Below are 72,089 nucleotides of genomic sequence, written 5' to 3' on the forward strand. Positions count from 1 at the left end.
ATCTAAAAATCTCTCTCTCCCTCCCTCACTATATATATATATATATATATATATATATATATAAAGAGAGCGAGAGCGAGAGAGAGAGAGAGAGAGAGAGAGAGAGAGAGAGAGAGAGAGAGAGAGAGAGAGGTAGGTAAGAGATATTCCAAAGTGAAAAAACAATATTGTACCTGTCCTTAAGGAATATAAAAGGAAAATATCCACAATTTTGTTGTTTGTTGGAAAAATACCCAACAAACAAATGATCATAAGATATCTGATGACAGAAATATTTATTCCTTAGGAATCAAGAAAAGTTTAAAAGTTTATGTACCTTTTTTTTTTCTTTCTCAGTTCTCTTCTTTCCTTGTCTTTCACTCATCCCTTACTCCTCCCTCAATTTACTTTTCTATTTCTTATTAATTATTTTTTAATGGAAACTATAATATGCTACTCAACAAGAACCTATCAAATACCTACTATTTGCCCAATTTGTTACTTCAATAATGAATGGTTAAATAAGAAGGAATGATCAGTTCTCAAGTTTGTTTTTGTTTATTTTTTTTTATTTTTTATTTTTTATTTTTTGGCTTTTTAAGTCATTCTTAAACTGAGTCAAATGAACTTTGTGGAAGAAAGAGATTTGGAGAATTGGGAGTTATTGTTATTATTACCAGGGGAGGCTTCTGGATGAGGTGAGACTGTAAGAATAAAGGATGGGAAAAGTATTTCATGCTCAAGAAATACTTTATGCAAAGACACACAGGTATGAAAGAGGACAGTATATCCAATGGAAAATAAGGAATCTAATCTAAAGATCTTGAAGGATGAAAAAAATTTAATTTGGGGAGAGGGGCTAGAAAGATGAATAGGAGGAAAGGGATCTTTTTATAAAGATAGGTATCAAGATAGGATAAGGTTATAGCAAGAACAAAGACACATAGGCAGAAAAGTACCAACAATATATTGAAGTTCAGAGAAGAGAAATGTTCTCCCAGGGTAGGGATAATCAAAAAATGCTTCATAGTGATAGAACAACATGAGTGAGCCCTTTAAGAACATGAACAATTTTCTTTCCTTTACTAATGGCATAGTTTCATATCTAATCATTTCAAATCATCAATGAAACCAACCCTTGATTTCAGTGGAGCACATGATTTAGAAGGTCCTATAAAGCTAAAAATCTGCTGATAATGGGTCAAATGTGTGTGCCATGTAAGGACATGCAGAGAATCAGTTGGAGCTATAAAGAGAAGTTCTGGATAATATGGTAAGTGCTTTTCTCATTCAGAGATGAAAGAAAGAAAAGAAAGGAAAGAAAAGAAAGAAAGAAAGAAAGAAAGAAAGAAAGAAAGAAAGAAAGAAAGAAAGAAAGAAAGAAAGAAAGAAAGAAAGAAAGAAAGAAGAAAGAAAGAAAGAGAGAAAGAAAGAAAGAGAGAAAGAGAGAAAGAGAGAAAGAGAGAAAGAGAGAAAGAGAGAAAGAGAGAAAGAGAGAAAGAGAGAAAGAGAGAAAGAGAGAGGGAGAGAGGGAGAGAGGGAGAGAGGGAGAGAGGGAGAGAGGGAGAGAGGGAGAGAGGGAGAGAGGGAGAGAGGGAGAGAGGGAGAGAGGGAGAGAGGGAGAGAGGGAGAGAGGGGGAGAGGGAGAGGGAGGAAGGAAGGGAGGAAGGAAGGGAGGAAAGGAAGGGAGAAGAGAGGGAGGGAGGCAGGCAGGCTATTGGCAAGTGGTTACATAAAATAGCTCATCCATCTTCTCAGTGAGAAGAGTTTCTCTTTTCCTCTAAAGTATTTTAGCAGAGTATCTTCCTCTACATTTGTCATAGGTAATGATGATCTCATCAAAATAGTCAAATATCTTAAAGAAGTCTTGCTTGATGACAGAGTTGGGAATAGTAGTGAGATGTTTATGATTCAATAGTCAGTGAAGAAAGTGAGACCATTTAAATGGATCTAATTAAAGATACATTCTTTATGTTGAAGTAACTAAGAAATAAACATTTACTAAAATAGATATTCATTTAATTGGCAACTGTGCAAATGACAACGTGTGTGTGTGTGTGTGTGTGTGTGTGTGTGTGTGTGTGTATTGTCCATGGAAGTACCAATGACAAAACCTCAACATTTCTTAAACATCTGAGAGAGGAGAGGAGAAGAAAATAGGAAGTCAGGGAAGAAGAGAATAGGCGAAAAGGTGAGGAAGAGTGTGAGGAAACACATCTACCCTATTTTGTATATCTTTTAATGCTTAGCAGACTGCCTTGAAAATAGAAGACAATTAGTAAATGTATGTTGATCATCAACTAGATAAACTAGATGAAATTAAGGAGGAATAAGTTTCATGAGTAGAGAGGGATTAGAGTTAAACAAAATGGCATCACTCAGACCAGGTGTGAGATAGTGAGTAGACTCAGCTGATGAAGCATATAGATATAGGAACAGTCATGTGATAGAAGAAAGAGGAGATGAATTATTTAACAACTTATTAGTGCTTTTGTTTTCCCAAGTGCCTATTCTGTGCCTGATCTTGAGTTGGAAATATGAGGGAAAGATTGAAAAAAAAAATGAAAAATGAAAAGAAAAGAAAACTGTATGTATCATGTCCTCAAGGTGAAATTTAACGGAAGAGACAACTTCCAGTTCTGAATCACATGTTTCTAAAACTAACACTCTTAAAAAAGTTAAATAATATTACAAAAATTATCTATTGGACAAATCTGCGATGCAGTTTCTCCAGCTATAAAGTGAGAAAGTTAGAATAGTTGTATTTTAAGATTTAAGCTTTAAATCTGCGATCCTATGATTCTGTGAATTATACAGGAATGATAGGACTTGGATTCAAAGACATGAGTTTGCTTTTAGATACCACTCAATCTCCCATATTTGGAATGCCCTCCTTCTGGCTCTCCTTGCTTTTTCAAGATTCACCTGCTTTCTAAAGAAGGCTTTTCTTGGTCTTTCCCTTTTCCCTATTTCTCTTCTCTCCATTGCTTTCCTTCTGAGGTTATTTACAATTTACACTTTATGTATCTTATAGGGTTATTTTTAGGTTTCCTCCTTCACTAGAAAGGGATCTCCAAAGACAATTTTTCCCATTTCCTTTGTTGTTGTTGTTGCTGCTGCTGTTGTAATCACAGAGTTTATCACAGTACCTGGTACACAACAATGTCTTAATAAATATTTCCTGACTGCTACTTGTGAGTTGTAGCTCATTGTTAATATCACAGCCTACTTAAATTTTATGGATTTCATTTTTTCTCTTTTTCAAAATAAGTTTAATAATAATTGGGGAAATAATTATTATCCTACCTTTCCTTTAGATGAGTGAGATAAGAGATACAAAAACCACTTTCAAATTATAAAATATTACAGAAAGATATGGTTAAGTCCTTAAACTCCCCTCCAGATGCCACACATGGGTGTCTGCCTTCATACTGTGCAAGTTTTGTTTCCCAATCCAAAACATATTTAGTCTGATAAGAGCTTCTTAAAGCACATTTTCCTTATAAATGACTTTTCCCCATTGGTTCTGTCATTGGATCCTTTCAGCACCCTTGAATATGAGGTAGAACAGGATTGTTATTAAATATTCTATCGTATTGATAAAAAATGAAGCATTGAGAGGTAGACTAATTTGTCCAAGAATATACAGCCAGGTAATAGTGTACCTGGCTTTTCCTTTCCTTTGCTTAATTAGGTTTCCATTGGAGATCATTTTTCACACTGAGCTTAAGTTTAATCAATTTTCTTTAAATCAACAACTCAAAAATGGGAAGCAGGTGGAGACATGGGTTCCAGTTTATGGGACTCACCTAACTTTGTTTCATGCTGTTATACTTAGGTAATCTAATACTAAAACTTTTCTAAAATGAACTAAAGCTGGAGAACTGAATGTGGCCACTAACCAATGATAGCCCTGTGGAACAGATTAATAAATGACAGGAAATTTGTATCTCCAGTCCAAATTTTGGATGTTATTTCCTTTTGGAATGTTCAAAGCAGAGAAAGCATCATTTTGTCATGTCATCCATCACTGGGAGATGCTGGGGAGAAGAAGAGTACAACAAATTAAAAGCTTGTTTGGGCCCTAGGCATATTTGGTTTTGTGGCTTGGCTTAATTCATTAAAGTGGTTTCCTTGTGTGGTGCAATTGGTTTTCTGATTCTGAGATTAAAATGCCAAAGGAAATAGTGAATTCCTCAAAGGAAGGTTTGGTTTGGTTCTGAGGTGATGTTTCAAAAAGCTGAGAAGTATGGGATTTTTTTTCCCTTGGGCCCATCTCATTCATCTAAAGAGTACTTTCTAAGGTTTAACCCTCAGTCCCCCACTCTTCTCTCTTTATATTATTTTTTCTAGTTAAGTTTATTCATCACATGACTCTAACTAGCATCATTTCCTCAATGACTCTATGATTAATATCATAACCTTAGTCTCTCTTCTGAGCTCTAGTCCCATATATTAGTATTTGAAAGGTATAATGCTAACTCAAAAGTAATGTCCAAAAGAACATTCATCACCCCCCTCAAATCCACTCTGATGTTCAAATGAGTTTCTTTTCTCATTTTTGGGGGTCACAAATCTTAACCAAAAACACCACCAATTTTCCAATCAAATAGTGTAATGACCATAGACAATAGGCAATTGTACATGACAGAAAATTAGTTTGGATTTAGGGGAAACTAAGAATATAGTATGCATGCCATCTTCAGGGGACCTGATGCTCCAAGTGCAGATCACCTGGAACAAGATGAGAATACATTTGCATAACAGAGAAGATAGTGGAGTACTTATTGTTTGTAATATGTTTTTGAAGAGATCCACTGAGATCATGAGAGTGATGCCTTGATTTGTTTGTGAATTGGATTTAAGTGAGGCAGAGTTCTGCAAAGTACTCAGACTCACTAGGCCAGAATGCAGGGGAAGACTATAGATGAAAGTTGGTTGAATGGTGGACACCAAAGGTAGATGAGCAGTCTTGAAAATGGTTCAGCAATCCTTCATACTAAAGGTGCTAGTCTTACCTCCATTATAATACACTATGCATTACATTCCACATTTGACCAGCTCCATCCCAAATATTTTTTCTTTCATCAATTCTAGCATTACATATGAAATCTACTCTAACCAATAACATATATAAATGAACTATATCTAAATAATTCTTCAAGAAAAGTCAGTAGAAACAATAGTGAGGCTATTTATTAGGGGATTTGCCTAAAGTATTCTAATTATTCTGGGAAAAATTTTAGCAGCATATTTAAACAGAAGCTTCAATGGTAAGAGAATTGGTGCCTTGAGATTGTAAAGACATGACTTTTATAATGAAAAATAAAGTATAAGGAGAACTTGAGAAAGCAACAATTACTTAGAATTAATGAAAATGGAACTGGGGCAATATTAGAATTTGGGGTTCCTAGTATTTCTCTCTCATTGTTCATATATGTTCAATGTCTAGTAAAGATGATTAGAAATTTTAGTGGTATTTGTTCTTTGGTTATAACCATGAAAATGTAACTGTGCTACTATAAGCATAGGTGTGAATTAGATACACTTCTGTAGGACATGCTAGTGAAACACATGGGCAGCTAGGCAGTGATAAGCATTTCTGATTATGTTAACCAAAAAAGAGAAGCTTCATTGGAGTAAGAGTGAAGGCACAGATCTAAAGAGAAGATAAGAAATGTTGCTGCCACCATGGTAGATGAAGCTGAAGTTGGGGTTGGGTGAGGAGAAAAACTGAGAACCAAACATAGGAGAATTTGAAGAGCAGAAAAGAGAATGTGTTTACAATGACATAGATACTTCTTTGACAAGAAAAAATTCAAAAGAGGTTATGAAGAGTTGGAAAAGACTGAAACAACCAAACAGTCTCTGCCTGAAAGTGAGACTCATGAAGAACAGGTGCTGGAATACCACAAAAACAATGACCAATATGTAGGGTTCCTACAGGTCAATCAATAAACATTTCTCAAGTATCTACTTTTTAAGTACCTATAATATATCAAGTATAATTATAAGTACTATGGATACAAAAAAAAGAGGCAAAAGCCAGTCTCTAACAGCAATAAGATTACAATTTAATGGAGGAGGTTTATATATATATATATACATACATGCATATATATGTATATATATATATATATAAATAATATAATACATTTAAAATATATACACACATGTATACATATATAAATGTATATTTATTACATATAATACATGTATATTCTTATACACACACACACACACATGAAAAGCAACCCATAAACAGGATAATAGGAAATAACTCAAGAGTTATTAAGAGGAAAGAGAGTTAAGAGAGTTTTTAAAAACACTTCCCATAAAAGTTGGATGTTAAAGAAAGTCCATAGGCAAAATTGAGGAGGAAGAGTATTTCAAGTAAAAGGGACAGCCAGAGAAAATGCCTTGATAGATAACATGTCTTGTTCCTGGAATAGTAAGGAGGCTAGTACCATCAGATCAAACTACATATTGCAAAGTAAAGTATAAGACTGGAAAAGTTGAAGGGAGGGGATGTTATTAAAGATTTTGGATGTCAAACTGAACATTTTATATTTGTAGACATGAATTTATTGAGAATGGAGAAACATACATTTAAAGTCTTGCACTTAAAGGAAATCACATTGATGGCTGGATTTGAGTGGGCAGAGATTTGAGGCAGACAAATGCACCAGCAGGCTATATAAAGGCATGAAATGATGAGGATCTGAAGTAGAGTAGTGGCAGTGTCAGAAGAAAGAAAGGGACACATGTAAGCAATGTTTCAAAAGTCAAAACAACAAAGCAGATGCTGACAAGAAATAAGAAGAGAGCTGATGATTAACCATTTCCTGATATTTTTTCCTCCTCATTTTTCCTTCTAGAGAAATAGATGTGTTTAATCACCAATTTCTAAGTCTAGAATTTGTTTGATTTCTAATATTGCATTAATTCTAAATTATGTTTTTATGATAAATATGGATAACCACTGCATTACTAACTGATCTTTGCAGGTTCAGTGGAACAAAAGAAAACATTGATGGGATAAAGAGAGGAAGGATGGCCAGAAAGTGAGATTTAAAAAAAATCATTGTTAAATTTCTAGGCATGAGGGCTGAGAGCTGAACAAAAATGAGTTTTTGAGTTGTTTAAATAGCTTCTTAGACCAGAGAGAAAATGTATATGCAAATCTCCTTAACAATTAAATTTAGCTATCTTTAGTGGGGGAAGGCTGGATTTATTGGGATAGAGGGCATCTCAAATACTTTCAGTTCCAGTTATTTTTTTCACATGGTGAGCTTGAAAAGAATCCATGTCATGACTGGAGAATAAAGCTAAGAACGTACCTGGAGAAACAATCATATCCAAAGGAAAATAGAGTTATTGTGTGTTCTAACCCAAATGAATGTAAAGGACCAATAAGGAGTGACCTATCCAATTGTATCCTAGGATTTGTTAAGCAGCTAATTCTCCAAAACAGTAATCATGAGACATTTAAGTTTAAGCTTTATTATTAACATTTCCTCCATCACTTTTAAAAGTCTAGATAATTAACAAAATAATAAACCATGCCCTGATTTGTAGCACTTACTGATTTCCAAGTTATATATGCTTTTACTGAAAATTTCACAATCAAATTTTTGTAGCCAATTAAAGCTAACTCAACATTATTATGAATCCCTCTTACTTCAGACTAGCACAAAATCTGATATTTCTCTCTCTCTCTCTTATTGTCCTACTGCTACAGTATGTATAGATGATATTAGCTTAGCTCACCCATTTTTGACAAATATGGGGTAATAATAGACAAGATCAGTCTAAATATCAATAACAATTCAATGGGAAATTTGAAATTTAACAGATTTTTTAAAAAGATGCTAAATTGGGAATTGTTAAAAGGAAGACGAAGATCAGAATAAGCAAATCAAAAAATATATAGGAAAACAAAATAAGCCAAACATGGGATATATTGAGCTCTCCATATCAAGTTATCATTCACTACTTGCTTGTGGCTCTCAGTTCTATTTAACTTTTATCACCAATCCTGAGGCCTTTCCTTCACAGGATAGGTATTATCTTGGCTCCCTAAAAAAACTTCCTGGAGAAATCATCCAGATTGCTTTTCTTTTAGTGTATGTGCTCTTGATTTGGATATGTATTCTGTGGGAGATTGTCAACAACATCTAGACCATTCCCTATGAAATGCATAAACCACCAGAATTAGCAGTTCAATACTTTCCATAAGATATGCCTTATGTCTTGTTACAGTGTGCAACTGTGTTTCTCTTAAAGATATACAGTGGTTGCTGGCAGACAACAAAATATTTACATAATTTTCTTCTAGATTGATGTTGTTTACATTCCTCAGTGCTCATGTTGATAGGGAAAGAAGAATAAGCATGAACCTGACCAAAACTGGTGACAGACTCCCAGCCAAATATCCCCTTATAAGCCCTTTTGGCTGCCTCCAAGGAGATGATTCTGACAGCTACACCCTGAGGACTCAGGATAGGACACATACATTTGAGTTTCATAAGAGCTCCCCATTTATCCTGATCTTAGCATTATTATACAAGCAGTCAGCTGCAGGCTAGGAAGAGCAATTCCTTTGTTTAGCATTAAAGCTATGGGAAAGTAAGGGAATCACAATAGTAGCTGGTAGGGGCAGCATTTGCGTGGATATTAAGCAGGAAGAGCTTTTAACGGTGCCAGCTGATTTAATTAGACAGGCTGCTTTATTGTCATTAGGTTGTTTGGACTTCCACAAAGCAAAAGGAGTACCTGTCCTCCAGGATGTAAGAAGAACATTGCTCCATTATTTGGATCTTACTAAAGGAAAATTTCCTTCACAAAGAGATACCTGTGTGTCTTTTGCAAATCAGCAGGGAATGAGTTTGAGGGAAAAGTGCATATCCACATTTCTCTTCCCTGGGTATCACAGTATCTTGAGCAGCATTTGTAAAGTTCTCATGTGCAACAATAGCCCATAATATAACAGGGTGGTGATTTTGTATGGAGAAAATCTTTAAGAAACAGCTCTAAGTGTAACTTTTATATAATACTGGTTTTGGAATTCTACACCATCACCATAATGGTAACATGGAGAACCCATATGTAGCACTTGAGAATTTAGCACAGAATCTCATAAACAACTAGCAGAATTCTTAAAGTAATGACAATGACATTGATGCTTTTAAGGAGTTTAGAACCTCTCATACAAGTGTGAATATATCTCTCCCAGAACAAAAGATGCTCAATGATTTGTAATTACAATGTTCACTGATCTTGGCTTACATCTTTACTTCATCACATAAGATTTGACATGATACTAGAATTGGTCAAATTTTACTTTCTGATACATTTTGTAAAAATAAGGCTGCAGAGTACCTAATAGCCAATGGATATTCTTTATGACAGGTGCTAGCTAGAGAGTTCAACATCATCAAAATGCATAGGTTCCAATAGTCACAGAGGGAGTCAGGAAAAAGGCTATGATAGGGGACAAAGAGCACCAGAAAGTTTTGTATGGGCAGAAGAAAAGCATATAAAGAAGAAAAGAAGACATGAAAGTAGAAATATGGAAGAACAACATAAAGAAAAGTTGATTAAATAGCATTTAGGATAGTATAATAACCATTAGAAGCAAAAAAAACAATCAGACCTTTATCCCTGGCTCTGCCACTCGAATATATAAAATTATGTGAATTTGTTCAAATACACTTTTGGAAAGAATTGATAATGCCAGAACATAATGCATAGCAAATATTTTTCAAAGCAAATAATACAAAGGAAATATAGTATTATCAATTTATATTTAATGAATGTTTTAATAGACCTAGCATTAAATTAATTATTTTTAAAATTTGAAGTATTTGGGTCCTTTGCTGCATAAGACATTATATCTTTCCATACAGCAACGACCACTTTATATCCCTTGCTTTTTTCATCCGCAGTATCACTCTCAGAATCACAAAATGCCTCACACCCTATTAGAAGCCAATTTTAACCCCTGCTTAAAGAATCCTTTCTTTATCAATAACAGGTAATCCAACTACTGCATGAAAACTTCTGATATGAGATACAATATTATCTTCTAGAACAATATATTGTATTCGGTGTATTCGGTATTAATGATAATAGTGAGAAAGTATGTTTTACATAAAGTTCAATTATGATTCTATGATTCTTCTATTCATTTTTTCCTTATTATCTATCTCCTTTGGAACCACACAGAACAAAATCTACCATATTATATCTCTTTAAGTAATTGAAGCAAACTTTATGTCCAGTGGGCTTAATACTCTTCTACTTTACTCATTTAGATAGTTAAATCCTCTGCCACTTTGGTCTTTTGGAGCCTGCATTTTCTTATCAAAGGTATTCTGTCATGTTTCCAAGGAAGATTTCATTCATGAAGAGCAGAGACTGATCCTGCTTGCTTCTTCTTGAGAATGGAAAGCAACCTGAACTTTTGTGTATAGATAACTATTACTTAGTATTGGTAGTTACTGTGCAATCTCTATTGATCACTATAAAGTTTGGCTTGCCCTCAATAGTTTTTGAAAGTGAAATTCTTAGTTCTTTTTCATTCTTAGTACAGGCTCTCATAGTTCATACAAAAAAGATAACAACCTGTTTGTCACTGAAGCTTCAGGGAATGACTTACATTAGTTTATGGTGGGTTTTTTTGCTTTTTTTCTCAGAAATGATGCTCAATTGTCTTGATTGATAATTTAAGGATGGCTTGCATTTTTCTCTACTCAATTTTGTTTTTGTAATGAAGTAACAATAATAGATTTGGTGAGAAATTATATTTTTAGATCTATATAATTATTTGGGTATTAAAATGTAATCTATCTGCATGCTTATCTCTTCACTTTTCATATATTCATTCTCTATATAGATGTATACATACACACATATACATGTGTGCATATGTGTACATACACAATTCACAAACATGAATACATATATACTATATGTGTATATATATATATGTGTGTGTGTGTGTGTGTGTGCAAAAACACATATATGTGCATTCATAGACCTACCTGGATGATTTTATGGACTTTAACAAAGCCTTTGGGTAAGTAGTAACTGACTTCTCAGCTTTTCTATCAGCATTATCTTTCATATTTTGAGAGAATCTTCTGTTTGAATTACCTTAAAAAATTAGTCCTATATCCCTTAAAATTATTTTATCTCCTGCATGGTGTACATGTAATCTGAATATACTCACAAAAGTCTAGCCAGATTTCCTTAAGTTACTGTCTTATATGCCACTGTTACTCACACACTATAGAGTCTAAGTACAATATTCTATCATTGTTGATTTTTTTTAATCTCCATTTAAAAATCCATGGATTTAAAAAATCCATTTAAAATCAAAATGGAAATGATGGAATGTTCAAATTTGTATTTAATTATTGACTTTCCAGATACATTTTCAAATATTCTCAGGATAATCTACCTAGCTAAGCTAAATCTCATCTCAGTAACTTACTGAATAAATGAAAAACTTTTTCTTAAGAATTACTATTTAAAGCATTGTACTTACCTCATGCTTATTTTCCCCATCATCACTTTTTATTTCTCTATGTAGTAATTCTTTTAGTAATTTAGCTTCAAATCCCTTCATAATGCTTAAAAATTGAATTGGTATCTGGTATTGTCTTTGGTGACTATCTCTCTCCTTAGCAAGGAGCTAAAATGATTATTAGTTGAGGTGTTTCTGAACTCCTTTGATTTCCTCATAATTTTAATTGCTTTTCATTTAACAGACTTGTCTAAGGAATAGTAATAGAGTCAATGTTTTAGATTTGCTCCTTCTCTGCTTTTTGACATGCCTGCTAGAATTGCATGAAGTTTCTTCTAATTTGCTGTTGATTTAGATCTTTGCTTTTATTAGTCAATGATGAGATTTTTTCCTAAATGAAATCCAGAAACATGGAAAAGTATTTGGCATATTATTCACATAAGAAAAACCAAGTGAATCAAGAATGACTGTTGTTTGTGATGTGAAATGCAGTTGAATGAATGACACCCAGAGCCCATCCTAAGTGATATATATTTTGAATAAAAACAATGAATAGACAACCGATGAACAAGAAATAAAGTAAGAGAGTATTGGGTTGTTTTGATGAAATTATTTAATACTTTGAAAATTTTGAATGAACCTTTATTCATTGATCTTAAGGTCAATGTCATTTTTCCAAAAAAACTTATACATCTATAATTCTGTAGATTCTACAGTTTTTGAAAAATTAAAGATAAATTCAAAAAAAGAATTAAATATAATATAAGGGCATTAAGAGAGGTGGATCATGGGCTGTAACATATAACCAAGTCAGAAACACTGAAAGTGTTTCTAAAGTACATCATTAGATAGATATGTGATTGGAAAAGCAGTTGGGTTAATCATGTCATGAGAGTAAGGGGTAACTCATGGGCATCCTGCATGTGCTGTGGCTATCCTTGCAATGGTGAGACAGCAAAAAACCCTATCATATTGGAGGACCATCTGTGAAGTATTGTGGAAATGGACAAAAGTCATATATGATTAGAAAACACCAGTGTATTGTAATCTAGACCACTGGAGGCAGTGCATGAAGTATGGGATTTATGAAATCACAGAACTATGAAATGATCAAAGTAAGAGAGAATCAATTTCATTTTTTGCATATTATATATTCATCATGTCTAACACTCTATCTTTTTTCTTTCTCTTTTCTAAGAAGGTTTATGATGGATATGCATTAGACTTCCCAGTACACTATAAGTCTTGAAATTCTCCTATTACTTGATGCCAAAGTAAAAATTCAGCCTTTAAAGGATTTGTTGAGTTGATAAAAATCACATAGTTAAAACTTGAGTACAGATATCCCAAATCTAATTATTTTGCGTTATACAGTTATAGCTATATGTATATATGTATTTATGTATACGTACACATATGAAAATGCATATATACAAATACATGTGTGTATAAGACATGTAGGTACAAACACCTGTGCATATATTTATACACATAAATATTTATGTGCATATGCATTTATATATGCATATGTATTTGTTGTTATTAATTACATCTAACTGTGACCCTCTAGGCCTATTATCCATGAGATTTTCTTTGCACAGATACTAGAGTCATTTGCCATTTCCTTCTCCAGTTTAAGTGACTTGTCCAGGGTCACACAGCCAGTAAGTGTCTGAGACCAAATTTAAATTCTGATCTTTCTGGTCTTTTTCTTTCCAAACCTAATATTGTATCTGCTCTGCCTGTACTAACTGTCCTTACGTAAGTCCATGTTTGCATATACATATACACATGTGTACATATATGTGCATAATATTTATTATTTTAAATAATTTATTTAAATATATAATTGCAACCATGTGTTCATAACATTTTACATATATATGTAGATTTATATATATCATATATATATTTGTATTTATACACAAACTCAAAAAAGCAGAATGGTATGGCAAAAACCAACTACTTTGATTATTTGCATTTTTTGCAAACTTTTGTCATTTTGAGGTTGTAATGATGAGACCTATACATGAGTTTGGGGGCACTATGCTTTGCTATCAGTGACAAAGAAATATTTATGTGTCCATTATTCTCTAGTTCTTTCCCAGATCAGATTGCAATAATTTTTTTTTTCCTGTTTGGTGCTTTGTTTTTCTCCTGCATAAACTAATCAGAAAGTTTGAAAGTGGTACAAGACTAAATCTAACCAGTAGTTGTTCCTTTTTGTTCCTTAGAGTAATGGAAGATTTGTCATTGACATCCAGGAGAGCTTCTTAATTCCCATTTGGTCACTCATATATAGAAGGTGTACTTCCTCCTAACCAAAGGTTGAAAATCATTAAGTCAGGAAATGCCCCACCCACCCCACTCCACCCAACCAAAAACAAATGCCAGAGTTTTGTGAGGGAGGAGCCTGTTTTTTCTTCTCACCTGCCTTGAACCAAAAATCCCTAAGAATCCCATCATTATTATTTTGCTTTCCCACACTACTGAGACTGTAACTCACCTAGATGGATTTCCCACAAACAGCTAACCAGCTAAGCCCCAAAACACATGGATGAATAGCAGTATTGTTATGTCATACTGATGTCAGAGTCTTTATATATGTTTTTTTTATTTGTTTTGTTTTTCCATTCTGCCAAAACTGACTGAGGAAGATGATTATATGAATATATCCAATCAATACAGACGACCTTGAGAGTCTGATATGAAATACCTACTAACTTTGGCAATGGTAATTAGGCCCAAACTCATAATATTCTGGATTTTTTTTTTTTTTTTAATCTCCAACCAACTCCATCCTCCTTGGTGCTGGAATTCCCAGTTAGCTCTCTTTAACTCAACTATACTTAGTAGATGTTTGGATAAGCATCCAGGGATTGTGCTAGGTCTCTCTAGCTAGATACTTAGGAAGAAGAGAACATTGGATATAAAATTCTCCCCAGATAGCAACATAGTCTACCTTTATAGTTTATTCTGTTCTTTATACTCCCCTTGTTCCAAGAGATGCAAATGATGGTCTTTCAATCTATCATCTCCCAACCACTGGGTTCTATGCTGACCCTACTCCAGAATCCAAACCCTCTTCCTCATTCATGCTTTGAGTCATAAATAAACTATTTTCTCTCCAGAGAAATAAACACAAAGATTAGATCTTACAGTGGAATCAAGACATGCTTGATCACTGGCATCAGGAGAATGTTCCAAAAATCTTCAATAGCTTAGGGAGAGAGGATAATTAAAAGTTACAAAAAGCTTCATAAACACTGTTTCTTTCCTATATAACTGGTTGTCTGACACTTCCTGGAATTTTCAATCTTAACATTTAGGTAGACGAATATTTTCTGTTTTGTTTCTCCTTTTTGAAAATGATCAGTTCTTTAAGATTTCTTTTCCATTAAGGTGACAGATAATGTTAATGTCTGTCAGGCACAGATTACAAAGTGCCCCAATCTCTTTGAGATATCAAAGTCATTGTCCTGTAACATAGTTTAGATCATCTTTCCTCAAATGCATTACCTATATTGACAATCAGTATTAAGTCTGTGAAAGGCTTTACTGAACTTGATTTTTCTCATCAGTAAATAAATACCTTGTTTCTATCCCAATGGAAAATCTATGGTACAAAGATTTAAAAAAAATCCATTAGCTATTCAGGTTTAATTTATTGATGCAATTAAGAAAATGATATCTGATCTGTCCTCCTGGTACATAGGAAGGGTTAGATAAGTAGATCTCAGTGATCTCTAAGGGATTATGCTGAGTGAATGTCTGTATTAACTTTGTCATCAGTGGTGATCTTTCACAAAAGGGAACCACTGAATCATCTAAGTAAGTATGGACCATTCCAGATTGGAAATGGAGTAGTTCAAAATAGAGTAGTCTTGTGCCAACCTAGAATCAGAGTTGTCCGTACCTTTGTGCTTCTTGCCTGGGTTTAACAGGGAAATCCACTCTTAAAAAAAAAAACAAAGAGGGGAAAGATAGAGGAAGGAACAGAAAAGAGATAGAAATACTCTGATTTGGTATCATATCATAGAAGAAAAGAAGCAGGTTGCCATTTGCAAAACTGTGTGTTTAGGTTTTGCCAAACCAAAAAAAAAAATAAAAAATACAATTAGCATTTACTGTTCTGATTTTCTCTGCTCTTATTTAATTTTTTTCAAAAGTCTTTGTTTTTAAGTTGAAGAACTAGAAGAAATGGACAGAACTCCTCATTTATTATCATCTATTCTGACTTCTATGTTTTCTCCCTATTTGATGACTTCCTCTTCTGTACTGTCCCATTCATAATAGAACTTCATAGTAAGAATGAAAAGGAAAGACCATAAATTCCTTAGCAAAGCTACAATTACTTTCAAATAACAGAGGGAGACTTAGTAGAGAAACCTTCATAAACACAACTCAATTGACCATGCAATTTCATACTGTTATTTGTAAGAAGTCTACAAATATTAATGATGAACAAAAAGTAAAGGAAAGGGAGAGGTGGCAAGGAAAACTTCTGCAGACCAGTATCTATTTTTCAATTTTCAAAGATGTAAATTTATGCTGCCTGAAGGCAAAATAATATTCATGTTTCCATCTCTTTATGTTTCAGCTTATGTATCTGATCCTGAACAATGTTCTACCCTAAGTAGATGGCCATGATATTTGATGGAAGTAGAACTTAAACATGTCACAGCAGAATACATCCCAGATTTGTGGTTTGTTGTAGAAGGAGAAGTTTAGGTAAGAAATGGTGAAAAGCCACCTTTTAATTTTTCATTATTTAATGATATTTAGGATCAAATAAAGGTTTGATTTAAAAAAAAAAACAACACTATTTCTCTTTATAACCCTGTTTCAATTCAATTCAGTAAATCTGACTGCTTGAGGTCCAGCCAAAGTTTTATAACATCAGCACTGAAGAAAACTCATCTTCAAATGAAATGAACTGGCCAGTTCTGCCCGTAATACTTTGTTATTCTCTGGAGATTTAAATTTGCATTTTAGGATACCTCATCCCCTACATTTACATAGTAAATTACTCTGCTATTCAAACTCTATAGTAAAGAAAGCTGAGAAATGTGTCCCTGAACTTCAGGGAAAAAACAAAATGAAACAAAAAAAAATCCTAGAAAAATAGAATTATATATTTAGAATGAGATTTAGGGATCATATATAGTCAGTCCACCAGTTGCAGAAACAGGAATTTATTCTTCAACGTTTCTAACATGGTTAGAACATGTTTCTTCAATGTTTTTTACCATGTCAATTACTTGCATAACAAACTCTATTAGCTTTGTTATTTCTAGGATCAGATATAAACTTCTCTCTATTCCAAAGCAAGTCTTTTACAACCTAACTTCTTTCTAACATGCTGGGGTTTTTACTCATTATTTCCCTTTATGCATGTTGACATCCAGGGGAATTTTAAGTCCTATTATTCCTCACAAATAATGTTGCTTCTCTCCATTTCTATTATTTTGTTCAGGCTGTCCTGCACAAAATCTGGAATATACTCCCCTCTGTGTCTTAGAATTCCAACTTTTTCTTCCAATTTTAGTGCAAATTTTCAACTACATGAGACCTTCTGTGATCTCTTCAGCTGCCAAGCATTTCTTTCTTAAAGTTACCTTGCATATAATTATATACATTTGTATGCTTTTTTCCTTCTACAGAATTAATCTCATTGTTTAATTTTTCACTTGTATTCCTCCGTAGCTAGGACAGCACCTGGCACATTTTGTTTTCTTTGCTCAGCCATATCAGTCATGTCTGACTCTTGTTGACTCTATTTGGGGTTTTCTTGGCAAAATTACTGAAGAGGTTTGCCTTTTTTCCAGTTCATTTTAAGATGAGGAAACTGAGATAAATTATATTACGTGATTTGCCCAGGGTTCAAACACCTAATAAATGTCTGAGATCAGATTTGGACTCAGGAATAGTCCTTCTGATTCTGGGTCTAGTGCTCTATACACAGCAACCTAGCTGGCACACAGGAAGGACTTTATAAATATATATTGGCTGATTAACATATAGATTCAGACTTTCTTTGAACACTTTTAGTGATGAAGTGATCCTCTTTGAAGAAGAGTATTTCAGTGTCAGAAAAGTACTAAGCATGTAACAAGTCCCTATTATAATGAAATTCCTCCTTTCAATTAGTCCTAGTTCAGAGATTCTAAGAATAATTCTAGTCTCTTTTCCATATAATTCTTCAAATGCATGAAGATATCTATCCTGTCTTTCTTATGTATTAGTAACAACTAAAATTTGTATAGTACTTTAAGGTTTACAAAGAGCTTTATAAACATTTCCTCCTTTTATCCTCATAACAATCTTGGGGAATAGGCATTATTATGCCCAATTTAAGGATAAATAAATTGAGTTTAAGAATGGTTAAGTAGCTTGTCCAAGACCATACAATTAATAAAGATGTAAGGTCACATTTGAATTCAAATCTTCTTGATTTCACCTAGTGCTTTGGACCAATTTGTTGCCTTATTGTTGTTGTTGTTGTTGTTTTTTCTCCCAGTTTAGCAATTTCCAATTTCACTTAACCTCATGACACAAATTTGAAGCATCTCACTACTCAGGTGATGGCTCATTGTCTTAATGTCTTTCTAAAAGTTTGACACAATATTGGGCAATGTATTCTAGAAGTTATCTAATGAGGAAAGAATGCAAGGTGACCATTACTTCTCCTGACCTAAATAGTGCATTTCTACTAATTCAATCTAAACATCATGTTAGATTTGTTGGCAGCCACATCAAAATACTGGTTCATAGCATGCTTTCAGTCAATTCATAAGCTTAGGAAGTTTTCTCTCTTGAAGCAATGTTAAGCCAGGTTTTCCTAATTCTATGAATGTGTAAATGATTTTAAAAACAACTAAATGTAGAACTTACATTTTTCCAGTTAAATTTTTCATCTTATTTGTTTGGGTCCAACATTCCAGCATAACAAGTCTTTTTTCTAATATTATACTTGATATCCAATATATTTTATTATACTTCTCAGTATTATGTAATTGACAAAATTAATTTTAAAAATCTATAGTCTCATCCAAGTCAGTGATATAAATGTTGAACAGAACTTGGGAACTGGTTTATAAAAATATCCATTACAATTGAATAATATGGAAATAGATTTAGAAGAATTTGCACATGTTTAATCTGTATTAATCTGTATTGCTCAGTGGGAGAGGCAGAGGTGAAAAGAGGGAGAAAATTCAGAATGCAGGGTTTTGCAATGGTGAATGTGGAAAATTGTCTTTGGATGTATTTGGGAAAAATACTATTAATAAAAATAAATAACAATAATTTTTTAAATATTTTAATCAATTTTCTTCACATAAGGTTAATAATTCAACTACATATCTTCTTCAAAAAAGTATTATTCAGCCCATAATTCATTTTCTTCCTAGGAATGTCATGAAATATTTCATTAGCTTGTTGAAACAAAGATTTGCTAAGTTTGTGGCACCATCTCTATCCAGAAGGCTGATAACTGTATTAAAAAAAAAAAAAAAGATAATAAGGTTAATTTGTTATTTGTGAACCCATACTTCTTTTTAATTGTTTTATTTTTTTGGTTTTATATATATATATATATATATATATATATATATATATATATATATATATATATACACACACACACATATATAATATATATATGTATATATATATATATGTATATATAATCTTTAAAAGAACACATTTATTTATAAATCATGTTGGGAGAGAAAAATCAGAACAAAAGGGAAAAACATGAGGAAAAAAAATTAGAAAAATGAAATGACTATTGCATGTGTTGATTTACACTCAATCTCTGTAGTTCTTCTTCTGGATTCAGGTGGCATTTTCTGTCCAAAGTTTATTGGGCTTGCCTTGGATCACTGAGAAAAATCAAGATTTTCATAATTGATCATCACTCAATATTGCTGTTATTATTATTGCTGTATTCCTGGTTCTGCTTATTTTGCTCAGAATCAGGTCATGTAAATCTTGTAAGGCCTTTCTAAAATCAGCTTGCTCATCATTTTTTACAGAAAAATAATTTTCCGTTACCTGTATATAGCACAACTTACTCAGCTATTCCCCAATTGATGGATATCTATACATTTCCAATTCTTTGCCAATATAAAAAAAGAGCTGCTACAAACATTTTTGCATATGTGAATCCATGGTAACGTAAAAGCACTAAAAGTCCTGCTATTTAAAAAAAGGATGAAGAGAGTCAGTTTTGTCTAATAATGAAAGAATGTTTTATAATCTTTATAATTTTTCTGTAATTTACTATATTTTCTCCTACCTGTACAAATGAATTTTTAACACAGATAATTGCAAGCAAATGTTAAGCTTTTTTATCTTGAAAAAAAAATCATGGTGACAATAATTATTGTATTTATTCATGAGAGAAGATTGATATGAGCAGTGAGAATTTGTAGAGAGTTTGAGAAAGAATGAAGTGATCAATGAAGGCTTCCCCAAGAATACTTATTTTGAACTAGGTCTTAAAAGTTGAATAGAGAATATATATAGTTAAATAATATGTTTTTGTGTCTCTTCAAAATGTCTTCTGTCCCTATTTTTAAGCATAGCTAGTGAAGAATGACTAAAGTAATGGATGTAATGGTGACTTGGGAGGATGAAGGGGTTGTTGAAACACCCAACTAATGGAGCCTCAGAGAGAAAGCCTTCAAATTACTGATTGTTATTTTTCATCTCTTTTAATAATCTTCTGGATTGTACCTACTTTACCCTCCATTCTTGTTCCTCTCAATTCTTTTACTTTGTGCCTACTGTCCTATATTTGATTCTTCTAAATAAAAAGACTCCCACATTTTCTTAATGGTTGTCCCTGGTTTCATTAGACCAGATTATTATAGGTTCTGTGTAGTGAAGAAGAGGGCAGCTCTTTAATAAGAAATGGTTTGGTTCCAGCTACAAAAATGTTTGTAGAAGCTCTCTCTCTTTTTTTTTCCTCTTTTTTTTAAATGTCTTTAAACCTCCCTTCCTCTGCCACCTTTCACTTCTTCAGACTCATTCAGCTCACTATGGATTTTATCCTGCTTCCAAGATTTCATCTACTAAAGAGCAAAACTATCTAATACCTACAATCTCACTGAGCCATAGAGAGACTTAGTATACCTTAAACATACACAAAAGAATGCATCTCTAAAGGACAAATTTGAAGAAGTATGGTACTTGTTAGGAGATGTAATTAATTGATAATGGCCTTTATCATACTCCTTGACCTAGGAACAAGGTCAGTCTTGTCTAGAGAACTCATATAAGAACCTAAGGGAACATATAAATACATGCATAAGTACTGTAGTAGAAGTTAAACACTGCTCTACTCTCTTAATACATTGTACACTTAGGTTGTGACTTGTTTGGTTCAGTTTATCTACCACTAAATTTTTAGGAGTGCTAGTGGAAGACATAGATAGAGTTATTTTAATATCTCTAAAGTTGTATCCCAATTTTTATGCTATAGGATCAATCAAAGATCTTGTCCTGCAACAGTATCTCAAAGACATTAGGATCCAACCTCTTGCTTAAGGGATGAAGGAGGTTAATAATATATAGACTCATGCAAATAGGAAATTTCAGTAGTATATATATATATATATATACATATATATATATATATATGTCTATCACATAGCTTTTCCCTATTTTTCCTTTGAAAGGACTGAAAATATAAATTTAATGTTATATGTACTTTACCTTGAGAGAAGCAGTTTAGTGAGGTAGAAAGACCTTGCAACTGAGTTTGCAAATACTTAGAATATAGTTCTTTATTTTCTTCTAAATTAGCTGGAGATTCTTTAGCAATTTACTTACTAAGGCAGGCAGTTGAATGTTACAGTACATAAGAGAGCAAGACCTGGAATCAGGAAGACTTGAGTTCAAATCTTCCCTCAGATACTTACTAGCTGTGTGGCACTAAACAAGTCATTTAACTCTGTTTGCTTCTGAATAATCAATAACTTCAGTATTGTTGCCAAGAAAACCTCAAATGAGATCACAAAGAATCAGACAACTGAAAAAATACCTAACCACACTAATCATTTTCTCTTCTGTAAAATGGGAATATGAATTGTTTAATTCTCCAGAAAGCTGCTATTCTGTCTATAAAATGTAATACTGAATGTAAAAATCCCCCACCTGGGAAAATTTCCTACAAAATGACAAGTTTAAATCATATTTGTATTCATTTTAGTGAAGTAAAATATTCTAATACTTAAAAGGAATTCTGAGGGATTAGTGACTTTGTTTTTCTCTCTCTATTTATGCCACTAAGTTGCTGCATATTGACAAACAAATCAATTTTTTTCCCAGCCATGTTTTTCTGTTAAATTAGAAGTGTGAATTAAATGCTTTTCAAAATGCCTTCCAGCTGTAATGATACATGTTTCTTAGTGTAAGAATATATATATAGCATAAAGGTAAATTTGTTTTCCTTAAAGGGAAACCACAGAATCTCAGACTTGAAAGAGAGCTTTGTTGTTATGTAGTTCATTGTAAACCTAAAGAATTCCCTCTATGACCTATGTGCTAAGTGGTAACATAACTTTTCTTTGAAATTTCCAGTGAGGAGACTCCAATAATCTCCATTCGTTCTATTTTTAGGTAGCTCTTCACTTTTAGGAAGATTTTCCTCTAATCAGTCCAAAAGATGCCCTTTTCTATTTCTACTCATTGCTTCTAACTCTATCCTCTGAAACCAAACAAAAAATAATTAAGTACACTTTCTTATGATATTCTTTCAAAAACTTCAAGGTAATTATCAACAACAAGAATCAGTCAAGCAAAACCAAAAAGAAAGAAAGAAAGAAAGAAAGAAAGAAAGAAAGAAAGAAAGAAAGAAAGAAAGAAAGAAAGAAAGAAAGAAAGAAAGAAAGAAAGAAAGAAAGAAAGAAAGAAAGAAAGAAAGAAAGAAAGAAAGAAAGAAAGAAAGAAAGAAAGAAAGAAAGAAAGAAAGAAAGAAAGAAAGAAAGAAAGAAAGAAAGAAAGAAAAAGAAAGAAAGAAAGAAAGAAAGAAAGAAAAATAGAAAAAAATGTAAATTACCTAATTGGGAAAACAACTAACCTGGAAAACAGATCTAGGAGAGACAATCTAGGAATTATTGGGCTCCCTGAAATACATGATGAAAAAAAAGAGCCTAGACATTATCTTTCAGACAAACATCAAAAAGAACTGCCTAGATATCATAGAAACAGAAGGCAAAATGACCATTGAACGACTTCATCGAATGCCTCCTAATTGATACCCCAAAATTAAAATCCCAAGGAATATTGTGGCTAAATCTGAGAACTATCAGACTAAGGAAAAATATTATAAGCAGCCAGAACGAAACAATTCAAATAACGAGGAGACACAATAAAGATTCCTTGGGACCTAGCAGTTTCCACTTTAAAGAATTAAAGGGCCTGGAATCTAGATAAGCTGAAAGGCAAAGGAACTTGGAATGCAGCCAAGAATAAAGTACCCTGTTAAACTGAGCATTTTCTTTCAGAGAAGAAGATGGACATTCAATGAAACTGGTGAATTCCGTTTATTTTTGATGAAACGACCAGAGCTAAACATAAATTTTGACCTCAAATATAGAACTCAAGAGAAGCATAAAAAGGTAAAAAGAAAAAAAAAAAAAAAAAAAAAGAAACTTCTTGAGAACTGTATTGCTGTTATATGTATACATTGAGAGTGCATGTATAATCTGATTTTACTGTTATAATATAAAAAAGACACTAGAGATGGAAAGGGGATTGTAACAGAAAAAAAGAGAAAAGTGGAAGGAAATGAGAGAAATTACATCTCAGGAAGAAGCAAAGAAAACATAATTAAAGGAAATAAGGGAGGGTGATAAATATTGTGTGAATCTTACTCTCATCAGATTTGGCCCAAAGAAAGAATATTAGATATATTTCATTTCACCAACAAACATCTCTCATCTTATAGAAAGATGGGAGTGGAAAGGGGGAAAGGGAAGGGGTAGGCTAAATAGAAAGGAAGAGAGAAACAGTAGGGGAAAGATATAAGAAAAAGGGAAGTTCTCTAAAGGGGAAGGACTGCTTAAGGCAAGTAATGCTCATAAGTAAAATAGTGGGGAGGAAGAAAAGAGGAAAAGGAAAGAGAAACGTACAATTTGGAGTTAATAAGATGGCAGGAAAAACAGAATTTGTAGTTTTAATGGTAAAAGTGAATGGGGTGAACTCTCCCATAAAACATATGGAGATAGCAGACTGTATTAAAATTCAGAATCCCACAATATGTTGTTTACAAGAAAAACATTTGAAACAAAGTCATGCATACAGAGTAAAGGTAAAAGGCTGGAGAAGAATCTGTTATGCTTCAGGTGAAGTAAAAAAAGCAGGGGCAGCCATCCTTAAATCAAACAAAAGCAAAAATTGATCTAATTAAAAGAGATAAGAAAGGAAACTATATCTTGCTAAAGAGTACCATAGATAATGAAGCAATATCAATATTAAACATACATGCACCAAGTAGTGTAGCATATAAATACCTAAAGGAAAAGTGTAGAGAATTGCAAGAAGAAATAAACTGCAAAACTTTAATAATGAGAAATCTCAACTTTGTTCTCTAAGAACTAGACAAATCAAACCACAAAATAAATAAGAAAGAAATTAAAGAGGTAAACAGAATACTAGAAATACTAGATATGATAGATCTTAGGGGAAAATTGAATGGAGGCAGAAAGGAGTACACTTTCTTCTCAGCAGTTCATGGAACATATACAAAAATTGACCATATATTAAGACATACTCAAAATTAAATATAGAAAGGCAGAAATAGTAAATGCATTTTTCTCATATTTTGATGCAATAAAAATTATATTCAATAAAAAGCCATGGAAAAACAGACCAAAAGGAAATTGGAAACTAAATAATCTCATCCTAAAGAATGAATGAGTGAAAAAGCAAATCATATTCATAATCAATAATTTCACCCAAGAGAATGACAATAATGAGATAACATATCAAAATTTGTGGGATGCAGTCAAAGCGGTAATAAGGAGAAATTTTTTATCTCTAACAGGTTACTTGCATAAAATAGAGAAAGAGAAAATCAATAAATTGGACTTACAACTAAAAAAACTAGACAAGAAACAAATTAAAAATCCTCAATCAAATACCAAACTTGAAATTCTAAAAATAATGGGAGATATCAATAAAATTGAAACTAAAAAAACTATTGAATTCATAAATAAAAAATTAAAATTAATAAATGAAACTACGAAAAAACCAACAAAATAAATAAACCTTTGTCAAATTTGATTAGAAAAAGGAAAGAGGAATAAAATTGCTAATCTCAAAAATGAAAAGCAAGACTAGCCACCCATGAAAAGGAAAGTAGAGCAATAATCAGGAGTTACTTTGCCCAACTTTATGCCAATACATTTGACAACCTAAGTGAAATGGAGGAATACCTACAAAAATATGGATTGCCCAAATTAACAGAAGAAGAAATAAATTACTTAAATAATCCTATTTTAGAAAAAAAAAATAGAACAAGCTATTAATCAACTATCAAAGAAAAAATCCCCAAGAACAGATGTGTTTACATGTGAATTTTATCAAACATTTAAAGAAAAATTAACTCAAATATTACATAAACTATTTGAAAAAATAGGGAATGAAGGATTTCTACCAAATTCCTTTTGTGACACAGACATGGTTCTGACACCTAAACCAGTTAGGACAAAAACAGGGAAAGAAAATTAGAGACAAATCTCCCTAATGAATATTGATGCAAAAATCTTAAATAAAATATTAGCAAAGAGATTACAGATAATCATCCCCAGGTTAATATACCACGATCAATTGGGATTTATACCAGGAATGCAGGGATAGTTCAATACTAGGAAAACTATTAGCATAATTGACAATATCAATAACCAAATTAACAAAAACCATATGATTATCCCAATGGATGCAGAAAAGGCATTTGATAAAATCCAATACCCATTCATATTAAAAACACTAGAGAGTATAAGAATAAATGGATTTTCCCTTAAAATAGTTAGTAGCATCTATTTAAAACCATCTGCAAGCATCATATGTAATGATGTAATAAATTAGAACCATTTTCAATGAGATCAAGGGTGAAACAAGGTTGGCCACTATCACCATTGCTATTCAATATTGTATTAGAAATGCTAGCCTTGGCAATAAGAGAAGGAAAAGAGATTAAAGGAATTAGAGTAGATAATGAGGAAACCACATTATCACTTTTTTGTGATATACTTAGAGAACCCCAGAGAATCAACTAAAAAGCTATTAGAAATAATCCACAATTTTAGCAAAGTTGCATGATACAAAATAAAACCACCTAAATCCTCAGCATTTTACACATCACTAACAAAATCCAACAGCAAGAGTTACAAGGAGAAATTCCACTTTAAAATAACTGTTGATAATATAAAATATTCAGGAATTTATCTGCCAACAGAAAGTCAGGAACTATATAAACAAAACTACAAAACACTTTCCACACAAATAAAGTCAAGTCTAAGCAATTGGAAAAATATAAAGTGTTCTTGGATAGGTCCAATGAATATAATAAAGATTGAAATATTCCCTAAACTAATCTATTTATTTTGTGCTATACCACTCAAACTCCCAAGAAACTATCTTATTGAACTAGAAAAAAATAACAAAATTCATCTGGAAGAGCAAAAGGTCAAGATTTTCAAAGTAATTAATGAAGAGAAAAGCAAATGAAGGTGGCCTAGCTATATCAGATCTAATACTATATTTTAAAGCAGCAGTCATCAAAACTATGTGGTATTGGCTAAAATATAGAGAAGTTGATCAGTGGAATCGGTTAGGTTTACAGAACAAAATAGCCAATGGCTATATCAATCTAGTATTTTACAAACCCAAAGCCCCCACTTTTGGGATAAGAAATCACTATTAAAAAAAAAAAAAAAAACAACTGCTGGGAAATTAGAAACTAATATGGCAGAAACTAGGCATTGACCCACACCTAACACCATATACCAAGATGAGGTAGAAATGGGTTCATGATCTAGACATAAAAAAAATGATACTATAAACAAGTTAGAAGAATATAAGATAGTTTACCTCTCAGATCTATAGAGAAGAAAGAAATTTGTGACCAAAGAAGAACTAGAGATCATTATTGATCACAAAATGGGTAATTTTGATAATATTAAATTAAAAGTTTTTGTACAAACTAACCTAATGCATATAATATTATAAGGGAAGCAATAAACTGGGAAAACATTTTTACATTCAAAGGTACTGATAAAAGCCTCATTTCTAAAACATATAGAAAATTTACTCAATTTATTATAGTTCAAGCCATTCTCCAATTGATAAATGGTCAAAGGATATTAACAAACAATTTTCAGATGGAGAAATTAAAACCAAATATGTCTAATATTTTCTCTTTGAGCCAAATTTAATGAAAGTAAGATTCACACAATGTTCATCCTCCTCCCTTTTTCCCTTGAAATGTAATAGGTTTCCTTTGCCTCTTAGGGAGATGTAATTTCTCTAATTTTACCTCCACTTTTCCCTTTTCCTGATGCAATCCCCTTTCCACCTCTAGTTCCTCTTTTTATATTGTAACAGTAAAATGAAACTATACATGCACTCTCTATGTATACCCATGATCAAAATACAGTTCTCAAAAGTTCTTTTTATCTTTTTATGCTTCTCTTGAGTCTTATATTTGGATGTCAGGTTTTTTTGTTTTGTTTTGTTTTGGGTTTTTTGTTTTTTTGTTCAACTCAGTTCTTTTCATCAGAAATAAATGGAATTCTTCTGTTTCATTGAATGTCCAACTTCTTCCCTGAAAGAAAATGCTCAATTTAGTGAAGTAATTTATTCTTTGCTGCATTCCAAGATTCTTTGCCTTTGAGAATATCAGGTTCCAGGCCCTTCCATCCTTTAAGGTGGAAGCTGCTAGGCCCTCTGTCTTCCTTATTGTGGCTCCTCAGTATTTGAATTGTGTTGTTGTTGTTTTTTTTTTTTTTTCTGAGTATTTGTAATATTTTTTGTTCCAATATTTCTGAATTTTAGCCACAATATTCCATAGAATTTTGATTTGGGGGTTTCTTTCATTAGATGTTTGGTGAATTCTTTCAAAGCCTATTTTATCTTCTGATTCTATGATATCTGGGCAATTCTCTTTACTGATTTTCTGGAAAATAGTTTCTAGGCTCTTTTTTTCATCATGGTTTTCTGGAAGTCAAATAATCCTTAGATTGTCTCTCCTTGATCTATTTTCCAAATCAGTTGTTTTCTCAACTAGATATTTTATATTTTTTCCATTTTTCCTTTTTTTTTTTTTTTGTTTTTGCTTACTGATTTTTGATGTTTCATTGAGACATTTGCATTTGCATTTGTTCAGTTCTGAATTTTAGTGAATTGTTTTCTTCATTTACTTTTTTTAAAATTATATTTGTATTTGTCCAATTGTATTTTTAAATGAGTTGTTTTGTTCCATATATATTTTTTTCCATTTCGCAAATTCTGTTTCTCAGGGAGTTGTTTTCTTTTTCCATTTTATGAAATCTATCTTTTATTGAGTTATATGCTTTTTCCCATTTCACTAACTCTATTTTGTATTGCCTTTTCCAAACCCTCTTGCAAAGTTTTCATTTTCTTTCCTCATTTTTCTTCAACCTCTTTTTAAAGATTCTTTTTAGTTTCTTCTTTGAGAGCCTTGTGTGATGAGGACATATCACCTTTGAGAGCTTCATCTGGAGAGGATGTGGTTTTAGTCTTCTCAGGATTTGAAATCTATTAGAAATCTGAGAACTCTATTTGGTTTTTTACTCCTTTAAAAAAAATAAGATCTGCTTTTAGGGAGGGGTAGGTTGTCCAAGATGCCTCTACAAGCACAGTGGTTTCCTCTGTAAGTGGCAGCAGTTTCCTCTACAAGTGATAACATCTGTGTTTGGTCAATACTGACTAACTCCTAGTGATGGATGGGCATGGTCAGGTCCTGTGAGATTCTGGCCTTTTGGGGTTCACTATTTACCTTTGATGTTTGTGTTGGATGTTTTATAACTTCTCTGATGATCTACTGGCTTGCAACCAGGGCCGAATAGCCAACACTGCTGTAGATTCTTCCCTGTAGAATCTCCATCATGTGTAACTTCCACTGAAGCCTGCTGCTTGCACTCAGGGTCTGTGCTCAGTCTGTTTGTTCTTGGCCCACCTCTCTCCATGCCCGATTGAAACAGACCTTTTCTGGCAATCTTTGAAATTATGTTCTGATGATAATTTGTTACACACCCAATATTCACGGTTTCTGCCAGTCAGAGGTAATTCAGAGGCTGAATCTGTTAATTAGTGTGAGGGTAGTAGAAGAAGGTTAGAAAGGAGTTTGTGTCCTCTCCACCATCTTGGCTCTGCCCCCCCAATTCTTTTTTTAATAATAGCTTTAATTTCCAAAATGCATGCAAAGATAGTTTTCGACCTCTACCCTTGCAAAATTTTGTGTTCCATTTTTCCTCTTCCTTCATATGACCATTACCAAGAAAACAGTAATACAATATATGTTAAACATGCAATTCTTCCATACATATTTCCACATTTTTCATGTTGTACAAGAAAAATCAGATCAAAAAGGGAAAAAAATGAGAAAGAAAAAAAAAAGCAAGCAAACAACAAACTAAAAGTGCAATTACTATGTCATGATCCACATTGAGTCCCTGTAGTCTTCTTTCTAGATGAAAATGTTCTCTCCATCACAAATCCATTGTGACTGGCCTGAACCAACTCCTTGTTGAATAGAGCCAAGTCATAAGAGTTGATTATCATGTAATTTTGTTGCCACTTTATACAATGTTCTTTTGATTCTACTCATTTCATTTAGCACCAGTTTATGTAAGTCTTTCAGCTTTTCTGAAATCATTCTGATTATTTCTTATAGAACAATAATATTCTATAACATACATATACTATAACTTATTCTGCCATTTCCATGAAGATGGACATCCATTCAGTTTCCAGTTTCTTGCCACTACAATAAGAGATGCTATAAAAGTTTTTGCATATGTGGCTTCTTTAAGCTCTTTATGATCTCTTTGGAATACAGACCTAGTAGAGAAACCAAAGCATTTCTTAGGAGAAATATCATATCTCTAGATGCTTAAATGAATAAAAATAGAGAGAGGTGATCAATAAAATGTGCATAAAACTAAAAATAAATTTAAAAGAACAAATTGAAAACCTCCAATTGAATACCAGATTAAAAATATGAACCTCAAAGGAGAGATCAATGAAATTGAAAGTGCAATAATTATAGAACTAATAAATAAAATTAAGAAAAGATTTTATGAAAAAATTATCAATGAGATAAAAAGAGAAATTCCATGTAAAATCACTATAGAGGGGGGAGTGGAGCCAAGATGGCAGAGAATAGACAAGTGTTTATCTGTGCTCTTCCTGGAGTCTCTCAGATCAACACCAAATTAAGTCTCTGAACTGGCTTTGGAGTGAGAGAACTCACAAATATTTGGAGTGTAATACATTTCCAGGAGAAACTATTTTGGAAGAATTTCAGAAAAGGTCTGTTTTGATTGGTGGGAGGGAAGCAGTCAAACACAGGTGTAGTTCAGGGACCCAGAGCAGTGTGGCATCTGCATGCTGGGGTATCTACTGGGAGGCTGTAAGCCAAAATATAGCAGTTTTAGCTACTCTGTCCTAGTTACAAACCGATGGAACAGCAGATTAGCTGTGAAAAATCCAATACAAATACAAAAGGCAAATAGTAAGCCTCAAAACTCCAGAATAACTTGGGATTTGGCCACAATCACCCAGTACCAAAAGGAATTCAGTCAGTGTTGGCCCAGGGCATGCTAAAGCTGCTGTTACCTATAGAGGACGCTTGGGACAATCTCAAATTTAAGAGCAGACATCAACCTTTAAAAAAGAGCAAAACAAAAACCAAAAACAAAAAAGAATTCTGATCATGGATAGCTTTTATAGAGAAAGAAAATAATACAGGATCCTAAAGACAAATCATCTCCAGATAAAACCCCAAAGGGTGATATGAGTTGGTCCCCAGCTCACAAGGCTCCCTTAGAAAAATTCAAAAAGAGTCTTAAAAGAGAATTAGAAGAAAAAGGGGGAAATGAAATGAGAATTTTGCAATAGAGTATGGAAAAGGAAACAAAGAAATTATCTGAAGAAAACTCCTTAAAATAGATTTAGTGAAATGGGAAAATCATATAACTTCAGACAAAACAGATTTGCTGAAATGGAAAAAACATACAATTCCTTACAAAATAGTTTTGACAAAGAAACCAATTCATTGGGGAAAAAAATCTGTGAAAGGGAAATACTTCATTGGGAAAAAAAAAAAAACTGATCCGGAAAATAGATCTAGGAGAGATAATTTAAGAATTATTGAAATATTATGAACAAAGAGCCTAGCCATCACCTTTCAGGAAGTTATTAAGGAAAACTGCCCTGATGTCCTAGAACCAGATAGCCATTAAGGAATTCACTGATCACCTCCTGAAAGACATCCCAAAATAAAAACTCCAAGGAACACTGTAGCTAAGTTCCATAATTATTAAATAAAGAAGAAAATATTGCAAGCATTCCAAAAGAAACAATTAAATATGGAAGATGCACAATCATAATTATCCAGGACCTAGCAGCTTCTACTTTAATGAATCAAAGGGCCTGGAATCTGATAGTATTAAAGGCAAAGGAATTTGGAGTTCAGCCAAGAATCAACTACCCAGCAAAATTAAATATTATCTTTTGGTGGGGAAAGACTGTCATTCAATGAAACAGGAGAATTTCATTCATTTCAGATGAAAAAACCAGAGGTGAACAGAAAATTTCATCTTCAAATACAGAAGTCAAAAGAAGCATAAAAAGCATAAAAGGAAAATAAAAAAATTGTTTTAAATGTTAAAAAGCTTATACCCCTATATGTTAAGATGATATGTTTAACTCTTGAGATTTTTAGCTCTTATGGGTATACTTAGAGGATGCAGGTATAATTTGATTTTATTGTGATGATATAAAAAAGAAACTAGAGTCAGAAAGGGGATTCTACTGGAAGAAGAGGAAAATGGAATTAAAACGGAGTAAATTACATCTCATGGAGAGGCAAAAATGATCTATTAAAATGGAGGGAAAGAAGATAGCAGAATGAGCTTTGGATAAATCTTACTCTCATCAGATTAGATGAGAATATTAGAATTATTATTCCCTCAAAGAGGGAATATTAGAATTATTCAGTTTCATAAAGAAACTTATCTTGTAGGAAGATAAGAGAGAAAAGGAAATAGGGATGCTAATAGAAGGTAGAACAGAAGTAGAAGGAGGGAGGTATAAGAAAAGGAGAAATGCTATAAAAGAGGAGGACTGTTTGAGGGAGAGAATAGTTAGGAGCAAAATACTGGGGAGGAGGGAAAAGGGGAAAGGAAAAAGATAAGTTTAACTTGGGCAAAACAAAATGGCAGGAAATATAGAGTTAATAATTTTAACTGTGAGTGTTATGAACTCTCCCATAAACCGGAAGCAGATAGCAGACAGGATTAAAAGCCAGAATCCTACAATATGTTGTTTACAAGAAACACATTTAAAGTAGAGCGATAAATTCTGAGTAAATATAAAAGTCTGGAACAGAATTTATTATGCTTCAACTGAAATAAAAAATCAAGAATAGCAACCCTGATCTCAGATGAAAGCAAAAGCCAAAAATAGAACTAAGTAAAATAGGCAAGGAAGGAAACTTCATCTTCCTAAAGGGTTCCATAGACAAAGAAGTAATATGAGTATTAAACATATGCAACAAGTGTTATAGCATTCAAATTCCTAGAGGAGAAGTTATGAAAACTGTAAGAAGAATTGGACAGAAAAACTATATTGGTGGGGCATATTGCTTATCCTGACTCTGGCTGGTTTTGAGCCCTTCAGGGAGCTAGCCCAGACTCTACAGGGGATCTCAAACCACAAATAAATAAATAAATAAATAAATAAATAAATAAATAAATAAATAAATAAATAAATAAATAAATAAATAAATAAATAAATAAATAAATAAATAAATAAATAAATAAGTAAGTAAATAAATAAATAAATAGGCAAATAAATAAATAAATAAATAAATAAATAAATAAATAAATGAACAAACAAATAAATAAAAAAATAGATAAATAAATAAACAAACAAACAAATAAATAAATAAATGAACAAACAAACAAGCAAAAAAAATAAACAAATAAATAAATGATTTAAGAAAGAAGGAGTTAAACAGAATATAAGAAAAGTTAGGGATGATAGACCTTAGAAGAAAAATGAATGAAGATAGAAAGGAATACACTTTTTTCTCAGAAGTACATGGAATCGGGAGCCAAGATGGCGGAGAAGAAACACACTACTCAGTGAACGTCCTCACTCCCTCACAACCAATTAGATAAATTAAGTCTCAAAATTAGCTCAGGACTGATAGATACCACAAGGACTGGAAGCACGACTTACCAGCTGAAGAGAATCTGGAGTTTCAACAGGAAAGGTCAGTTCTCAGGGGAGGAATAAGAAAGACCAGCACAGACGGTGGGGTAGGGGCACACTGCGCCCATTGCGCTGGGAGGGGCTCTGGGATCAGAGAAGCCACTGAGGTAAAGGAATCTGGCACAGGCTGTTAGCTCTTCTCTGCTAATTATTTAGCAGTTCAGAAGAGAAAGCCAAAATATTTTAAAACTCAGATTAGATTTCTCCCCCCCCCGCCCCCACCCTGGGGGTGACTCGGCAGACTCGGCACCAGGGGGTGTGGCCTCAGCTACCTCCTGAGAATAGTTAAGAGACTGACAAGTGGGTGGATACGGCCCAAGGCAACACACACTGCCTAGCTTAGCTGGAGGGAGTGGAACTCAGCTCCAGGAAGTCCCAGAGAAGCGGAACCTTTGAACTAGGGACCGCGGTTTCTGGCAGACACTTCCAGTTTGAGCGCAGGGGCTTCTCACGTCACCTGCTGCAGACATCCACGCCCCACCCGGACACATAGGCTGAGCTTCTTGCTGTCTTCACTATTCTACGCCCTCAAAGCACAGCAGTGCTAATCACCTCTGAGGCACTTCCAGGGAGGGGGTGGGGAACTCTCTCCCAGAGCTCTCTCTTAGCGCGGGCGCAGGGGCCGCTGCATCCATCCGGTCTGGGAGGAAGCTGGTAAAGAAGTAAATAATTTCCTACCCCAGGGACAGACCCCAAAACATTTTTTAAGTATGAGCAAAAAAGCTAGAAAAACTATAGATTCCTTCTATACAGAGAAAGAGCGGGTACCCAACCCCGAGGAAGTTAACAGCAAAGATTCAGAAGATAACAACCTAAAGGGGAACGATTCCTGCCCCCCATCACATAACTCTCTCCTAGAAGAAGCTCTTAAGAAATTGAGGGAGATCGAAGAAAAATGGGGCAAGGAAAGGGAAGTTATGATAGAGAATAACAACGTCCTGAAATTGGAGTTGGAAAAAATAAAGAATTCACAGGAGATGCAGGGAAACAAAATTAGTGAATTAGAAAAGGTTAAAAAAACACAGGAAAGTAGGATTTCTGAATTGGAAAAGATAAAAAAGTCTCAAGAAAATAGAATTTCTGAATTGGAAAAAGAAAATAATTCTCAAAAAAAAAAAATTAGGGAAATGGAAAAAAATTCAATAGAGCAAAATAATTCATTTAAAAACGAAATTGGGCATTTACAAAAAGAACTAAAAACTGTGAAAGAAGAAAATAACTCCTTAAAAGTCAGGATGGAACAAATAGAAATGAATGATTCACAGAGAACCCAAGAATCAGTCAAACAAAACAAAAAAAAATGAGAAGCTGGAGAACAACGTCAAATACTTACTGGGAAAATCTATAGACCTGGAAAATAGATCTAGGAGAGATAATCTGCGGATTATTGGACTTCCAGAAAACTATGACCAAAAAAAGAGCCTAGATTCTATTTTACAGGAAATTATCAAAGAGAACTGTCCAGAGATAATAGAAACAGAAGGGAAAGTAGATGTGGAAAGAATTCATCGAACTCCTTCTGAAATAGACCCTAAAAAAAGAACACCACGGAATATTGTGGCTAAGCTGCAGAATTACCACACAAAGGAGAAAATCCTGCAAGCAGCTAGAAAAAAACAATTTAAATACCAAGGTGCCACAATAAGGGTCACCCAAGATCTGGCTGCCTCCACATTAAAAGATAGAAGGGCCTGGAACCTGATATTCCGTAAGGCAAAAGATCAAGGACTGCAACCAAGAATGAACTACCCAGCTAAGTTTAGCATCTTTTTCCACGGAAGAAGATGGTCATTCAATGAAACAGAGGAATTCTATATGTTTCTAAGAAAAAAACCAGACTTAAACAAAAAATTTGATCTACATCCACAAGACTGAAGAGAAACAGAAAAAGGTACACAGAACCCTTGAGAACTGTAACTCTGTTGTGGGTATATAAAAAGTACTCAAGGATAATTTGATTTTACTGATATAAAAGAAAAAAAGGGGGGTGTAGTAAAGGGAAGGAGGTCGGTTCAGAAAAAGGGGAAGGAGTGATAAAAAGAGGGAAACTACATCCCAGGAAGAGACATAGAAAATACACCATATCTGAGGGAACTTAGTGAGGGGGAGAATCATTGTGTGAATCTTACTCTCATCAGAAGAGGCTCAAAGAGTAAATAATTAACATATTTGTTTTTCAGAGAATTTTCTCTCACCTCATTAAAAGGGGGGAGAGGAAAAGGGAAAAGGAAAAGGGGAATAAGTGAAGGGACTTGGAGGGAGGGGGGAGGGATCCTAAAAAAAAAAAAAAAAAAAAAAAAGAGGGAGGGTTGTGCGTCACAAGGGGGGTCTGTAAATTAAATATCCGGGAGGGGGATCAGGGGGGTCAAGGGAAAAAAGCATAATCTGGGGATAATACGATGGCAGGAAATACAGAATTAGTAATTTTAACTGTAAATGTAAATGGGATGAACGATCCCATCAAACGGAGACGGATAGTAGATTGGATCAAAAAGCAGAACCCTACAATATGTTGCCTACAGGAAACACACTTAAAGCAGGGAGATACATACAGAGTAAAGGTAAAAGGTTGGAACAGAGCCTATTATGCTTCAGGTAAAGCCAAAAAAGCAGGGGTAGCTATCCTTATCTCAGATCAAGCAAAAGCAGAAGTAGATCTCCTTAAAAAAGATAAGGAAGGAAACTATATCCTGCTGAAAGGTAGCATAAATAATGAAGCCATATCAATACTAAACATATATGCACCAAGTGGTATAGCATCTAACTTTCTAAAGGAAAAGTTAAGAGAACTGCAAGAAGAAATAGACAGTAAAACTATAATAGTGGGAGATCTCAACCTTGCACTCTCAGATTTAGACAAATCAAACCACAAAACAAACAAGAAAGAAATTAAAAAAGTAAATAGAACATTAGAAAAACTAGGTATGATAGACCTTTGGAGAAAACTGAATGGCAATAGGAAGGAATATACTTTCTTCTCAGCAGTTCATGGATCCTATACAAAAATTGACCATATACTAAGACATAAAGATCTCAAAATTAAATGTAGGAAGGCAGAAATAATAAATGCCTTCTTCTCAGATCACAATGCAATAAAAGCTACATTCAGTAAAAAGTTAGGGGTAAATAGACCAAAAAGTAATTGGAAACTGAATAATCTCATCTTAAAGAATGACTGGGTGAAAGAGCAAATTATAGAAACAATTAACAATTTCACCCAAGATAATGATAATGATGAGACATCATATCAAAATCTTTGGGATGCAGCTAAAGCGGTAATAAGGGGAAATTTTATATCTTTAGAGGCTTATTTGAAGAAAATTGAGAAAGAGAAGATTAACGAATTGGGCTTACAACTTAAAAGGCTAGAAAAAGACCAAATTATAAACCCCCAACCAAAAATTAAACTCGAAATACAAAAATTAAAAGGAGAAATCAATAAAATTGAAAGTAAAAAAACTATTGAATTAATAAATAAAACCAAGAGTTGGTTTTATGAAAAAGCCAATAAAATAGATAAACATTTGGTAAATTTGATCAAAAAAAAGAAAGAGGAAAATCAAATTGATAGTCTTACAAATGAAAAGGGGGATCTTTCCACCAATGAAGAGGAAATTAGAGAAATAATAAGGAGTTACTTTGCCCAACTTTATGCCAATAAATTTGATAACTTAAGTGAAATGGATGACTTCCTCCAAAAATATAGGCTCCCTAGATTAACAGAGGAGGAGATAAATTGCTTAAATAGTCCCATTTCAGAAAAAGAAATAGAACAAGCTATTAATCAACTCCCCAGGAAAAAATCCCCAGGGCCAGATGGATTCACATGTGAATTCTACCAAACATTTAAAGAACAATTAGCCCCAATGTTATATAAATTATTTGAAAAAATAGGGGATGAAGGAGTCCTACCAAATTCCTTTTATGACACAGACATGGTACTGATACCTAAACCTGGTAGATCGAAAACTGAGAAAGAAAATTATAGACCAATCTCCTTAATGAATATTGATGCTAAAATCTTAAATAAGATATTAGCAAAAAGACTTCAGAAAATCATCTCCAAGATAATACACTATGATCAAGTAGGATTTATTCCAGGAATGCAGGGCTGGTTTAATATTAGGAAAACTATTAATATAATTGACCATATTAATAATCAAATTAATAAGAACCATATGATCATCTCAATAGATGCAGAAAAAGCATTTGACAAAATCCAACATCCATTCCTACTAAAAACTCTTGAGAGTATAGGAATAAATGGATTATTCCTTAGAATAATCAGGAGTATATATTTAAGACCGTCAGTAAGCATAATATGCAATAGAAATAAACTGCAACCTTTCCCAGTAAGATCAGGAGTGAAACAAGGTTGCCCACTATCACCATTACTATTCATTATAGTACTAGAAACGCTAGCCTCGGCAATAAGAGCCGAGAAAGAGATTCAAGGAATTAGAGTAGGAAATGAGGAAATTAAACTATCACTTTTTGCAGATGACATGATGGTATACTTAGAGAACCCCAAAGACTCTGCTAAAAAGCTACTAGAAATAATTCAAAATTTCAGCAAAGTGGCAGGATACAAAATAAATCCACATAAATCCTCGGCATTTTTATATATCACTAACAAAATGCAACAGCAAGAGATACAAAGAGAAATTCCATTCCAAACAAATGTTGATAGTATAAAATATTTGGGAATCCATCTACCAAAGAAAAGTCAGGAATTATATGAGAAAAATTACAAAACACTTGCCACAAAAATAAAATCAGATTTAAATAATTGGAAAGACATTCAGTGCTCTTGGATAGGCCGAGCGAATATAATAAAGATGACAATACTCCCCAAACTAATCTATTTATTTAGTGCTATACCAATCAGACTCCCAAGAAACTATTTTAATGACCTAGAAAAAATAACAACAAAATTCATATGGAAGAATAAAAGTTCAAGAATTGCAAGGGAACTAATGAAAAAAAACTCAGAGGAAGGTGGTCTAAGTGTACCTGATCTAAAGCTATATTATATAGCAGCAGTCACCAAAACCATTTGGTATTGGCTAAGAAATAGACCGGTAGATCAGTGGAACAGATTAGATACAAAGGACAAAAAAGGGTACATCTATAGCAATCTAATCTTTGACAAACCCAAAGATTCCAACATTAGGGATAAAAATTCATTATTCGGAAAAAACTGTTGGGAAAACTGGAAATTAGTATGGCAGAAATTAGATATGGATCCACACTTAACACCATATACCAAGATAAGATCAAAATGGGTCCATGATTTAGGCATAAAGAGGGAGATAATAAATAGATTAGAGGAACAGAGGATAATCTACCTCTCAGACTTGTGGAGGAGGAAGGAATTTATGACCAGAGGAGAACTAGAGATCATTATTGATCACAAAATAGAAGATTTTGATTACATCAAACTAAAAAGTTTCTGTACAAATAATACTAATACAAACAAGATTAGAAGGGAAGTAACAAATTGGGAAAATATTTTTAAAAACAAAGGTTCTGACAAAGGTCTCATTTCCAAAATATATAGAGAACTGACCATAATTTATAAGAAACCAAACCATTCTCCAATTGATAAATGGTCAAAGGATATGAACAGACAATTCTCAGAGGAAGAAATTGAAACTATATCCACTCACATGAAAGAGTGTTCCAAATCACTACTGATCAGAGAAATGCAAATTAAGACCACTCTGAGATACCACTACACACCTGTCAGATTGGCTAAGATGACAGGAACAAATAATGACAAATGTTGGAGGGGATGTGGGGAAATTGGGACACTAATACATTGCTGGTGGAGTTGTGAAAGAATCCAGCCATTCTGGAGAGCAATCTGGAATTATGCCCAAAAAGTTATCAAACTGTGCATACCCTTTGACCCAGCAGCGCTACTACTGGGATTATATCCCAAAGAAATACTAAAGAGCGGAAAGAGACATATATGTGCCAAAATGTTTGTGGCAGCTCTTTTTGTTGTAGCTAGAAACTGGAAGATGAATGGATGTCCATCAGTTGGAGAATGGTTGGGTAAATTGTGGTATATGAAAGTTATGGAATATTATTGCTCAGTAAGAAATGACCAGCAGGAGGAATACAGAGAGGGTTGGAGAGACTTAAATCAACTGATGCTGAGTGAAATGAGCAGAACCAGAAGATCACTGTACACTTCAACAACGATACTGTATGAGGATGTATTCTGATGGAAGTGGAAATCTTCAACATAAAGAAGATCCAACTCACTTCCAGTTGATCAATGATGGACAGAGGTAGATACACCCAGAGAAGAAACACTGGGAGGGGAATGTAAATTGTTAGCACTAATATCTGTCTGCCCAGGTTGCATGTACCTTCGGATTCTAATGTTTATTGTGCAACAAGAAAATGATATTCACACACATGTATTGTACTTAGACTATATTGTAACACATGTAAAATGTATGGTATTGCCTGTCGTCGGGGGGAGGGAATAGAGGGAGGGGGGGTAATTTGGAAAAATGAATACAAGGGATAATATTATAAAATATATATATATATATATAATAAAAAAAAATTAAAAAAAAAATAAAAAAAATAAAAAAAAAAATAAAATGAGAAAAAAAAAAAAAAAAAAAAAGAAGTACATGGAATCTATACCAAAATTGACCATGTTTTAGGACATAAAATCCTCAAAATCAAATACAGAATGGCAGAAATAGTAAATTCATTTTTTCAGATCATGATGTAATAAAAATTGCATGCAATAAAAGGCCAGGGGAAAATAGACCAAAAATTAATTGAAAAAAAATCTAATCCTAAAGAATGAAGGGGTGAAATAACAAATCATAGATGCAATTGATAATTTCATCAAAGAAAATGACAACAATGAGACAACATATCAAAATTTATGTGATACAGCCAAAGCAGTTCTTAGGGGAAGTTTTACATCTCTAGATGGTTCTTTCCATAAAATAGAGAAAAGAAGATTAATGAATTAGGTATGCAAATAAAAAGCTAGAAAAAGAATAAATTATGAACTCCAAATTAAATACCAAATTCTGAAATACCATTCTGAAAATAAAAGGAGAGATTAATAAAATTGAAAGTAAGAAAACTATTGAATTAATAAATAAAAGTAAGGTTTGGTTTATGAAAAAACAACAAAATGGAAAAATATTATTAATTTGATTAGAAAAAGGAAAGAATAAAATAAAATTGTTAATATCAAAAATAAAAAGGGAGAACTTTCCACCAATGAAGAGTAAATAGAGCAATAATTAGGAATTATTTTGCTCAACTATGTCATTAAATCTGATAATCTAAATGAAATGGAAGAATATGTACAAAATATAGATTGCCCAGATTAACATAAGAGGAAATAAAGTACTTATATGTCCCCTTTTAGAAAAAGAAATTGAACAAATTGATCTATTCCCTAAGAAAAATCTCCAGGGCCAGATGGATTTTAATGTAATTCTACCAAGCATTTTAAAAACAATTAATTCCAATAATATGAAAACTATTTGGAAAAATAGGGAAAGAGAGAGTCCTACAAAATTTCTTTTATGACACAGATATGGTGCTGATACCTGTTCATTGGGACCTTGCTGTATTTTAGTGAAAGCCTCTCCCCGATCTTTCTGTCCAGGGAGGACACCCCAAGCTTTTATTGCAGCCTTAGCAATTTGTTCATATATTGTCATGGTATAATTAATCTGTTCCGAATTCTCTCCATACTGACCTTCACCAGCTAAGTGCTCAAAAGTGAATTGTGTGTTAACTCCTATTTCCAAATTGCATCTGACTTGAATTTTACATAATTCATGAAATTCCGCAAGCCATAATAAATTTTCTCCAGGTTCCAGACATGTCCTTGCTATGGATTTCCAATCATTCGGGGTTAGGACTTCATAAGACAAACCATCTAGTAACATTTTGACATAAGCTGATGTAGCCCCATAAAGGGTACAACCTTTTTTCAAATCCTTAATTGTATTCAAATCTAAAGGTGCATATCTTCTCCTTTTTTTACCTACAGAGTCAGTATTTTCAATCACAGGATATGCATGTATAAAATCACTTATATCCTGTCCTTCTCTCTTAGCTTTAACCAATGCTTTTTCTAATCTTGTCATAGGCTTAGACTGCTTCACAGACAATTCTGTTTGTGTTTCTGCCTCTTCCTCTCCTCCTTCTTGCTCCACCCCTGAAGGGTTAATTGAGGGAGGAGATGGGAGGTGCTCCTGTTGCTGTTGCTCAGAATTGTACTTAACTTCATTGTTATCTGATTCATCCTTTTCACCTAGTTTAGTTGACACCTCCCCATTTTGCTCTTTCATCTCTTCCTTTAGAATAACATTTTTTAAAGCCATTTGGATTAAATTGTAGGTATGAATTGTATCTTTGGAAACTGAGTTTGGTCTGGAACCAAAGGGTAAAATGTCACAAAGACAATTGTAGTGTTCACCTAATTGCTCTCCTACTAATTCCCATTCATCTGGATCCAATTCTTCTTCCAGAGAAAAAGAAGGACATATGACCTTCACAGTTCTTAAAAGTTCAGTAATCTCCTCTAAAATTATAATCAATCCTTGGCTTTTCATAACCTTGATGATGCTCTCTAAACATTTTCCTTGAACAGAAGGTGTTTGCCCCATTTCACTATAAGAGATTGCTGGTTTAGCCCTTAACAAGTTCCTTATTTATCTATTAGCACGATCACTTAATCTTTAACAAAGTTTCCTCGTTACTCACGGTTCTGGGTCAGAGAGACTGAGATCTAGATCGGAAGCTTTTCCACTGGAATCAGGACCGTGTCTGTCCCTGTTCAGGTGCCAAATTGCGAAGGTCTGGTCTAGCTCTTCTTGTCAGGATAAGCAAAAGTCCTTGCCCCACGTTGGGCGCCAAATGTAGCGAGCTGTCGTCTCCAGACGCTGCCGGATCACTCTCTGGGAAGAGATCTGCTGTGTCTTCTACTCAAATCTCTCAGACAGATTCTTCTTCCTGTAACGAACCGTTGTCTCCAGGCAGTTGCTGTTAACTCTTGTCCTTAGAAGTGACTTCCCTTCCTGCAGAGAGCCCCGTCAGGCCTGATGTAATGCAGAGAGTCTTCTTCTTTCTCTGAGAGTCCTCTCTTTTATTCTCCCAGAGAATGGGCGTGGGATAATGCAAGGGCTTCTGGGAAGAACCACCCCAGCCAATGAGCTTGCCCCCTCTATCAAGTCAACCTGAGTTCTCACCTTGTAATTGTCCAGAAAACCTGAATTCTCACCTTGTCACTGTCCAGACAACCTCAGTTCTCACTTAGTAATCCTAACAGATACCTAAACCAGGTAGGATGAAAACAGAAAAAGAAGATTATAGACCAATTTCCCTAATGAATATTGATGCAAACATCTTAAATAAATATTAGCAAAGACATTACAGCAAGTTATTCCCAGGATAATACACCACAATCAAGTGGGATTTATAGCCAGAATTCAGGGCTGGTTCAATATTAGGAAAATTATCAGCATAATTGGCTATATCAATTACCAAATTGATAAAAATCACATGATTATCTCAATAGATGCAGAAAAAGCATTTAACAAAATCCAATACCCTATTAAAAAGACTAGAAAGTATGAGAATAAATGGAGTTTTCAATATTATCTATTTAAAACAATCAGGAAGTATCATTTGTAACAGGGATATACTAGAAGCATTCCCAATAAGATCAGAGGTGAAACAAAGTTGTCCACTATCACAATTAGTATTCAATATTGTGTTAGAAATGTTAACTTTGGAAATATGAGGAGAAAAAGAGATTGAAGGAATTAAGAGTAGATAATGAGGAAACCAAATCATCACTTCTTGCAGATGATATGATTGTATATATAGAAAATCCTAGAGAATCAACTAAAAGACTACTAGAAATAAATCACTTATTTAGCTAAGTTGCAGGATACAAAATAAATCCAAATAAATCATCAGCATTTTAATATATTACCAACACAATCTAGCAGAAAAAGATACAAAGAGAAATTCCATTTGAAATAAATGTAGATATTATCAAATATTTGGGAATTTACCTGCCAAAGCAAAGTCAGCAACTATATGAACACAATTACAAAAAACTTTTCATGCAAATAAAGTCAGATCTTATCAACTGGAAAAATATCAAGTGCTCATTGGGAGGCTGAGCTAATATAATAAAAACAACAATAAAACTTAACTTAATCTACTGATTCAGTCCCATATCAATCAAACTCCCAAGAAATAACAAAGTTCATCTAGAAGAACAAAAAGTCAAGAATTTCAAAGGGATTAATGAAAAAATGCAAATGAAGATGGCCTACCTGTTCCAGACTTAAACCTATGTTATAAAGCAACAGTCATCAAAACCATTTGGTATTGACTAGAAACTGAGTAGTGAACTAGTGAAAGAGGTTAGGTTCACAGGACAAAAAAGTCAATGACTATAGTAATTTAGTGTTTAAAAAGCCCTAAGACCCTAGTTTTCATGACAAAAATTCACTACATGACAACAACTGCTGGGAAAATTAGAAATTAGAATGGCAGAAACTAGGCATTGATCCATACCTAATACCCTCTACTAAGATAAGGTCAAAATGGGTTCATTATTTAAATGCAAAGAGTGATATTATAAGCAAACTAAAAGAACAAAGAATAGTTTACCTCTCTTATCTGTGGAGAAGCAAGGATTTTGTGGCCGAAGAAGAAGTCAAGTACAAAATGCATAATTTTGATTATATTAAGTTAAAATGTTTTTGTACAAACCACTAATGCAGACAAGATTAGAAGGGAAGCAATGAATTAGAGGAAATTTTTAAATCAAGAATTCTTATAAAGCCCTCATTTCTAAAATATATAGAGAATTGACTCAAATGTTAAAAGAATTCAAGCCATTCTCCAATTGATAAATGATCAAACAATATAAACAGGCAATTTTCAGATGAAGAAATTAAAACTATTTCTAGTCACAAAAAGGTGCTCTAAATCACTATTGATCAAAGAAATGCTAATTAAGATAACTCTGAGGTATCACTACACACCTCTCAAATTGGCTAAGATGGCAGGATGTTCAAGGGGAGGTGGGAAAAACTGGAACACCAAAACATTGTTGGTGGAGTTGTGAACTGATTCAGCCATTTTGGGTAACAATTTGGAAGTATAAAACTGTGCATATCCTTTGATACATTAGTGTTACTTTTGGATCCTTATTGCAAAGAAATCATAAAACAAGGAAAAGCACCCACATGAGCAAAAATTTTTGTTGATTCACACCAAAAATCATTCCAAAATGAATATTGAAAACTAATACCATTGAGAAGGGAAAAAAAGAAATAATCAGAAAAAAATCTTAAATACAGAGGAAATTTAGTCAAATTTATAAAAATAAGAGTCATTCCCCAATTGGTAAATGATCGAAGGATGTGAACTGGCAGTTTTCAGAAGAAAAAATCAAAGGTATCCATATTCACGTGAAACAAAAATGCTACAAATCACTATTGATTAAAGAAAGACACATTAAAATATTCAGAGTTACCACCTTATACCTCTCAGAAATGATAAATGATGAAAGCTATGTGAAAAATAGCTACACTAATGGATAGTTAGTGAAGTGGTGAGCTGGTCTAACCATTCCAGAAAACAATCTGTACCTTTCCCAAAGGGCTATAAAACTGTGCAGGTTCTTTGACCTAGCAATACCACTACTAAGCCATTATCTCAAAGAGCTCAAAATTGAATAAAAACCTATTTGTGAAAAAAAGAGCCTATAGTATCACCTTTGTACTGGAAAAAAATTGACAATTTACCTCTAGAGAGAACTCCAAATACAAAATAAAATATAATTTTCTTGCTTATTTACTTTTTTTTTTTTGGCTGTGTGGCTAATATATAACTGTTTTGTATCTTTTCACGTGTATAATGTACGTCATAATGTTTGCTTGCTTAGTGGGTGAGGGAGGGATGGAAAGAAAAGGAAAAATCTAGAATTAAAAATTAGAAAAGAAAAGATTGATGAATCAGGACTTTAATTGGAAAGTGAGTTTTAGGTTAGATATACTGATCTGTGACTAATTTACATAGATCATAAATTGAATCATTAGATGTTGTGAGATCACCATTGGGCAACATAGAAAAGAGAAATTCCAGCACAAAACTTTATAATATATCCACATTTTGGGGGGCAGGGAAGCAGGAATGGTTATAGAGCAAAAGAGATAGAAAAGGAGCAGTCAGAAAAGTGGGGTATTAAAAAGCTTTTAGATGGGGCCTCTGATTTTCCTCAAAATTTCTCCCCACCTGCTAGGAATAGATTTTAAACATCATTCATGGAAGACAAACTTTCTATTACACATTTATAAATAAAGGTTAAATTATAATTTGTCCTAACAGAGGGAAAACATCAATTTAATTTTACAGCAATATATAAGTGATTGAAAGTACAATTTTTTCTGAAATCAGAATGGAGATGATTGTACATAGTGCACAGTTCTTTCCATGGATATTGTTCACACTCCAGTTAAGATCCTTATCACTTTTTTATAATCTATTACAGCAGGTTTCTGACTAGATTTTGACTTCCTTGCTCTCTTCTCTAATCTAAGCTTCACACAAGCTCCCAAAATAATCTTCCTAATTTACAAGTCTGACCATGTCTCTCTCTTGCTCATATACTTCAAGGACTACCTATTATCTCAAGAATAAAATGAAAACTCCTCAGCTGAGCATTTAAAGACCTTTACAATATAGCTCTAGAAGTCTTGTTCAAACATTTATAATGATCTCCTTCATGATCTCTGTTGTAAGCAAAGTATTCTAGTCACTAAATTTGACCTTCCAACTCCAAACAACGTCCATGGCTTCACAGAAGTTATCCTCCACATTTCCACCTCTTTGAACTCCAGAGAGGGAACTATTTTTCATTTTGGGTTTGTATTTCTAGGTGCTTAATAAATGCTTTGGATTTATTGTCAGGACTCATATGTAAAAGATGCCTAATAGAAGATTAAATTGCACTGGATAGAAGCAAAACATAACAATGGAAGGACACCAAGGAAAAAATTGGTATCAAAGTCAAATGTTAATCTCTTTATAATTGTTTTCCCTAGAGCCAATCTTGAAGCCACAAGTGCAAATATGTTTTGAACTCATCTATATAATCATTGCTATAGAAATTGCAATGAACTATAATAATAACTAATTTATCAGGCATGGCAGAAGGTAGGGTTCCACTTAAATTAATTTTCCAGATAACTTGAAAGAGAGCATCTAAGTAACAAATCTTTAAAAAATCATCATCATCATAATCATCATCATCATCATTTTTATAGAACTCTTTCTAAAATGGATTACATGGCTTCCTGCTGTATTTTAAACAATATACTGACCATAAGTTTTCCTTTTATTGATGACTTACTGTGAGTGAAGTAACCAACATTTTTAGAATGCTTTATGATTTATAAAGCAACCTGTCAGATAAGTATGACAAATATTATTATTTCCACCTTACTAGTTAGGAAAATAAGGCTCAGACATTAATTATTTTTCCCAGAGTCACGTAACTAGTAAATTTGAAAACCTGCATTTTAACCCAGATGTCTTTACTCCTAGGTTAATGTTCTTTCTGTTATATCAGAATGCCTCAAATATCAGAGCTTACTGAGGTGACAAGGAGATGTATGTATACATATAAACATGTATATACCTACATATGTTTATATATAGATATATATGCATGTGTATGAATGTTTACATAATATACCATATATACACATACATATATGTATTCATGGGTAGATATAAATGGAAGAGACAGAAGGAAAGGGAGAGAAGAAGAAAGAGAAAAAAAGGAAGAAAGAGGGAGGGGGAGTAAAAGATACAAAGAAGAAAGAGAGGAAGGGGAAGGAAGGAAAGGGTAAAAGGAAAGAGGGAGGCAAGTTTAAAATAATTTGCAAACATCATCTAACTTGTTCCCCTAGACTTTATGATTTTTGTGATTTTTGAGTTCTTATGCTTTTTTTTTTACCCTTTCTCCCTTCCTTTTCTCCTTCTGCACTGTCAGGCCATCAGCTGCATCCCTCCCTGCTTGGACCAGCCTTTGGCATGGTGCCCTTATAAAATTCTGTAGCACTTGATATATCTGGTAAATTTAGATTTTATTTTAAAGGGTTTCTTAAAATTGCACCCACCTGGAACTCTGTCTTCCAATTTGTGAATCATTTTGGCAGTAGGCACTGGAAAGGACACAGAATTGGAAGGCAGAAAAAGCAGGTTTTAGTTCCATTTTTGCTACTAAATGTCTCTGTGGCCATGAAAATTTTCATTATCATTTTCTGGGACTCAGTTACTTTAACTGTAAAAAATGTGTTATACTGAATTTTCTCTGGAATCCCTTTAAGCTTTAAAATTCTATCTTATTCTCTTCATATCATTTAAAAGCTTTCACCACCCTATCTGACTTAGGGGATGAATATCTAGACCTGACCTGATGATCTCAAAAAAAGTATTTATCTCTTTTGTACATTATTGTTTTTGTCAGCACTCCAGATGAGATTTTCCATGGAAGACATTTCATTTTCTATTATTTTATTTCAGCTTTTCCCTTGTGACTCTCAGATGATGTTTTAAAATCGTCTATTTACCTTCCTCACTCCCCCACTTTCCTTGTTCATTTCTGTATCAGACTTGAGGGCTTTTTTGTCTTCTAGTTTATTTTTAGTTGTTGTTGTTGTTCTTATTGTTATTTTACACTGTTACCTCTTCTTCATTTAAAATAACAAAACTTCAAAGCTTCCTTGGGCCTTTCAGGCTTCTGTCTTTCTGTTTATTAATGCAGCAGAACCCATAAAAACTCTCTCTGCAGTTCCCTTAACTCAACTTTGCCCACAACCTTTATCAATCCTTACACAGAACACAAGAAAGAGATTAATTAAACAGTATTCAATCTGAATTATAGAGGAGCCCTGCAACTAAAATATATGAACAGGAGGAAGAAGAGTGAAAGAAATTAAAGACATATGGTCATCCAGGCTTAAAGTATGTCTCTGAATTTGGTTAAATTTTTGGTTAAATGAAGAGAACACTGACTCTGAAATAAGAGAACCTGGGTTCAAATCCCACCTCAGACGCTTGCCCCTGAGACCAAAAGCAATTCACAAAACCTCATCAGGTATCAGTTTCCATATATGAAAAATGGGGGAGTTGGACTGTATGGTCTCTAAGATAACTTTCAGTTCTAAACTGATGTTCCACTTCAGCTAGGACCCTATCATAATACAGGGAAAAATGAGTGTGGGGAGGAAGAATAATAGTTTATAGACAATCTCCTCAGAAAACAGTAAATATGTGGGTTTTATCCAATGACCAAGAAATGTGCCTACAATAGTAGCAACAGAATTATATGTATGAATACAAAACTGTAAGGGAAAAGGAAATCATAACTAAAGAGAAGAATAGATCAGGGGTACTGTTAGGCAAATAAAAGAGTTGATGGAGTTCTATTATAAATCTAAAGCAAAAAACATTATTTCCTGCAATTTGGTTATCTCCTATTGTGTATTCATAATTATTATGTAGATAGTTTTAGCTTATATGTAGTTTATATATATATATATATATATATATATATGTATATATATATGTATATATACATACATATATATATATACCTACATATATATATACATATATATATATATAGTTTATCTGCTGCAGAGGGCAAGGAGACAAATAAATTGCAAGAACTTAAATCAAAGAACACTATTTGGTTACTGTGATGCAAAGATAGGGAATGGAAGGCTGGTTCAAAATATGCTGAAATATATTTTACAGGCATTAGAAATGAATGAAGACTTATAAATACAAGTGTAGCACCTATATTTCATGAACACTTTACTCAAGAAATCAGTTAAGAAGAAAGTCACAGACTTTTCTTTGGTCACATTGGTAGTGTGTTCATTAAAAATTGAAACAGTGGGGAAAGGAAATGAACTTAAATATGACAGAACCTAAGTTTGAGTTGGATTTTCTATTTAATAATAGCTAGCATTTTAAAGTTTTTAAAGCACTTCCCAAATATCACTACATTTTATCCTCACAACAGGGAGGTAAGTGTTATTATTACCTCAACTTTACAGATGAGAAAAATAAGGCAGCCAGCGTTAAATGAGTTCTGTAAGAACTCAGAACTAAGTAAAGATCTGAAACAAGATTTTATCTCAGGTCTTCCAGCAGATCTAATACTCTATCCATTACTCCACCTAAGCTCACTAACTCACTTGACACCTATGTTAACTTAAGCAAGTCCCTTACTTTCTCTTGCCTTCAGTTTCCTCACCTGTAAAGTAAGATAATTAGACATAATGACCAGTAAGTTTCCCTCCAGCTTTAAAACTATGATTAATTAAAAAGAAAGAAAGAAATTTATTATATATATTTTCAGACAGGATATCATTTGATAATTATTATGGAAATCATTTCCTAACTATTTCTGAATAGTTGGCCCACTAACTTTCTAGAATTAATATCAAGAAGAAAAAGTCAGAAGAAGATATGACATACAATTGAGCCAATTGCAATATCAAATATGTAAATGGCCTACTGATGCCAAAAAGCAGTCTTACAGAATATCATCATTATTTAAAGAAGTTTAACTAATGTACTTTAATCATCACAATAAGGAAATCAATTCATTGTAGGTATCACCTCTTCAAAAAATACAATCTCTTTGCCCAATGGAGATATGGTAGTCAATGGAAGCACCAACTTGTTTACAAAATATTTACAAACAGGATGGTGGAAGTTTGTCTGCAATATGACATCACAAAAGCAGCACGAAACAAGAGAGGAAAAAATGAAATTACAAAAAGCTTAGTGAAAAATTAAGTGAAGCTATATCATGCTGAGAGTGAAAGAATGAAAGTGGAAAGAAGACAACCAACAGACTAAAATTGCAAAAGCTTTGTCTGGCTTTCTCTAATCAACTATTCACTCCATCCTTATGGAGGAGGTTCATTTGGACTAGAACATTGAGGTACTTAATGTGTGGCATGAGGAAATAGAAATGGCATTAAAGAAAACCAAGATGGTTAAAAAGAAAAAGCTGCACTAAACAAAGTAATGAGAAAGATCCATGTTGAAGACCCAATTTTGAAGGCTTTGAATGAAAACTTCTCAAGATATTTGAAAGAAGGAAAAATATCAAACACATGGAGTTTATACTATTACAGTCAAAAAAGTGATAGGTAAAACTTTATTAATTCCATATTGTTCCACAGGCTTCCTTTTTCATTTTTATAAATTGTTTTATGAGAATAACCTATACACATATCAAGAGTACCCTTGATGAAGTTATGAGGAAGTATCAGGTAGACATTCACTAATAATATTCTATAGCAAACAACATCTTTAGCATCATACTGAAAAGGATAAAAAAAATTCATGATTCCATTGTGTATTAGCACAATTTAACAATGAGAATCATTTAATTATAAAAATAATTTAGAAGTCATTTTAGTATTACAGAAGTTAAAATACTCCTTCATTTCATGATGCTTTTAGATTTAGTTTCTAGATAATTTACTCAAAATGCCTTTAAGCCAAAAGCCAAAATAAATACAGTCGTGTTTATTAAACAAAAATAATTAAGCAGTTTGAGAATTTAAAATATCCTGCAATAACTCTATTAATTGCTTTCCAGTCTTGGGATGTGACAATGAACAACTTGGGAACCAAGAGTAAAATAAATAAAACATTAATCTCAAGGTTAGCAAGATCTGAATTCAAGTTCTGCTTGTCAAGTACAGTTGTGACCTTGGACAAGACTTTTCTCACTGCTCCAGGAAACTCGGACTAAAAACTAAAGAAGATCAGTGGCAAGATGGTGGAAAGGACACATGCTTCTTTCTAACCTTCTCCAATAACCCTCAACTAATTACCAAATTCAGCCTCTGAATTAGTTCTAGACTGGCAGAATTCACAAATATTAGGAGTGCAACAAATTACCAGCAGAAGATAATTTCAAAGATCACCAGAAAAGGTCAGTTTCAGTTGGGCACAGAGGGAAGCCAGGCACAGAATGCCAGCATATGCTGTGCAGACCTGGGGTGTGGTGTGGTCTACACAGGGTGGTACAGACTCTTGGCAGTGGAGAATCTATGGGGAGGACTTTAGCATAGTGTTGGTTACTCCACTCTGATTGCAAGCCAGAAGATCAGCAGAGAAGTTATATAACATCCAACAAAGACACAAAAGGTAAATAGTGTACCCCAAAGCTTGGAGTCTCACTGGACCTGATCACACCCATCCAGCACCAAGACTGAGTCAGCATGATCACAACAGCAGCTGGTACTCTTCTGTTGCCTCATTGTGACTTGTAGAGGAAGCTTGGAAAACCTCCGTTGCCCTAAAAATAGATCCCAACTTGTTTTAAAAAATGAGTAAAAAGGCAAAAGGAACTCTAACTATAGATAGTTTCTATGGTGAAAGCAAAGAACAGATTTCAAACCCTGAGGATACTAAAAGCAGATCATCTCCAGAAGAAGCCCCAAAAGGTAGTATAATCTGATCCCCATCACACAAAGCTCTCTCAGAAGAAATTAAAAAGGATCTCAGAAGAGAGCTAGAAGAAAAATGAGAAAAGGAAATGAAAACTTTGTAAAAGGGTTTGGAAAAGGCATATAACTCATTAAAAACCAGATTTGACAAAATGGAAAATGAAAAAAATTCCCTGAAAAACAGAATTTGTGAAATGGAAAAGGTAAATAACTCCCAGGAAAACAGAATACTCAATTGAACAAATACAAAAAAGAAGTAAAAAAAAAAGTAAATGAAGAAAATAATTCACTAAAAATCAGAACTGAACAAATGGAAATGAAGGACTTGATGAGACATCAAGAATCAGTCAAGCAAAACCAAAAATATGAAAAAATAGAAAAAATGTAAAATACATATTTGGAAAAACAACTGCCCTGGAAAATAGATGTGAAAATGATACTCTAAGGATTATTGGACTCCATGAAAACCATGTTGAAAAAAAAAAGAGCCTAGACACTATTTTTCAGGAAATCATCAAAGAAAACTTCCCTGGTGCCATAGAATCAGAAAATAAAATAGACATTAAAAGAATTCACCAAACATCTCATAAAAGAGACCCAAAATTAAAACTCCAAGGAATATAGTGGCTAAATGTCAGAACTATTGGAATAAGGAAAAAAAATATTACAAACAGCCAGAAAGAAACAATGCAAATGCTGAGGAGCCACAATAAAGATTACTCAGTACCTAGCAGCTTCCACTTTAAAGTACTGAAGGGCCTGGAACCTGATATTCCAAAAGGCAAAGGGACTTGGAATGCAGCCAAGAATAAATTACCCTGCTAAACTGAGAATTTTCTTCCAGGGAAGAAGATGGGTTTTCAATGAAACAGGTGAATTCCATTTATTTCTGATGGGAAAAGCAAAACTGAACAAAAAATTTGACCTCCAAATATATGACTCAAGAAAAGCATAAAAAGGTAAAAATAAATCTTGAGAACTGTACTTCTGTTATGGGTATACACAGAGAGTGCATGTATAATTTACTGTTACAATATAAAAAAGGAACTATAGGTAGAAAGTGACTTGTACCAGAAAAAGGGAAAAGTGGAGGTAAAATGAGGAAAATTACATCTCACAAAGAGGAAAAGGAAACCTATTATATTTGGGGGAAAAGAAAGGAGGAGGATGAACATTGTGTGAATCTTGCTCTCATCAGATTTGGCTCAAAGAGAAAATATTAGACATATTTGACTCACAGAGAAATTTCTCTCATCTTATTGAAAAGTGGGAGAGGAAAGGGAAAAAGGAAAGAGGTAGGCTAAATAAAAGGGCAAATAAATAGTAGGAGAAAGGTATAAGAAAGAGGGAGGGACTCTAAAGGGGGAGAGCTTCTTGAGGCAAGTAATATTAATAAGTAAAAAACTAAGGATGAGGGAAAAGGGAGAAACAAAGAGAAAAGTATAATCTGGGAATAATGAAATGGCAGGAAATACAAAATTAGTAGATTTAACAATAAATGTAAATGGGATGAGCTCTCTCATAAAGAATAAGCAGATAGCACACTGGATTAAAAGCCAGAATCCTACAAAATGTTGTTTACAAGAAAATCTCTCAAAGCAGAGTGATACATACAAAACAAAGGTAAATGGCTGGAGCAGAATCTAGTATGCTTCAGGTGAAGTTAAAAAAAAAAAAAAGCAGGGGGAGCCATCCTTATCTAATGTAGAGCAAAAACAAAAATTGATCTAATTAAAATAGATAAGGAAGGAAACAATTTCCTGCCAAAGAATATCATAGATAATGAAGCAATATCAATACTAAACATATATGCACCAAGTGGTATAGCATCTAAATTCCTAAAGGACAAGTTAAGTGAGCTGAAAGAAGAAATAGACAGCAAAACTATAATCTCTCTCTAAGAACTAGATAAATCAAACCACAAAATAAATAAGAAAGAAATTAAAGAGGTAAATAAAATACTAGAAAAGTAGGTATGATAAATCTTTGGAGAAAACTGAATGGAGACAGAAAGGAGTACACTTTCTTCTCAGCAATTCATGGAACCATACAAAAATTGATTATATATTAGGACATAAAGACCTCAAAATCAAAGACAGAAAGGCAAAAATTGTAAATGCATTTTTTTCAAATCATGATGAAATAAAAATTACATTCAGTAAAAAGCCAGGAGAAAATAGACCAAAAAGTAATTGGAAACTAAACAATCTCATCTTGAAGAATGAATGGGTGATATCAGCAAATCATAGACACAATTAATAATTTCAACCAAGAGAATGACATTAATGAGACAACATACCAAAATTTGTGGGATGCAGCCAAAACCATAATAAGGGGAAATTTCATATTTCTAGATGCTTACTTGCATAAAATAGAGAAAGAGAGGGTTAATGAATTGGGCTTGCAACCAAAAAAGCTAGAAAAATAACAAATTAAAAACCTCCAATCAAATACCAAATGTGAAATTCCAAATATAAAAGGAGAGCTCAATAAAACTGAAACTAAAAAAGAACTATTGAATTAATAAATAAAACTAAGAGTTGGTTTTATGAAAAAAACAACAAAATAGATGAACCACTTGATTAAAAAAGGAAAGAGGAAAATCAAATTTATAGTCTTAAAAATAAAAAGGGATAACTTTCCACCAAATGAAGAGGAAGTTAGAGCAATAATTATGAGTTACTCTATCCAACTTTATGCCAATAAATTTGACAATGTAAGTGAAATAGAGGAATACCTACAAAAATATACATTGCCCAGATTAACAGAGGAGGAAATAAATTGCTTAAATAGCCATATTCAAAAAAAAAAAAGAAATAAACAAGCAATTAATTAACTCCATATATATATATATAAAATCCTCAGGACCAGATGGATTTATATGTGAATTCTAACAAACATTTAAAGAACAATTAACTCCAATATTATATAAACTATTTGAAAAAATAGAGAGTGAAGGACTCCTACCAAATTCCTTTTATGACATAGACATGGTACTGATACCTAAACCAGGTAGGATGAAAACAGAGAAAGAAAATTATAGATCAATCTTTCTAATGAACATTGATGCAAAAATCTTAATAAAATATTAGTACACTGATTACAGAAAATCATATCCAGAATAATACACCATAACCAAGTAGGATTTATACCAGGAATGCAGGGCTGGTTCAATATTAGGAAAACTATTAGCATAATTGACTATATCAGTAACCAAATTAAATATATATATACATATGATTATCTCAATAGATACAGAAAAATCATTTGATAAAATGCAACATCCATTCATATTAAAAATACTTGAGTGTATAAGAATAAATGGACTTCTCATTAAAATTGTCAGTAGCATATATTTAAAACCATCAGGAAGCACATATGTAATGGGCATAAGCTGGAACCATTACCAATAAGATCAAGGATGAAACAAGGTTGCCCACTATCACCATTACTATGCAATATTGTATTAGAAATGCTAGCTTTGGCAATAAGAGATGAAATAGAGATTAAAGGAATTAGAGTAAGTAATGAGGAAATAAAATTACCACTCTTTGCAGATGATATGATGGTATCCTTAGAGAACCTGAGAGAATCAACTAAATAGCTATTAGAAATAATCCACAAATTTAGCAAAGTTGCAGAATACAAAATGAATCTACATAAATCATCAGAATTTTTTTACACCACTAAGAAAATTCAACAGCAAGAGATACAAAAAGAAATTCCATTTAAAATAACTGTCAATAGTATAAAATATTTGGGAATCTATCTGTCAAGGGAAAATCAGGAACTATATGAGCAAAACTACAAAACACTTTCCATACAAATAAAGTCAGATCTAAACAATTGGGAAAAAATCAAATGCTCTTGGATAGGTAGAGTGAATATAATAAAAATGACAATACAAAATCTATTTATTTAGTGCTATACCAATCAAACTCCCAGAAACTATTTTACTGATTTAGAATAACAATAAAAACCATGTGGAAGAACAAAAGGTCAAGAATTTCAAGGGAACTAATGAAAAAAAAATAATAAAATGAAGGTGGCCTAGCTATAGCAAATCTAAAACCATATTTTAAAGTAGCAGCCACCAAAACTATTTGGTATTGGCTAAGAAATAGACTAGTTGATCAGTGAAATAGGTTAGGTTCACAGGGCATAATAGTCAATAACTATAATAATCTAGTGTTTGACAAACCCAAAGACCCAGATTTTGGGATAGGAATTCACTATCTGTCAAAAACTGCTGGGAAAATTGGAAACTAGTATGGCAGAAACTAGGCATTGACCCACATTTAGCACCATCTATCAAGATAAGGTTGAAATGGGTTCATGATCTAGGCATAAAGAATGATGTTATAAATAAATTAGAAGAACATAGGGTAGTTATTCTCAGACATATGAAGGAGGAAGGAATTTATGACCAAAGAAGAACTAGAGATGATCATTGATCACAAAATAGATAATTTTGATTACATTAAGTTTAAGAGGTTTTATTCAAACAAAACTAATGCAGACAAGATTAGAAGGGAAGCAATAAACAAAAGGCCTCATTTCCAAAATAAATCTATAATTGACTCAAATTTATAAGAAATCAAATTGATAAATGGCCAAAGGATATGAAAAGACAATTTTCAAATGAAGAAATTGAAACTATTTCCAGTTATATGAAACGATGCTCCAAATCACTATTGATCAGAGAAATGGAAATTTAGACAACTTTGTGATACCACTACATACCTGTCAGATTGGCAAAGATGACAGGAAAAGATAATGAAGAATGTTGGAGGGGATAGCGGAAAACTGGGACACTGATACATTGTTGGTGGAACTGTGAATGAATCCAACCATTCTGCAGAGCAGTTTGGAATTGTGCTCAAAAAAGTTATCAAACAGTGCATACTCTTTGATCCAGCAGTGTTACTACTGGCCTTATATCCCAAATGGATCTTAAAGGAGGGAAAGGGACCCATATGTACAAAAAATGTTTGTGGCAACCCTTTTTATAGTGGCTAGAAACTGGAAACTGAATGGGTACCAATCAATTGGAGAATGGCTGAAAAAACTGTGGTATATGAATGTTACGGAATATTATTGTTCTATAAGAAATTATTTCAAAGATTTCAGATTTCAGAGAGGCCTGGAGAGACTTACATGAACTGTTAGTGAAATGAGCAGAACTAGGAGATCAATTATACATGGCAACAACAAGACTATATAATGATTTATTCTGATAGACGTGGCTCTCTTCAGCAATGACTTGATTCAGACCAGTTCCAATTGTCCAGTAATGAAGAGAGCCATCTACACCAGAGAGAGGACTATGGAAACTGAATGTGGGCCACAACACAGCATTTTTACTCTTTCTGTTATTTTTTGCTTGCATTTTTTATTTCCTTCTTTTTTTTTCTATCCAATTTTTCTTGTGCAGCAAGATAACTATATAAATATGTACACATACATTGGATTTAACATATAGTTCAACATATCTAACATGTATTGGATTACCTGCCATCTAGGGAAAGGGGTGGGGAAAACGAGGGGAAAATTTGGAATAGAAGTTTTGCAAGGGTAAATGTTGAAAAAATTACCCAGGCATATGCTTTATAAATAAAAACATATAAAAAAGAACATATGACAGTCTTCATCATGAGAGGGAATTTCCTCCTTAGAAGAAAAAAAAGAAAGTAAATCATGGGCCTAGTTAATAATAATAATAATAATAACAATAACAATAATTCAGTATGACAATATGCCTCATTAGAGTCTCTTCTGATAAGGTGTTATTTATTCATATGTAAAAATAATACAAGATTTCTTGAAAACTGCAACATCATAGATAACTTTGTTTGCCAACCCTGTGGTTATTAACATTAAACAGGAGTTGGAGAAGAAATGGAGTTTAGATAAGATATATGCAGTGTCTCTCATAGCATAGCAAACCCTAATAAGAGAGATAAGATAAAAACCTACAATTGCCTTAGAGAGCAATATATTGTAAGTTCAATAGATGCATGCAAAACAAAGTGCTATATGAGAAATGAGGGGAGGGGGCTAGAGTTGTACATTTATGTAAGGAGTAAGTGGCCTCAGCTGTGAAGGCTAGCAGACTACAGGGGCAGGGAGCCAAGTAGTTTGATGACTGCAGTGTCAGGCAGGAGATTATAGGGTTTCTTTGTGATTTCTGCAAGAGCAGTCATAAGCATCAACTGAACATGACTGGTTACTCTGATTTGGGTTGGGAGAGGTATTAGCAAAATGAGAGCGTGAGAGGAGAAAAGCAGAAAGGATTAGATTTAAGTCAAATTTTTCAACACTTTTGCTTGATTAGAAAAGATGTGATTTTCTTTTATGATGAAATATGTTATCCTATTTTTTTTTCTGTTTCCCTCCTCATCAGTGAACACAGGCCTAACTGGAAAATAGTAGTACAAGTAAACTTGACTACTAGCAGCAATTTGGCTTAATTAGGGCTGTTAAAAAATGTCATGTTAGAGGCTAAATTCAGAAACTCCCTGGTCTCTGCCATATCAAACAGTCAGCATCAAGCATTAAACTCCTACTATGTGCCAAAGACTTGCTAGACACTAATGATACAAAGACAAATATTAAACAGCCTTTGCACCTAAGAAACTTAAATTCCATCTAGATTAACAATTTGCAAAATATGTAGACTATAAAGGTAGGGAAATTTTGGGGAAGGAGGAACTAGCACCTAGTGGAATTAGGAGTTCTAATATTTGTGATAATGCTTGAATTAAATTTTTTAAGAAGCTCTGCATTCTGAAAGTCTTAGTTGCACAGGGAGAACAGTCTAGGCATGGGAGACACATTTTGTAAAGAGCCATAGGACTAATGTGGAATACTATGTGAGGAAAAACAGAAAGGACAGTTTGGCTGGAATGTTGCATGTGAAGGACAATAATGTATAACTCTGGAAAGGCTGTTTGGAGCCTTATTGTAAAGGACTTTAAGTGATAAACAGGATTTTATATATGACCTAAGAGGTAAAAAGGAAACCACTGGAATTTACTGAGCAGATGAATGATATGGTCAAATTAATACCATATTAATTAACTTTCCCCAGAAAAATAAACATATCTCACACATTCTTATTTCTATGCTTTTTGTCATCTTTGTCCTATTCCAAATAAATGCACAACTACAATGTCATGCTATCTGTTGCTACTTGCTAATATATTTCCCATTCTTCAAAACTAAGTTTAAGTTCAATGGTATCTATAAAGCCTTTCATTACTACCATCCAAGTGCACATTGACCAATCATATTCTCTCAAGATTTTTTTCTAGTTGATTATCTATTGAGCATTTGAATTTGGTCCCATAAGTATTATGTCATTTTACCGTATATATTAGTCTTGTTTCCCTACTTGCTCTTTAAACTACTTTGAGAACAAGACCTGATGAAATTATATTCATTTTCATATCTCCACAATGGGAGAAACAGAGGAGGTACTCACTCAATAAGTCCCAGTTAAAATTCCCTTTTTACCAGAAGCCTTCCTGATCTCTTTTAATTCTACCGTCTTTTTTGTTGTTGATTATTTCCCACTTATTCTATATATAATTTGCTTCTATGTAATTATTTGCATGTTATCTCCCCTAGTAAATGGTGTACACTTCAAAACTTTGCTTTGTATTATGAGTGCTTAGCACAGTGGTGCTAGCAGAATGCTTAGTAATTATTTATTGATTGACTAGTTGATGAAAAAGGAAAGGAATAGGAAACAAAAGAAATAGACTATAATTTTAGTTTTTAATATCTTTCTTTCCCTTGCCCCTTTAATCTTGGCCTACTCCATATTTTATTTTTTAGTCTTTTTCGATTCTTGTTCCTGAAATATCTTTCAACATATGTTTCACTATCTCCCTCTATGAAAGTAAATGAATTAAGCATTAAAGAGATAGATGATAGATAGATAGATAGATAGATAGATAGATAGATAGATAGATAGATAGATAGAGATAGAGATATGTGAATGAAAAGATTGGTTTAATTTACAAAGTCATTTCAAATTATTTAGATTTCTCTCTGTCTCATCTTCATAACCAAATATTGGCATATAAGTTGTGAACATTTTTAATGGTAGTCTTTTTAGAATTGCTTATCAATAACACTGCAAGGCAAGGTGACTAAATGTTCCATGGAATGCTGTTTCCTGTTACATTAGAATTTATGATAAAGCCAATTCTTCCAGGAAAGAATTCCTTTGGGTTCCATAATGGCACAGTACATCGTGAGCTGGATTTGATGTATGAGGACCTGAATTCAAGACTGATAGTTTTTACCTCTGTGATCCTATGCAAGTATCCTATTGTTTTTCTTATCTATAAAATGAGAAGGACTAGATGACCTCCAATATTACTCCCTTCTTTAAATCTGTAGTACAAAGTTGAATCTCCCTTTTTATCTTCTGGTATATTTATGAGGGGAATACCAAAATTGATATGATGTGAGGTTGTCTTCTTAGCAAGTCTCCCATTTAGAGTTAAAACAGCTAAGTTGATATTTCTTTGTTTGAATCCACAGTTAAATCAGTATGTAAAAAAATGCCTTCACTAAGGCAGATTACCAATTCATCTGTAACATATCATTGGAGAATTTCTTGGATCATTAAGTGCCTGTCTAATAGATAACAGGATTTGAATTCAGTTCTTCCTAGCAGCAAATTTATTGCTCAAGTCATTCAGCATCAACTACCTCTAATATTATTAAATGTAAAAATAATGTACCAAAGAAACATAATTCTAAATAATCTCATTAACTTTTATATAGATCTGATGTATTGCATCAGCATTATATAGTCAATCCATGCCAATAAAAATTAACATAGACTCTTAAATCATATCACTTTATTTTTTTTCTTAAAATTTATTGCTTTGGCTTCAAAATGTATCCAATCTCATATCAAAAATAGACATTAAAGTTTTATTGAATTTAAAATTAGAAAGAGCCTTTGATTATATTTTCTTGGATCTCATCTTTTACACTTATTTGAGTTTAGTAATTCCCTATGCCTATCACTTGCTTTCCTGGTACCCTGATTTGCTTCCTGAAAATGGATTTGCTGAAATCTAATGGAGGATAAAAGTACTGGGCCATCCTTTGACCTGCCACTGACATATGGTACAGGACATAAAGAATTATAAAATCATCCAACAAGGAACTAGATCCTATATCAGCTTAACTGAGACTTATGTTTAATGTTGGAATTATCCCAGCAAAGATGGTACCTACTTTCACTGATCACTCCTTTTCAGTCAGGATTTTCATTTCCAACATTCTATTGTGATTGTCTTTTCAAACCTCATCAATTATCTCTTAAATGCTTAATTCCAGTGACTTATACTCATTTTTTCTTGCCTATTTGTAGCACTTGAAATTGTTGGTATCCCCTTTCCCTATATAATCTCTTTTTTTCTTTGATTTTTGGGCTTTCTATCATAAGCCAATCCATTTTCCCTTTCATGCGATTCAAAATCTTTCTATATCATTATCTACCATTTAAACCAGTCATGGAGAAAGAAGTGATCCCTCTCTTTGTTAAGACTTGTAACGTGCTCTCCTGGCAGTTACAATTACTATTCTGTCCTAGACCCACCAGAGTACCTTTGACCACTGTCCTTTGCAGTGTGAGCTCTACCCGGCTCGCCTCCTCTGAGGCCTTCTAAGGTCTCTGGCCACAATCTCTTGAATCTATAGCTTAATAACCGGTAGCGCACTCAAGAACAACCATGTGTAATCTTAAAAGCCTTTATTATACCTACTCACATAATGCCCTGACTGATGCCCTGACTTGTTGGTTCCCGAGTGAACACCTGGTCAGAAGACCCATGTGTTCACTACCAAAACCCTTACCTCTTTTGGCTACCCATCTTGGCTTGGCCACCCAGGCTGGGAAGCCAGGGTGAACAGCAGGAGGTTAAAGAGGGCGGTTGCTGCCTGCAGTGGGCTTACATAGGGCCTGTGAGGTCACACACACAGCCAATCAGCGAGAGAGACACCCATTACAAAACTATCTCAATATGGCCAGGATCCCGCCCAAGGGCAGTCCTAATATCCACAGAAATTACTTCTGGGCCTCAATCTCCCGATGCACTGTGTCCACCCATTTAAAGGGCCCTTACAAAGACTAGTATTTCTTTTTTCCCCCTTGATACTAATATTTTCTGACTTCTTTAGAAGCTTACCCCCTTAATGATTTATTATCTATTTTTTCAAATACTTTAGGTCCATTAACTTTTTCTCAGATGTCTGCAAACATGCTCAGACATACTCTATCTCCTTTTAAAATAAGACCTTTATTTAAACTTTTGTCAAGCTACTGGCATATATCTTTGCTCCTTTTCATGGCCAGGTTACTAGAAGGAGTTCTTTATAATCCATTGTGTGCATTTGTACATTTTTACTATCCACTGATTTCCTATATGCACCACTATGATTCAACTGTTCTCCTCCTCTACTGTTGTGTGATTCCCCTTTCCATTAGTGAAATCTTCTCAGAACTTCTATTGTGCAAAAGGTTTCAGTCTAGCCATCCATTATTTAAACTTCAAATTTCACAATGATCCCACACTGGTTTTCTTTCTCCCTTGCTTTTCAACTCTCCTTTCTGTCTTAGTCTTTAGACAATAAGCTCCTTAAGCGCAAGGACTATCTTTCTTTTGTGCTTTTATTTGTATCCCTATTGCTTAGCATAGTGAGTGGGATATGGTAAGAATTTTACCAAATGCATCTTGAATTGACATGATTTGACTTGACTTCTAACCCCATCACTTACCTTAGATTGTTCTCTCCAATGATGTTAATGCTCTTAACTGCTATGTGTACATCTCTAGCATCTACCCATTCATTTTACTCAGCTGACTAGAAAGATGCTTGAGCCTAATTGAATGGCTTGTACTATTAAATTTTCAGAGTATTTACACCTTGGAAATTAGCAAACATTTCAAAGAAAGATTTGATTTATTCTTTATTGATTATCTAGACTTAAGGAAGTGTTAAAAGCAAAACAGCATTGCCTGCATTTTTCCCCATTAGTAAACATTTACTCATCTCATTCCAAGCTCAGCCACATATTATATCTAACTTCAATTTTAAAATTAGCTACTTAATTGTTCACCCTGCTTTTCAATCTCTTTCCTTTCCAGCCCATCTTCCATACTACTATACTTCTGAAAGCCTGAGTCTGACCATGCCACTTGTCTTTTCAAAGAATTTTATTGGATCTCTAATGCTACTAAAATACAATACATTGTATTTTACCCATTTCAGGCTATTCACAAATAGTCTTCAATTTATCTTTCTAATCTTATTTCACATTATTCCATTTGATATATTTGATATTACAATTAAACAATATATAATCTTGCTTGAGCTTAACATTCCATCTCCTGTGTCAATGCATTCATTAAAATGACACCATTTCCCACTCTAATCTTCAAAATAGTTCAGCTTCTATCTCCATTTCCCTGATTTCCTCAGTAATTAATGCTTTCTCTTCCTTCAAATTAATTTGTATTTACTTCTCTCTCTCTCTCTCTCTCTCTCTCTCTCTCTCTCTCTCTCTCTCTCTCTCTCTCTTCTCTCTCTCTCTCTCTCTCTCTCTCTCTCTCTCTCTCTCTCTCTCTCTTCTCTCTCTCTCTCTCTCTCTCTCTCTCTCTCTCTCTCTCTCTCTCTCTCTCTCTCTCTCTCTCTCTCTCTTTCTGTATGCATGCATGCTTCCCTTCAGTAGAATTGAAACTACTTGAGGGCAAAAGATATTTAATTTCTGAATTTTGAGTCCCCAGCACCAAGCACCAAGCACCAATACCAAACATATTGGTGGCATCATACTCAAATCTAATCCCTATAGGCTGCTTACTTACTTAGAAAAACACAAACTCACATTACCTGTGTTGTAATGAATTTTTTATTTATTTTATTAAACATTCACTAATCACATTTTAATCTTATTCTATCAAGACACCTTTTGATACTTCTTAAAATTGTGCATAGTTAATTTTTAAAAATGAACCTTGCACTTTATGATTATATACTGACAATCAATTCAATTCAGTTTAGTAAATATTTATTAAATGCCTACTACTGCACCAAGTACTGGAGATACAAAAATAAGCAAAATTCAGTTCCTCTTCTCGAAGAATTCACAATTTAATGTATGGGGAGACATGCAATTAAATATATACAAAACAAGCTATGCATAGGATAAATAGGAAATAATTAGCAGAGGGAATGAACTAAAATTAATGGGGGTTGGACAGGCTCCCAGTAAGGGATGGGATTTTTGTTGGTACCCAAAGAAAGTCAGAATTCAATAATCAAAGTATGCAAGGTATGCACTCTAGGTATGCAGGGCAGCTAGACAGAATACCCAAAGTTGAGAGATGGAGTGTCTGGTTCCTGGGACATCTAGGAGTCATACCACTGGACTGAAGAATCACTGTTGGGGACTGGAATAGTGGAAGGGAGCTAGTTTATAAAGAGCTGGGAAGATGATGCTGTTCTTTACAGTAATAGGGAAGATAATCAGGAGTGTGATTTAAAGTGAAAGAAAATGAGTTATGTTTTGGACATAGTGAAGTCTATTGTACATCCAATTGAAGATATCTAAAAGGCAATTGGAAATGCAATATTGGAGATCAGCAGAGAGTTTGGGGCAGGAAAGATAGATTTGAGAATCATCAGCATAAAGATAGTAATTAAGTTGATGGGAGTTAATGAGATCACTAAGTGAAGGACTATATAGAGAGAAAAGAAGATGATCCAGGATAGAGACCTAAGGGACATTGATGGGTAGACTATGTAATCTGCATAGATTAACCTTCTAAATGAAGAAGACATGATCATCTGGGCAAAATCTTCTTCCTTAGCACAATGCTTTGCAGAATTTTCTTAATACTGTACATTTTCCTATAAATTCTAAATTAATCTCTGCTTTAACCCCTGTTTTTACCTGCTTCATGCCAAAAGTAACCCTATTTGGTGATTAAAATATAAAGTTGCCTATATATTACTTCCTACAAGACCTGCTTTTAGCATTACCTTCTGATTAAGGCATCAAAAATCCTTGTTAAATTGAAAATGTTACCTTAAAAACTAACATTTGATCTATTATCATATTTTTAAAAACCCTATGACTTTTTGTGTATAGAGAATCTCCTAAGAGGAAACTCTTATACAGATGCAGAGGAGCACCTGCTCTGTATTTTTTTTTTAATTTTAACGAGATTACTGAGGGCATTAAAAGATTCTGTGATTTATTTATGTGAATCAAAACTTGAACTCATATTTTCCAAATTCTGAGGTCAGTTTTCTAATTAGTATGTTTTACTTTTTCTTCTATCATATTAATTATCATACCTAAAGAGTTTTAAATCATCAATTCTTTGTGTGGAAAAAAGACCTCAGATCTCATACTGCGTGACATAGGGGCAGCTAGGTGGCACAGTGGATAGAGCACCAGCCTTGAATTCAGGAGGACCGGAGTTCAAATCTAGTCTCAGACACTTAACACTTCCTAGCTGTGTGACCCTGGGCAAGTCACTTAACTCCAGCCTAAAAAAAAAAAAAAAAAAAAAAAACATACTGTGTGACATCTTCATTTTACAGAAGCACTGAGAAGTTAAGTGAATACCTACAAAGCCTCTGCTTTTCCTGTTCCTTTGATCAATGTTACTTCTTAAAAGTCATATTAAAGACCAGAACCTTGACTGTTGTTCTCAGTTGCTGAGAACTGCAAATTTTTTTAATGGCAGAAATGTCTGTTCTCTTTGTCATATGAGTATCTTTTATAATAGGTGAGGTTGCATAAGTCATAGTGAAAACTCAAAGCTGCATGTTGTTGGCCACACAAAAAGGCTAGAACTTTCACATTTTGTCTAGGACACATAATTATCTTTTCAAGACTCTAATCATGGGAGTGATATCAGTGACAAGTATTGATGAATACTACAATTTCCTCTAGCAGAAAAAAAAATTGAAAGTAATAAGTGGCCTGGTTGTTTAAAGGAAACAGAGTAATTAGAAGGAAGGTTTGAAAAAACAAGTCATAGGAGAGAGATGTGATATAACTTCAAAGGATAAACTCTCCCAACAAAGAATTTCTGGATTACCTATGCATAATACCAAACCTCAAGAAATAAGACATCAGAGTTCTGAAGTTTCACAAAATAAACATATGTTAAATTTAATCTTCCTTGCCCAACATCTATGCCCCTAAGCTTTTTTCTCTTTGGCCTGTGATGCTTAGACCATGCTAGGCACAGAGGAAGAGCAGTCTGAGATATTTTAGAGACAGAGTTCTAGTTCTAATTCTCTGTTTCCCTCAATGAACAAGAAAGCAGAGACTAATTATTTGAATGGATAAATGAATAACTCCAAAACACAGTCTATTCTCAACTGAGAGTACTAATGCAAAAAAGTTACCACTTGTCTGCAGAACATTGGACTGGGTCTTATGGGGGATATAGAAAAAGTAAAGGAATAATAATTTTATTAGAGAAACAATCTAGACATTTTTGCAAGACAGAGCAGTCATGATGCCTTTTTTTTTAGTCATGATTCCATATAAGGAATAGAATGGATTTTGCACATTTTGTAGTGTTTTATAATTCTTGATACCACTGGTGTGTGTGGTGTGTGTGTGTGTGTGTGTGTGTGTGTGTATGTAAAACCTTCCCAGATAGACCATAAGTCCCTAAAGATCTTCAGTTGTGTTTCATTTTTCTCAAGTATCCTCCATAATACCTAGAAAAGATGTTTACAAAACTAATTGAAAAGACCATTTGTAAAGAGGATTGGCTAGCTATAGAACCAATTAAAAAATATTTTTCTTAAGTCCAGGGACACTCTGATCCAGAGCTCTAAGACCATCACCTGAGACACCAGGATAATCTTTTCACAGTCCACCTGTGCTAGCGCAGATCCCTTTAAGAGAAAAAAACAAGAACCATCTGCTAGAAGAGAAATAAATTGTAGAGTTCAACAAAGTTAAGGGATAGCAATAAGAGGGCCCATTATACACGTGTGGGAAAGGGTTTTATCATTAACAGAAAAAAATCAATTGAGAACTACTAGACAAAAAGTGTTCAAGCACATAAAATATTTGTATCTATAAAGTCTATTTGTGAAGGAGCTTCAAATGCTACTAAATATGTAGGAAAAAGCAGTGATATTGACTAGAGCTTGCTCTAACCTCATACTAGTTCTACCAATCTATATGCTTGAGTTAATGGAAGAGGCACTTTTTAAAAAAACAAACAAAAATATCAGATAACACTGAACCTCTATTTTTTTCCTGTTGAAAATATGTAAAATATAGACAGTTACCATAAGCTAGGATAAAGTTTCTGACTTTACTGGCTAAGTCTTTTATTAGAAAGTTATTTTAAAAAACATAAATAAAACATAAAACATGAAATAGTTGGGTTGATTTAATTCTTTGTTCTTATCATTGTGATGCCTAGGAAGTAGAATCACTTGCTCTGGAGTTGGGAGAACCAAAGCAAAATACTCTACCCAAACTTCCAACACCTCTTTAGCCTCCCTACTCTCCCTACTCTATCTCATTATCCCCAGGGTCAGAGATTTGTTTTATTTCTTTATTTCATTAATATTTTCCCCAATTGACTTCAAAACAAAATGAAATATTATATATTTTTTTAAAATTTTTGACTTCTAGCTTCTCTCCCTTATCCCCAACCCCAATTAAAAAATCACATGTAGACTTCCAGGATGGACCTTAAATGGTGAAATAAAGTCAGAAAGCTGCTCTAGTTCTTCTGATTTCCCTGAAAAAAAAAAAAAAAAACACATGGAATCAAGCTTCTAAACAGAGTCTGATGGGATTGAGCCATTCTCCAGCTCAACATAGACTGGAAAAACTTCCAGAAAGGTCAGTCCCACTGGGGCGAAAAGGGTATTGAGCCCAGTTCACACAAATTCTGGGAAAGCTAGTGAAACTGTCTTAATCACAGCAAGTCAGCAATGAAGAATCTCAGTCTGGCTCAGTAGAGAAATAAATCAGTGGAGTAACTTTTAAGCTGGGGTCCCAGTTCAGAAGGCAAAAACTGAGAAACCAGGCTATTTTTCTGAAAAGAGCAGGCAAAGCTACTCCAGAAAACACAAGGGGACCCCTTGTGGAAAGCATAAGCTCTGATTGCAGAGGAAGCTTGGAATGATGCTGCCTTTACCCTAGAAACAGAGTTCAACCATAAAAATAAATAAAAAAAAAAGAAATAACAAAAGAATAGGAAAGAAAATGAGGAAAAAAACAGAAAAGAACTTTGACCATAGAAAGCTACTATGGTGACAGAGCAGACCAAAACATAAATTCAGACAAGGATAGAATGTCCACAGAAGAAATCACAAAGAGTAATATGAATTGGTTTCAAGCCCAAAGAGTCTTCTTAAAAATCCTCATAAAAGACTTTCAAAGGTGATTAGACAGGTAGGGGAAAAAAATAAGAAAGGAAATGAGAAGTATGTATGAGAGAGTCAACAGCTTGGAAAAAAATGAAAAAAAAATTCTAAAGCAAACAACTCTTTAAACAGTAGAATTAAACAAATGGAAAAACAGATGCAAAAGATAAGCGAAGAAAATTGCATATTAAAAATTAGAACAGGGCATGAATCAGTCAAAAAAACTAAAAACAATGAAAACAATGGAAGAAAATGTGAAATTAGAAAAAAAAAATCTGGAAAAAAGATTTAGAAGAGACAAATGAAAAATTACTGGCCTATCTGAAGGACCATGGACAAAATAAGAGCCATGGATAGCTTTCTACAAGATATAATTAAGAAAAACTGCCCCAATACTCTAGAAACAGATTGGGAAATATTCATTGAAAGAATCCATTGATCACCTTCAGAAAGAGATCGCAAAAGAAAAAAACTCCAAGGAACATTGTTGTGAAACTCCAAAATTAAAGAAAAAAAAATACTGCAAGCTGCCAGACAAAAACAATTCAAATATCAAGGAACAATAGTCAGGATTATCCAGGACCTGGCAGTTTCTACAATAAAGAATTTGAAGGCCTGGAATACCGTATTCCAGAGACAAAGGACCTAGGGTTACAATCAAGTGGAATTCACCATCATCTTTCAGGGGAAGTGATAGAGATTTCAGGAAGTAAAAGACTTTTAATCATTTCTATTGAAAAAAATAAAAATAAAAATAACTAAAGGAGTAGCTAGGTGGCACAATGGATAGAGCACCATCCCTAAACTCAGGAAGACCTGACTTCAAATCTGATCTCAGACATTTAATACTTTCTACCTGTGTGACCCTGAGTTACTTAACCCCAATTGCCTCAGGGGGAAAAAAAATCCAGAACTAAACAGAAAATTTAATCTATAAACACAAGACTCAAGAGAAACATAGAAAGGTAAACAGGGAAATATATATGTAAAGGTTAAACTATTTACATCTCTAGATGGGAAAATGAAATCTGTAACTCTTGAGGACTATATCTGTCACTAGGGCAGTTAGAGGGGGATAATACATGAACTGAGGATATGGTTATGAATGGACACTAATGTGATGAATTCAAAGAAAAAGACACTAAGGAGTAGGAAACTGTACTGGAAAAAGGAGGAAAGAGGAGGTATACTGGGCAATTAGTTCACATAAAGAAGAGCTGTTAGGATTCTTACAAGGTGCTAAGTCACTAAAATGGATATAATTATCTAATTTAGCATGGTACTTATCAGTAATGTATTTACTAGAATTCCCTGAGATTCACATGCATACTTTTAAGGAGCTCCCATAAATCCAGGAAGTACCTATAAGCCCACTCTCTGGGAAGAGGAGTCTGATTCATTCCCACATCTACCTTCTTGTTGGCTGGAGACACTGGGATACAAAAGGCTGGAAACATTCATACAAGAGCTCTCAGGGACCAAAGAGAGAGGAAGGCCTCCAGAAAGCTAGCTGAGCCCCAACTGAAGGAGACAAGACTTGAAGGAGCAAATAAAGGATCTGGAGATAAGATTTGGAAAGAGACAGTAAAGGACTTTAACTTCTGGCTGCATTTTGGGATTATATGAACTGAACTGAAACTAAGGCTGCCTTCAGAAGCTCCCCAAGAAATTTGCCACTGAGAGAATGATTACATTTTAGAGAAAACAGAACATTACAAAGAGCAAAAGATCTATTACAATCTAGGGAAAGAAGGAAGATGGATGAGCATTGTCTGAAACTTGATCTCCTTGGTTTTGGCTCTAAGAGGGAATAACCTAACCAATCAGTTGAGTATAGAAATGTATCTAACCATATTAAAAATAGGAGGAGAAAGAGGAAAATAAAAGGGAGGGACAAGTTAGAAAAGAGGGCAGAAACTCTAGGGAAAAAAGGTAAAAGATGAGGGGGAAAGACTGATAAAAGATAAGGTAGTGGGTGGGAGTGAGTTAAAAAACCATTATTAAGAGAAGAGGTAAATGGTGATAGCAGAGAATATAGTAGTGGGCTGAATAAAAGAAAAACACAACTAAAAAACAGGTGGAAAGAAAGAACAAAAGTACTGCAGGGGAGAAAAATAGGATGGAGGGAAATACAGAACTGGTAGTCATAGCTGTGAATGTAAATGGGATAAACTCTCCCATAAAATGGAAGGAAATAGATCATCCAATATGTTGTTAACAAGAAACACAAGAGAGATACATATAGAATAAAAGGCAGGAACAGAATTTATTATACATCACTTGAAGTTAAAAAAAAAGCAAGGGTAATAATTTTGATCCTAGATAAAGCAAAAGTTACATCTTGATAAAGGTTACAAAAAAAATAATGAAGTAGTAATAATATTAAATATGCATGCATCAAGTGGTAGAGCAGTCAGATTCCTAGAGAAGATTTTAAGGAAGAAAATAGACATCAAAACTATTTTAGTGGGGGACCTCAACTTCCCCTCTCAGAATCAGACAAATGAAACAACAAAATAAAGATACTAAGGAGGTTTATAGGATCCTAGAAAATCTAGGTATGATAGACATCTGGAGAAAATTGAATAGGGACAGAAAGAAGTACATCTTTTTCTTAGCAGTACATGGCATCACACAAAAATTGACAATTTCTTAGGGTAAAAAAACCTCACAATCAAATGCAAAAAGGCATATCTATTAAATGCTTCCTTTTAAGACCAAAATGCAATAAAATTTATATTCAGTAAAGGGCCAGGGAAAGATAGACTAAAAACAAATTGGAAATCGAATAATCTAATTCTAAAAAATTACTGGGTCAAACAACACATCAGAGAAACAATCCATAATTTTATTCAAGAAAATGACAATAATGAGACAACATGCCAAAACCTATGGGATGCAGCCATTGTTTAATTTGATCAAAAAAAGGAAAGGAAAAAACTAAATTAACAGCTGAAAAATGAAAAAAAAATGATCTTACCACCAATGAAAAAGTAATTAAAGCAATAATTAGGAGCTATTTTCCCAAAAGTATGACAGCAAACCTAATAATCTAATAGAAATGGATGAATATTTACAAATAGATTAATAAAAAAATAGAGGAAATAAATATTTAAATAATCCCATTTTAGAAAAATGAATTGAACAAATCATTAATGAACTCCCTAAGGAAAAAAAAAATCTCCAGGGTCAGATAGATTCACAAGTGAATTCTATCAAACATTTAAGGAACAATTAATTCCAATACATAGTAAATTATTTGGAAAAGTGAGCAAAAAAATAGTATTGCCAAATACATTCTATAATATCAATATGGCACTAATACCTAAAAAAGGAAGAGTCAAAACAGAGAAGAAAAATTATACAACAACCTCCTTAATGCGTATTGATGAAAATTTTAAATAAAATATTAGCAAAGAGATTTACAGCAATTTATTAGCAATATTATACAGGAAGGAGGGAGAGAGGGAGAGAGGAAGGAAGGAAGGAAAGAAAGAAGGGAAGGAGGAAAGGAGGGAGGGAGGGAGGCAGGAAGGAAAGAAGGAAGGGAGGGAGGGAGGGAGAGAGGGAGAAAAGAAATCACATGTGAAGTTGTACAAAATGTTTCAATTAAAGTCAAGTTGTGAGAAAAAAAAATTAGATCTCCCACCTTAATGAAAATAGCAACCATATATAAACATTAATATAAAAAGAAAATAGATAGATGCACAATCAATTCCTTCTCTGTGTAACAATGATCAGCTCTGTAATAATGTTCAACCTAAGTCCTTCACAGTAGTTATGGATGATATATTACTGAGAATAGCAAAGTTATTTATAGTTGGTTATCCCAGAACATTGCACTTAGTTTGTATAAAGTACATTTCACTTTGCTTGAGTTCTTGGAGGACTTTCCAGGTCTTTTAGTTTTGTTTTTTGTTTTTTTCTGAGAGTATCCTCATCATTTTCCATAGAACAATAATATTCTATCACAAAACATGCCATAGTTTATTGTGCCTTTTCCCACTTAATATAGTCTCAATTTTCCA

Source organism: Sminthopsis crassicaudata, chromosome 3 (genome assembly GCF_048593235.1).
Source record: "Sminthopsis crassicaudata isolate SCR6 chromosome 3, ASM4859323v1, whole genome shotgun sequence".
In the NCBI taxonomy this organism is placed as follows: domain Eukaryota; kingdom Metazoa; phylum Chordata; class Mammalia; order Dasyuromorphia; family Dasyuridae; genus Sminthopsis; species Sminthopsis crassicaudata.